At 38.2% G+C, this 52758-nt stretch overlaps 4 protein-coding genes across 6 annotated transcripts in view; 3 read left to right on the forward strand and 1 right to left on the reverse strand.

The window, feature by feature from the left end:
• The first annotated feature begins 2312 nt into the window (after positions 1–2312).
• Positions 2313–4533, forward strand: LOC136830001 (ribosome-binding protein 1-like). Its single transcript, XM_067089176.1, has 2 exons — positions 2313–2674; positions 2838–4533. Exons 1-2 carry the CDS (start codon positions 2313–2315, stop codon positions 4531–4533), a joined length of 2058 nt encoding a protein of 685 aa, XP_066945277.1.
• A 1571-nt stretch (positions 4534–6104) lies between these two features.
• ND-23 (NADH dehydrogenase (ubiquinone) 23 kDa subunit) lies at positions 6105–14941 on the forward strand. Its single transcript, XM_067088870.1, has 6 exons — positions 6105–6228; positions 9966–10118; positions 10839–10920; positions 11965–12055; positions 13478–13606; positions 14512–14941. The coding sequence occupies exons 1-6, from the start codon at positions 6192–6194 to the stop codon at positions 14641–14643; spliced, it is 624 nt and encodes a 207-aa protein (XP_066944971.1). The 5' UTR covers positions 6105–6191; the 3' UTR covers positions 14644–14941.
• Positions 14942–16532: 1591 nt separating this feature from the next.
• On the reverse strand, positions 16533–38348 carry Yif1 (Yip1d-interacting factor 1). Of its 2 annotated transcripts, none has more exons than XM_067088869.1 (8): positions 38120–38348; positions 31453–31632; positions 29150–29256; positions 27405–27587; positions 27092–27228; positions 26041–26196; positions 21079–21172; positions 16533–19496 (listed from the first exon to the last, which is right to left on the reverse strand). In XM_067088869.1, the coding sequence occupies exons 1-8, from the start codon at positions 38151–38153 to the stop codon at positions 19344–19346; spliced, it is 1044 nt and encodes a 347-aa protein (XP_066944970.1). In that variant the 5' UTR covers positions 38154–38348; the 3' UTR covers positions 16533–19343. The 2 variants fall into 2 exon arrangements, with proteins under 2 accessions (XP_066944970.1, XP_066944969.1); XM_067088868.1 differs by having other exon boundaries at positions 38114–38341.
• A 3611-nt stretch (positions 38349–41959) lies between these two features.
• LOC136829859 (metallophosphoesterase domain-containing protein 1-like) overlaps positions 41960–52758 on the forward strand; it is a 13168-nt gene continuing 2369 nt past the window's right edge. Inside the window, exons 1-4 of one of the 2 annotated variants that reach the window (XM_067088871.1) lie at positions 41960–42116; positions 47309–47418; positions 48845–49034; positions 51048–51192. In XM_067088871.1, coding sequence (XP_066944972.1) covers positions 47342–47418; positions 48845–49034; positions 51048–51192 — 412 coding nt within the window. In that variant the 5' untranslated portion in view covers positions 41960–42116; positions 47309–47341. The remainder of the gene's footprint in view (positions 42117–47308; positions 47419–48844; positions 49035–51047; positions 51193–52758) is intronic. The other variant, XM_067088872.1, reaches the window with a different exon arrangement.

The following is a 52758-nucleotide window of genomic DNA, read 5'->3' on the forward strand; positions in this document are numbered from 1 at the left end:
TGGCCATGGCTTCCACTTCGATAACACTCAAAGAGCGTGATTAAAAAGATCTGTTCATACTAAAACTTAACATAATCATTCCATCATTATATAATTAGCGAAGAAGGAACGTTAGGAATCGTTCGCTGAATTCATATCGACTATGCAAAATTTCAGCTGAAACGAATTATAGCAACGCTTCGAGACGTTGACACGTTGTTCACCTGTTCGTCGACATTAACAGTTCACTTTTCAATATTTAGACGAATTATTCATTGACGAATAACCCATTCCAAAGATGAATGCACAATGGTTTAGTGTATCTATGAAACGGGAAGAAAATCGCCAAATCTGGAATCGCATTCAAAAGTAATTTAAATATTTTGGCAAACCGAAACTATGTATGGTAATAATCCGTACTCAAAACAATACTACTTCACAATCACTCTTTACTTCTTATTATAAAAAAACATTGTCTTTTGTCTGCGTATTTTTCGAGTTTTATTAGAAATATATATATATTTTTTCAAGGATATCCTATCTTCCCGATCCGGACGAGTCTTTCGCACGGCAGCCGTGAACGAATTGACCAAGCTTTGAGCTTAGTCTTTTCAAACCCCTAATGTTTAAACATTTCTGATAAATTTTGTATTTAGTCAATTTTCAAACCCCTAATGTTTAAACATTTCTGATAAATTTTGTACTAAATTTTTTTAGTCAGTTTTCAAACCCCTAATGTTTAAACATTTCTAACAAATTTTGTATTTAGACTCTTTTCAAACCCTAATGTTTAAACATTAATAAAATTCGTATTTACTATTTTCAAACCCCTAATGTTTAAACATTTCTAATAAATTTTGTATTTAAGACTTTTCAACCCCTAATGTTTAAACATTAATAAATTTCGTAATTAGTCTCTTTTCAAACCCCTAATGTTTAAACATTAATAAATTTCGTAATTAGTCTTTTCAAACCCCTAATGTTTAAACATTTCTAATAAATTTTGTATATAGTCTCTTTTCAAACCCCTAATCTTTAAACATTTCTAATAAATTTTGTATTTAGTCTCTTTTCAAACCCCTAATGTTTAAACATTCCTAATATATGTTGCGATGCCGATTTTAAACACATGCAATTTGACATCAAATACAGTGTGGGTTTTTCATGGGCATATGTAGGAATACACTTGGACGGGCATACGTGTGGTACACATTCACACACACACATGGTTTCAGCTTGCACATACACAAATTCACACATATACACAAAATCATAATTATGTAAGAATATGTGAATCGATATGTGTGAATTGTATATATATATATATATATATATATATATATATATATATATATATATATATATATATATATATATATATATATATATACTCAAACCAGGACTTTGAACAAGTACTTTTGTAGTTTATACTACATTTTCAAGCTCACACTGACTACAAAAGAAGTTGACAGAGATTTATACTCAAAAATAGAAGGGGGGGGGTTTACAGCTTGTTAATCTGGGCCCACTTCTGTTTTTGAATATAAATCTCTGTCAACTTATTTTTAAATCAGTGTGAACTTGAAAATTTGGGATAAACTACGAAAATACTTGTTCACCTTCTGGCGTGGATTTTATAATATATATAGGCTACATATACGCATGCGATTGTAATAACTATAATGCACTCTTCTGGATACGCTTGCCACTAAAAAGCCTTAGATCCAAATGCAAGAAATATGAAGTAATTCTGAGGTACGTATGTAGCAGGATTCGAAACCGTATCCAGAGCATCAGAACGAGGTCACGTTACCAAACCTGGTCACGAGGAGTTAAGAGGGCTTTGTGGTTATTACATTTATGTATGTATGTATGTATGTATGTATGTATGCACCAATACACAAACATTTACACACATAACTGCACACACTCACATACATACATACATACATACTGTATGGTCACTGCAGATGTTTGATAGTTTTCTACTCGAAATGGATCTAAATATGTGGACATATGTATGAATGCACACACATATATACAGACTTGCAGTTTCTGCATATATATATATATATATATATATATATATATATATATATATATATATATATATATATATATAGATATAGAGAGAGAGAGAGAGAGAGAGAGAGAGAGAGAGAGAGAGAGAGGAGAGAGAGAGAGAGAGAGCGTGCATTGTAACTGAAAAAATGAAAAAATCGTAAAGTATTTAGTGCATTTCCATTAAAACAAGGAAATTCCTCTAATCTAAAAATTTATTTTTTCCTCTATCACCAGTATATATAAAACTGGTCCCGAAGATCATGTTCTACATGGAGCTAGTTGTACGTGATCGCTACAGCAGAAAAATGGCTCTGAATAAGGAATTATTGAACAACTTCTTCTGCGCAGTGACTGCCGTCGCTGTGGCTTCCTTTAGTGCGGGCTTTTTGTTGCCGCCCGTTAAAGGATCTCCTGAACAGGAGCTGAGGTCTGCTGAGAAACTCGTTTTCGACCAGAGAGAGGAGATCGCAGGCTTGAAAGAGAAAGACGAACAGAGGGACCGATTGGAAATGATCAACCTGAGGGATCTGGAGGAACTGAGGGAGCGAGTCCACTGGCTGCAGAGAGAAATCATGAAAAAAGAGGACGCTCGGGCCATAGCAGACAAAGAGGGAATCGACTGTCTGAAGAGGCAAATTCTAGAATACGAGAATCGAGAGATGGACGAAAGCAGTGGGTTGAACAAATCTATTTTTAGAAAGAAACACACAGGTCCCCAAAAGCTGAAGAATTCTTTGGCCAAAGTAGCGCGCATCCAAGAGGCAGAGGTAGTGAAAGAGGAAGGCCTCAAGAAGGCAGGCCACCAACGAGGATGGCCTCAAGGAGGCAGGCCACAACGAGGATGGCCTCAAGAATGCAGGCCACAACGAGGATGGCCTCAAGAAGGCAGACCACCACGAGGATGGCCTCCACAACGAGGATGGCCACAAGAATGCAGGCCACAACGAGGATGGCCTCAAGAATGCAGGCTACAACGAGGATGGCCACAAGAATGCAGGCCACCACGAGGATGGCCTCCACAACGAGGATGGCCACAAGAATGCAGGCCACAACGAGGATGGCCTCAAGAAGGCAGACCACAACGAGGATGGCCACAAGAATGCAGGCCACAACGAAGATGGCCTCAAGAAGGCAGGCCACAACGAGGATGGCCACAAGAATGCAGGCCACAACGAAGATGGCCACAAGAATGCAGGCCACCACGAGGATGGCCACAAGAATGCAGGCCACAACAAGGATGGCCACAAGAATGCAGGCCACAACGAGGATGGCCACAAGAATGCAGGCTACAACGAGGATGGCCTCAAGGAGGCAGGCCACCACGAGGATGGCCTCCACAACGAGGATGGCCACAAGAATGCAGGCCACAACGAGGATGGCCACAAGAATGCAGGCCACAACGAGGATGGCCACAAGAATGCAGGCCACAACGAGGATGGCCACAAGAATGCAGGCCACAACGAGGATGGCCACAAGAATGCAGGCAACAACGAGGATGGCCACAACGAGGATGGCCTCCACAACGAGGATGGCCACAGAATGCAGGCCACAACGAGGATGGCCACAGAATGCAGGCCACAACGAGGATGGCCACAGAATGCAGGCCACAACGAGGATGGCCACAAGAATGCAGGCCACAACGAGGATGGCCATGGCCACAAGAATGCAGGCCACAACGAGGATGGCCTCAGAAGGCAGGCCACAACGAGGATGCCCACAAGAATGCAGGCCACCACGAGGATGGCCAGGATGGCCACAACGAGGATGGCCACAAGAATGCAGGCCACAACAAGGATGGCCACAAGAATGCAGGCCACAACAAGGATGGCCACAAGAATGCAGGCCACCACGAGGATGGCCAAGAATGCAGGCCACAACGAGGATGGCCACAAGAATGCAGGCCACAACGAGGATGGCCATGGCAGGCCACAACGAGGATGGCCACAAGAATGCAGGCCACAACGAGGATGGCCACAACGAGGATGGCCACAAGAATGCAGGCCACAAGAGGATGGCCTCAAGAATGCAGGCCACAACAAGGATGCCCACAAGAATGCAGGCCACCACGAGGATGGCCACAAGAATGCAGGCCACCACGAGGATGGCCACAGAATGCAGGCCACAACAAGGATGGCCATGCAGGCCACAACAAGGATGGCCATGGGCCACCACGAGGATGGCCACAAGAATGCAGCCACAACGAGGATGGCCTACAGAATGCAGGCCACAACAAGGATGGCCAAGAATGCAGGCCACAACGAGGATGGCCACAAGAATGCAGGCCACAACGAGGATGGCCACAAGAATGCAGGCCACAACGAGGATGGCCTCAAGAATGCAGGCCACAACGAGGATGGCCACAAGAATGCAGGCCACAACGAGGATGGCCACAAGAATGCAGGCCACAACGAGGATGGCCTCGACAATAGGGAAGGACACCTGAAGTTGAGAAAAAGCCCCATAAACATAACTGGTCACAGGAAATGTTAGAGTTAATTGAAAGAAAATTTTTTTACTACACTGATGTTATTTTTTGTATTGACATAGGCTGGTGAATAATGCAGAATAAAAAAAGAGATGAAAGGATTTATTTTGCATTTTTATATCCTAAAGATTACAAGCATGAAACATAAAAGGGAAAAAATAGTTTCAATTCATTTACGTTTGTGTGATACTTTAGGCAAATTTTTCATGTATTCATCTAGAAACTGGTTGGCAAATCATAAAACTTCTAAAAAAAAAAAAAAACTCCACGGGGTTTCCCTTAAGTTGAATTTCCATTAACCTCAAACCTCCATTCTCATAGTTCTCATACAAGTCAGTTTGGGTAGGGCAAATCGTCTGATGCCCATAAGAGCCCACGTGAAACTATAATTATTATTCTATATCAGAAAATGTGTGGATAACATTTCTAACCATCTTCATTTACAACTATATTCCTTTCACCATTCACTCCACCATTTTTTCTTATGACATCATTTCTAACTCTACCTGTATTATTCTTTATAAAGCTTCATTCTCAAATTGACAGCATATTTTAAACAATAACTCCATCATACACATTTATGTATAGCACTACAGGTCATACCAGGCCTAGAACTAAGTCCTGGTCTTGCTTTCCTGTGTAATTTCAGTCTATTTGATCTCCGGATCTTATTAATCTTCGCCATTATTTAATTTGCCTTCTATAGTATTTCACTAAATTCCCCTCTCATGGTACATCTAAAGTAAATAAATATTCATAGCATTATTAAAAAATGTCATCTACTGTGTGCGCACGTATATTATTTTCTAGACCTTGTATGTATGTATGTATGTATGTATGTATGTATGTATGTATGTATGTATGTATGTATGTATGTATGTATGTATGTATGTATGTATGCTTCTATCTAGTAGGCCGTAATTACTGAATAACAGAATCAATTCAAAACTACATTATTATTATTTTATAAAGAAGACATTTATATTTAAAGCAATATTCACGGCATTATTGAGAAAAATATCATTTGCCGTATACATACGTATATTCTGTAGACCTTGTATACTATGTATGTATGTATGTATGTATGTATGTATGTATGTATGTATGTATGTATGTATGTATGTATGTATGTATGTATGTATGTATGTATGCTTCTTCTAGTGGGCCATTATTACTAAATAATAGAATGAATTCAAAATATAACATTTTATGAAGAAGAACCCGGACTTTATTCCTGAATCGCGCAACACGAACAAAATCGCTAAATCGCGCTTACGCGCTTTTCACAAACTCGCTAGACCTTGTATGTATGTATGCCTGTATATATACTTTTTCATAGTAGGCCATTATTACTGCATAATAGAATAAATAAAATAACATTATTTCATAAAGAAGAAATTCGACTTCATTCCGGAATCGCGCAACACGAACACCACCGCAATATCGCGCGTTGCCCTTTCCACAAACTCGCTAGACCTTGTATATATGTATACTTCTTTCTAGTAGGTCGTAATTACTGAATAGTAGAATAAAATTCAAAATGATATTATTTCATTAAAAAAATATCCCTACTTCATTCCTGAATAGCGCAACTCGAACAATATAACTAGATCGCGCACTGCGCTTTCCACAAACGCGGAGCTACGCAACCTAAACAATAAACATGGCGACCGTCCGGCTGTTCTCCCTCGGAAGAAATGGTAAGATTTAGGCAAAATGTCGTCTTGTTTTACGTCCGATTCGCCCGTAAACGCAGCAGGATGGAGGATTCATGTCATTTTTAATTAAATAAGGATGCAAAAACCTCGGGAGACGAATGTAAATGGGGAAAGAGTAACGCAGGTCGAGGCTTTCGAGGCTTTCGTCAAAAACAGCTGATTTGTCAGCGGCCGGAAGAAACGGAACGGTCGCCTTTGTGAATCTGTTTATAAACGTTTTTTTAAACTTATCCTTTATTATAAATCAATTTAATTATCGTAAATATAGTTTGTTATGCCAAACCCACTTATTAATCATGGAAACCATCGTGTAACTACGGCTGATTATCGATAGTTTGTAATAAAATTATTCAATCCATTAGCTTTATTTAAATATTTTCCAGCGACAGTTTTAAATAAAAGTTATTTATTCATCACCGGTTTAGATGTGTAGTGTGTATTTTAAATAGGTTAAGCATCCTCTTAAATGAATAGAAGAAGGCCCATAAAACACTATTTAAACGTTGAAACCATTATTTTGTTTCTGTGCCCCTTTGCTCGGAGGCCTAACGATCCTTTCATTTTCCATTATCCCAAATCCATCAGGAGTTGGTTTTCAAAAGTTCCGTACAAAAGAAGGGTGCTGGAATCTGCTATCATCAATCAAACCAACAATATGAACCTGTCAGGAGGACACTGGAAACCGGATGACATCGTAATTCAAACCCTTGAAGAAGATGACCCAGGAAACGCGACCGCCAGATCCATCGCCAAACGGGAGCTAATTAGGGAATTTGGTCAGTCTCCTAAGAAACGCCACCTCCATAACATCGGATGGGGCCACAGCTATATGTTTTCGTGTATATACCATTGTAACTTTCCACCTGTCCATATTCTACCAGTGAACAGGGCACAGAAGCTAGTGCCCGAAATATATGGTTTCAACGTTTAAATAGTGTTTATGGGCCTTCTTATATTCATATTTACACTGTAGTATTACAGGAAAAGACATTCATCATCTTAAATGTTTAATATACCGTAGGCCTGTATTACGTATTGAATACTGTATACCGTTAGGCCTGTATTACGTGTTGTGTTCTAATTTATATCATAATTTGTATCATTAATGCTACATTGTAGAATATCTCATTTGTAGAACAAAACTTATTCTATTATTATTATTATTATTATTATTATTATTATTATTATTATTATTATTACTAAGAAATTCACAATCCCATGAAAACAGTTTGTGTAATAAAAATCCACTGTTATATTGTAACCCATATGTATAATAGTTTACTATATATTTTTGGATTATTATTATTATTATTATTATTATTATTATTATTGTTATTATTATTATTATTATTATTATTGGTAAAACTAAGTACAGTATTAGCTCCACATCAGGCATTACCTTGGAAATTGACTTTTCCTGTAGTATTATGGTTGCTTGTCAAGAATTTACCATTATTTTTTGTTGGTCGACTGTAATTAACCTGGAATTAACCTCAGAACTGATATGTTTATGCACGGCGGCCATCCTGGAATGCTGTCGCGCATGGACAGTGTTAGAGGGGAACTTTTGGTAAAAAGGGGAGATTCCTTTACTGTGGGGTCCAAGGGGCAGAGCCCCCCAGCTAAGTAACGTGGATAACACGTCCTGCTAGGTTAGGTTAGGTTAGTAAAGTTCGTTTTATTATAGGTTTCCTTAGCCAATCCCTACTTGAACATGTGGTTCCCTAATGACTTGCGAATCCGCGTTCCCAAAGGGTCCCCAATCATGTGGGGTAGATGTGAGGTTAATAATAATTGACCGACAATAAACAACACCTTTATCAGCAACACTGAAAGTGTAGGAAAAATCAATTTCCAAGGTAATGGTCCTCACGGAGGCGTTGCTTAGATTTACCAAAATCCACAACTATAAACTATATGTCAAATAGTTTACTATATAATTGTGGATTATTATTATTATTATTATTATTATTATTATTATTATTATTATATTATTATATTATATTATTATTATTATATATATTATTATATTATTATTATTATATTATTATTATTATTATTATATTATTATTATTATATTATTATTATTATTATTATTATTATTATTATTATTATTATTATTATTATTATTATTATTATTATTTTGCTTTACAAATGTTCCCCAGGGGGTTCCTGACCTGACCCAAATCACTGCAAGTCACAAAAGTGAAATGACCCAAGCCGTTAGCAGAAGCCGTTGATTCAGCCTTAAAGTTTATGGTGGAAATAAATGCATTTTGCTAGCTCCTAATGTGGTCCAGAGAATTTTCTTAATGAAATGTTTTGACTGAACAACATCGAAAGGGTTGTAAATGTTACAGTAAGATTGTGAAATACTGGGATTTCATGAAATCCCTGAAATTTTCAGGGAATTTGTGAAATGACCAGTTCACTTAGGAACATACGATCCCCGAGGGCTAGTACTGAACATGGCGAAACAGTGATTCATATGCACTGTTTCGATGTGTTAGTGCTAGCCCCTGGGGGATCAAATGTCCCTAAGCGCATTTGATTCCCCAGGGGTTAGTATTAAATATGTCAAAACACATTTGACCCCCCAGGGGCTAGTACTAAACTTGTCGAAACATTGTAGATGAATCAGTTTCGCCGTGTTTAGTACTAGCCCTCGGGGATCAGATGTTCTTAAGCGAACTGGTTATTTCACAGATTCCCTACTGTAACACCTATATATGATACATTACAGGTGAGATAACTTAAGAAATTGACCGAAATAATGTGAGAAATTTACTGTCTTTTGATCATGTTTTTACGAAGAAAAGCTGTGTGAGACACCGTGTTTAGTACCAGTTCCTCTAGGGGGATATATGTAAAAATATGAACAAGAGATGGTAAATTTCTCACAGTATTTTGGTCAATTTCTCAAGTTGCTTCACCTGTTCCGCATCATATATATTTGTACACCCTTTTCTGTATTGTTCAGCCAAAATATCTCATCATTAATGATACCTCCATGCGGAACACTTCCGTAGAATTACTGAACTACCATATAATTAATAAATAAAGGCATTAGATGGTGGATATTTGATGTTTGTTTTAATGCAAAGTCAGCTTCTTTGTATGGCGACACTGATTGTGTGGTGATAATTCATATTTGCTTCCATACCTTGACCATTTAGTGTCTTACTCTCTGGTATAACAGGCCCTTGACAACTAACCTACACCTGAGTATTCAAGAAACCTCAGAGCTAACTGATAATGCTATAAAGTTTCTAACCTAAACTAAACTGTTTCCTACACAGTTGTCATTCATTTCAGGAGATTTATGTACAAACCAACCCTGTAAGGGAAAAGGACGGTCAATGCACCTCACACGGAGCACTGTAGGCATTGTTACTTAAGGCTCTTTGCATTGTCCCCTCGGCCCCTAGCTGCAACCCCTTTCATTCCTTTTACTGTACCTCTGTTCTCTTCCATGTTACTTTCCTCTCTTGGCAATTTTTTCATAGTGCAACTGTGAGGTTTTCCTACTGTTACACCTGTCAAACCTTTTTACTCTCAGTTTTCCCGTCAGCACTGAATGACCTCGTAGATCCCAGAGTGTGGCCTTAGGAGATTTTGCAAAGATAGGTAGGGTCTGCTCATTTGGTTGATAGACTTACTTATGGAATGTTTTCTGCGAGCAAGGTAAAGTAAAATAATTTTTTTTTCTTCGTCTTCAGGTTCTACTGTTTTAAAGTCGTGCGTCAGGAGTTCGGTCGTGACTCAGACGCGATCCAATTACAAATATGTGTCTCCCGAAGAGCCCAGTATGGAATGGAAAGACATTACGGACAGGGCTGCCGCCACCATATTCTGGACTGAGTTGTGGAGAGGTAAGTGCGGCTCGGAACAGGGTCGTTAATCCTTTGAGAATTCTGGGAGTCCCGAAATGCGTCTTTGTTAACTCACACTTAATGTTTAAGGGCATAGCAAAGGGTTCTTTCTTTGTAGCAACAAGGTATTGAAGGAGAATACTTCAGATTAAAAGTGCAACAGAAAGCTGTGCTTGCAGGACCCAAAAAGATGCTGTAAAAAAAGTTGTAGCAGTGCAAGATTTGCTGTCCACCACGTAAATGGTGCTTCTCCAACTAGGTTATCAGTAATGTTAAACGACCTCATTTGCAAGTGAAATATTAAAAGTAACCAGTACAGCACATTGTTAAACAAGATAGTATGTAGTATACTGCATGCATGTGTTGCATGCAAGTGAAAGAGTACAATACAGTAGAATATCCCAGTAAGGGATCTTCTATTACTAGATTTCTGTCAAGTAGATTCTGCTGTCTTTGCAATCACATCATTCTCTGACAACCAATTTAATACATTGTTGGTACATCATAACCTTTATAGGACAGAATGACACTTATCTTTAAATAGTATTTTTATATGTAATCTTATTCTTGCCTTATGTTACACCTTATCCTGCTAATGTACACGTTAAAATCTTTATATATACAGTATAAAGTCTTGGTTCATTATTATGGTATTAAAGATAGTGACATTAACTGTTATTAAGCATTTTATAAAACTGTTAATTGGTATCGTCATTTTAGGTGCTGCCGTGACTCTCGCTCATATCTTCAAGGAGCCTGCGACCATTAATTATCCTTTTGAAAAGGGGCCACTAAGTCCAAGGTAAATGTACCTTATTGTAAATATAACTGACTGTCATCAAAAGGTGTTTTTTACATATTTTGTAAATGAGAGAAATTAGCTTCTATTACTGCTTATTTATACAGACACCACCCTACTTACGAACATTCAACTTACAAACATATTGTGTTCAGAGCGCTCCCCTCTGCCACCAGTAAGTTCAAATTTTGTAATGCACACCTATTTTGTACATATAGTACTGTATGTACAGTGTACAGTATTGTGTTAGTTTATACACCGAAAGTTCCTCATTGGACCAGTTGGTAGCGTTCTCTGCTAGCACTCGACTGGGCCTGCGTTCGATTCTCCGACCGGCCAATGAACAATTAGAGAAATTTATTTCTGGCGATAGAAATTCATTTTTCGTCATAATGTGGTTTGGATTCCACAATAAGCTGTAGGTCCCAGTGCTAGGTAACCATTTGGTTCTTAGCCACATGAAATAAATCTAATCCTTTGGGCCAGCCCTGGGAGAGCTGCTAATCAGCTCAGTGGTCTGCTTAAACTAAGGTATACATAACTTTTATACACAGAACAAACCTTTGGTCTTAACATAAGGGAAAAATTATCTAGCGCCAGCTGGAGAGAGACCGGTTAAAAAAAAAAAAAGTTACAAGGAGTTTGTGGCATCGGGAGATGGCCAAGATGGCCGTGTGAGGGAGAAGGGGTTGACCTCCCAAAACCCATCTTGGAAACATCACGTCAGTTTTTCTCTGACCACTTTTGTAAAAATTTGTCATTTTAGGATGAAAAAATGTACAGTAGTGTGATTTTACATCATACTATCCTTAAATATGCATGAAGAGTACAGTAACCAACTTGCAAACAATTCATCATACAAACAGCTTTCCGGAACATAAGTTAGTAAGTAGAGTGGTGTCTGTATAGAGGTGTATTGATATTTTGTGGCAGTCTTTCTTTTCCGATTGCAGTTATATGTTTAGAGAATGAAAAGTCAAATTGGCTGTTTTTGCCTGAACATTTGCTATGTTGGTGAGCAGTGACCCATTGAGTTTTTCTCCACAGGTTCCGTGGCGAGCACGCTTTGCGACGCTATCCGTCAGGAGAGGAACGGTGCATTGCCTGCAAACTGTGCGAGGCAATCTGCCCAGCTCAGGTAAGATTGAAAATCTGCTGTTAGTCTTGAAGATTGTCTTCGATTTTTGGTGCCTTTTTTTTCCAAGTTTGTGTATTATCTTTGTAAACATTTTGTGTCAGCTCTAACCTTTATTGGGTGGTGGTGCTGTCAGTGCACTGCAGGCATTACTTAAGGTCCTTTGCAGCATCCCCCTTTGAGAAGTTTTTCTCCTGTTACATCTTTAAAACGTTTTCACCTTCAGTTTCCCTTTCAGCTGCATCCCCCTGGTTGGTCTTGGGCCTACTCCTTTCCATTTTTATTGTGCGGATGTGACTGAAGCTTCTTTGTCTTTTGCACAATCATCTACCATGATTTCTTGGGCCTTCACACTGTCTTTCCATCTTGCTGCATCCATGTCTATTGCTTCTCCAATCAACTGTAACTTATTCCATCTCATCACATGTCCAAACCATCTGTCTTTAAGGTCGAATTATTTTTTCTGTCAATTTTCAGTCCTCTCTTCTCCAGAAGCTAGGTAACTGGAGGCATTTCTTAAGGTTTTTGCAGTGTCACTTTGGTCCCTAGCTACAACCCCTTTTGTTCCTGTTACTCTACCTCCATTCCTATTTTCTTTCTTCCATTGCACTTCCCATTCTCTCTTAATGTTTCATAGTGCAACTGTGAGTTTTTCCTTGTGTTAGACCTTTAAAGTCTCTACTCTCAATTTCCCTTTCAGCACTGAATGAATTCAAAGGTTGCAGCGCTTGGCCCTTGGCCTAAATTTTATATTCCTGTTCCATTGCAAACCACCTGTCGTTGAGGTCAGAGTCTTGCTTTTTCCTTCATTTTCAGTCCTCTCTTTTGCAGAAGCCTTGAAATTTCGTCCAGTTGCAATTTTTCTGACAAATCATATTTTAAAGACAACGGTGAAATTACTGTCTTCTTTCGTCGTTATTTGTTATAAGAGCCAGACCGTAAGTTTGAAATGTGTCATTAAAAAATAACCTCTATTGATATTGAATGTAGAGGTCATTTGTGCTTTGTTGCATAATCAAAATTCAGCCTATTACAGCATGAATTGTACTTATTCAAGTGTTATATGGTAAGTTCCCTGGTTGATATTGTTTTCATAAGCAGTGTTCAATTTTTTTTATTATGCCTCTTAATTGTCCTTCTTTGAGAATCCTTACTACAGTCTTCAGGTAACTGTCATAGACAATTTGTATTCTTCATCAGATGAGTAATTATATAATTTATTGTTAAAATTTTTAGTATATTGCCTGCTTTCCAGTAAATGTTTGATTTGTCTTATTGTTTTTCAAAATTCTAAATTGCCTCAGGATCTTTAGGGCAGATACAACTTTAATCTGTTCTACATGAAAAAAATCCTAAAGATCGGTTAAGAGAAATTCAGCAGCGCTTGTATCGTCTAGCATAATGATTAGGTCATCGACATTTCAGGCCATCACTATTGAAGCGGAAGAAAGAGCGGACGGTGCCCGTCGCACTACAAGATATGACATCGACATGACGAAATGTATATACTGCGGCTTTTGCCAGGAGGCCTGTCCTGTCGATGCCATTGTAGAGGTAAGCTCCGAGAGATTGTACTCCCCAGCCTAGTATACATACTGTTTCTTTTGCATTTCGAACTGGAAGTTTTGGTACATAATAACTTTAGTTAGAAATTTTTGCCGTAGATGTATTGTTCTTGGAAGGCTCTGTAGGTATTTGCAGTCTCACTATTTGCGTATTTCTCTGTGGGACGTATCTACCCATTATTCGCGGAAAATTCACCCATTCGCAGTATTTTTCACACAGAAATATTCACTGATTACTATATTTTTGTATCATTCTCATGACTAAATGCATTTTTTTTTGATAAAACTATTAAAATACGTGGGTATAAGCATTTTTAGAGGGTTTTTTTGTGTTTAAACGATCAAAATAGGCAGTTCTAAGTGTTTTTAGAAGGGTTTTAAGTATTCGCGCAGGGGTGCGGTACACACCACCCGCGAATACAGGGGGTTTACTGTACCTCGCACACCTCACTGTAGGCATAATTTCAGGTTCTTTGCAGTGTCCCTTTGGACCTTAGCTGCAACCCCTCTCTTTTCTTTTGCTGTCACACCACTCAAATTCTCTTTTTCATCATATTTGCCACCCCCTTCTAACAAATGTTTCAACATTATTTTCAGAACTGACTCAAAATTCACAGTGCTTGACCCTTGACTCAGATTTTATATTCCAGTTTCAATTTCCTGCGAAGTACCCAGGCATCCAGCAAGTTCTCTCTAGTATCGTATGAACTTTCTGCCTGAATTTCTATTCACTTGAATCTTTATGCTTCTTCCCCTGTCCAAAATGTAGCCAGACCATCTCGCACATCGAGACATTACACTTCACTTTATTCTTGAAACTGCCTAATTTTTGAGAAGCTCAGTTAGCAATACATTTTTTGACATGTTAATGGAAGACTTCCTTTCCCCTTCCAGGGTCCCAACTTCGAGTTCTCGACAGAAACTCACGAGGAGCTCCTGTATAACAAGGAGAAGTTGCTGAGTAACGGGGACAAGTGGGAGCCAGAAATTGCCGCAAATATCGAAGCAGACCATTTGTATAGATAAGATGAATGTTATTTTTTTTATCATAGCAAAAGTTATTTATATATAAGAAAATAACATCTTAGAAAGATATAGTTAACTACATTGTTTTAAAAAAAACCTGTGCAGATGCGTTGCTTATTAAATGTACTGTCAGCGGATAAATCGACTTGTAGTGATCGAGTGAGGATGTTCACAGTGAGATTTATATCGCCACTTTCCTTTAGGTGTTCGTAAAGTCCACCTTTCACGAACAACTGTTCAAACTGAAGGTCTTTGGGAGTGAAAGCTGTATAGTTGTAAATAAAAAGCTAAGACTTTGCTTTGTATTTCTTTTTATAAAGAAATGCTTTCTCATCATTGAATTTCAACCTTATCAAGCATTTGTTGGTGTGTTAATTCCTTCCAGGCAAAAACATGCTTAAAGTTTGGAAAAGACCTCAGCTTCAAAGTTACTTTAGGCCTGAACAATTGAACTGGCTGACCAGGAGTTTGGGAAGTGTTGAACTCAACGCAACCTAAGCCATAAACATCCCAGTGGAATAGAGTTCTCCAAGATGAATTAAGATGAAAAGTTGGCCATTCTGGTTTTTGGACAGATACCACCACTACATGGATGTTAGCCATGAGTGTTACAGGCCTCACTGTCAGCCTATGACAGAACATCTCTGATAAAATGTAACGTATGAAACAGCACACATACATATAATGTAGTGTAAGCATTTTCTCCGATCTTCACATCAAAACAAAGAGTGCACATACGTAATACAGTTAGTTTTTACACTAGAAACACGTGTTTCTTATCATTGTGTGCCCTGCTGTACAACTTTTACACCTAAGAAACTGCCATTAAAAATATAAATATCTATGCAGTATTCATAAGGTCAGTCTTGCTTTCCCAAAGAATTGAATTGAAAATATAATATAGAATTTAGGCCAAGACTGGGACGGAAGTTGACAGTAAAAGTTTGAAAGGTGTAACAGGAAGAATACCTCAAAGCAGTTGCACTATGAAACAATTGTTTGGAGAGGGTGGATGGATGGAAGAAAGAGAATATGAAAGGAGGTACAGTAAAAGGAACAAAAGGGGTTGCAGCTAGGGGCCAAAGGGACGCTGCAAAGAAGCTTAAGTAATGCCTACTTAGGGTTCTTTGCAGCGTAGCTAAAAGTTTAAAGAATATACAATCAGCTGTTATAATATCCAGTCCCCATAAAGGGGTCGCGCCATCAGTGTTCCTCACGCGGTGCACTGTAGGCACTGATTAAGATTCTCTGCAGCATCTCTTCAGCTACTTCTGTTCATATTTCTCTTCCTTTCATCTTACTTTTCACCCTCTCCTATCAAGTTTCATAGTGCAACAGTATCTTCCTCCTGTTACACCTTTTAGTATCATTTTACTCTTAATTTCCCTTTCAGCAATGAATGACATAGGTCCCAGCACTTGGCCTATGACTTAAGTTTTATATTCCAACTCCATTATTGTTATTATTATTATTCAGAAGATGAACCTACTCACATGTAACAAGTCCCCCACAGGGGCCACTGACTTGAAATTCAAGCTTCCAATGAATAAGGTGTTCATTGAAAGAAGTAATTGGAGGTAATAGGATAAACAGGAAGAAAAGATCAGTTATTAGACATGAAAAAATAAATTAAGAAATTGATCAATAGATAAAAATCTAAGTAAGTTATTACAATACACAGATATTTGTTTAAGGGCAATACTGTAGTGTAATATATTACATTATTACAATACCCAGTGAAAAGTCAAGATGTCACCTTGACACGTACAACCCAACTGAACAAAATACAGTCCCTACAAAACCTTTAGAAAAATTACCTTTACCACGAAACAAAAAGAGTACCCAACTTCGTCTCATTCCAGAGCAGGGGAACTTAACAAAATCCAAACTTTCATTATTTACATGTATTAAAAAATACTTCCATTACAAAACACAGGTATTCTCTTAAAGCATTAGTTGGAAAACTATCGGCTAAATCACAAGCAATGTACGTTCCTACGAAATAAACATTTGCACTCTCCTATAATGTTGGTTTCATATAAATTTGACATACCAAATATAAGTTTCTCTCGCCCGATATTTACAGAGTCTAACGCCTAAAACATACAAAAACTTCCACAAGGAGTTACAAAGTTGTTTCACGTGCTGTGTGGCAGTTCTCTTGACTTGATATTGTCATTTGGTCATGGATTACAATGTCAAAACACACCACACTGCTCAGGTATAATGAATTATCAAGCGATGAGGAAAATATACAGATGACAGACTTGTTGCCGTATTTATCTTTGCAAGGGAAAACTGGACTATATTACGATGTTCTGGTTCCACCCACATCAACTTGTATGAAGTACAGTATGCCTTTTTATGAATGTGGTCCAAATTGCCTATGTTTCCCAAAAATGTAATTATTACAACTGAACCTTCATACATTACAGAGATAAAATTAACTGAAGTATACTTCATGGACTTCAAAAGGTATATTTAGTTTGAAGTATATTTCATAAACTTCAAACAAAAATTTAACTGAAGTATATTTCATAAACTTCAAACAAAAATTTAACTGAAGTATATTTCATAAACTTCAAACAAAAATTTAACTGAAGTATATTTCATAAACTTCAAGATATATTTATCTGAAGTATATTTCAGAGATAAATTTATCTGAAGTCTATTTCATAAACTTTTCCATTTTTTCCTGTACAAAAGAAATGCTTTCATTTCATATACAAATTACTTATCAACAATGTCACGGCCTGTCATTCCTCACTGTTCTGCTCTCTTCATAAATAACTTTCAAAACCTGCTTCTGGACTTAAACTAATATATGTAGTTCTTCCTACCAAAACTTTAGTACATTTGTAGAGGAATGATTCTGCAATTTGAAATTAGCCCTATTGCAGCATTAACATTCAACAAGTTTACAAGTTTACAATCTGTCAGGAAAAATGAGCACAAAGAACTCAAAAACGAATTTACAGTAATCCTAAGTCATGTTTCAATTATTGGGGCAGTGAGGGGTTTGCCTAAATAATATAGTACCAAGTAACATGACAGAAAGAACGGGCCCTTCTGTATTCTTTGTAAAATTGTAATTATTCACTTCAAAACAACTTTTGTTTCTTCCATGGAAGTAAGTTCTTCAAAAATAAATAAGACATGTATGCCTTTTCAACACAAGACCAAAACACCTTCAAAACAATTACATCTAGGTAAGGGAAACTGTTCTCGACATTCTTCATAGTTGTCCAGTATTTGCTTTACTTTGTAACCTAAGGTAATGTATTTTCTTCACAACAATTCCAAGTGAAAACGGGTGATTCTTTCCCTTTCGATGGCTGCTTATTCTCAACAGATGAGGCATGATTGATCTTGGACAATAGGTTATGGGAAATAATGCACCCAGCTTGATTACACATCAGTATTGGTAGTACAGGCAGTCCCTGGTCAACAGTGGGGATTCCATCTCCGGTTGAGCACAGCTAACTGAAAATTGGCGATAATAGCGCTGATAAACCACTTAACGGCGCAACTAACCAGTTAGGCGCTGATAAACTGCTTACCAATGCCAATAAACCACTTATCAATGCTTATAAACCGCTTAATGGCACCAAAAATCTGGTTAATGGTGTCGCTAGCCAAGCGCCGTGACACCAAAACGCCATTAACCAACGCCACCGTTAAGCGGGGATTGCCTGTGCCTAAATTCTTGGAACTCTTCGTTACTGTCTGTGATATACAGATCAAATTCTTCCATGCCTGCATAGACTTGGTCTAATGAACCCACATACAATGTATAAATTTAAACAGAGTTGAAATGAATACGGTAATTTCTGTTTGCTTAATGATGACAAAGACTGAATGACAAAATGCTGAATCTATATTTCACATTTTACCAATGCATTAAACAAGGGCCTGTTTCAAACATATCCTAAAACAGAAAACTAATATCCACAGAGGGTTTCATGTAACCATCACCTTTAGATTTGACCTTAATGCATAACTACGCCACCATACTTCTGTAAAGCACTCACAGCGTTGATGACAAAACATGCCTACTGTTAACAGCTATGAAGCAATATCATGAACAGTGATACACATTGTTCTTATTAAACTTTTCAAACCACAAAACCACTTGAGGATTACAGTCCGAACTTCTTCGGCGTACCCGTTTCCTTTCCCCGTTTTTCGCCTAAAGACAATTTACTGTACTGTACATGCTCTTGCAGACAAGCTCACACGCTATCTTAAATACAGTAGTCAATGGTTCACTTGAGTAATCTCAACAGAAAACCTGCTTAATATAACAAGCTAAACCTAATTTCAGCGATATTAGTACATGAAGCAATTCACATAATTTAGGCGGCAATCTCAAAACGACTTTCAAATGATTTAAGTTCAAGCAGACCTAAAGGGAGTGGAACGTCTTCACTCACAGGGCTGCCAGCATGAAGGGATTCTCATTTGAAGTTCCTCAATACTGAATAAGCAAGTTTGCAAGTATATAATGTTGGAACCTGATAAACATGATTATAAAAACATTGTTTACTTAGTTTTTTGGCCGATAACTTTAAAGTAAGTCTGTACACAAAGATATGGTCAAAAAAGTATTCCTTAAACAACTTAAGGAGCTAAAGAACAGATGGCAAAAATATTGATTTTAATATTGAGACAAACAATCGCGACTTAAGTTATGGCTAAGTTTAAACCGACATTAGATGCCTGGTGAGCCACCACATCATAGCTGGCTGGAGGCCGGACATGAAGAGCAGGAGGTACAACCGTCGCTTGTTTCCCGCGCTGTACCCGTCCATAGCTCCGCCCCCTCCTTGGATCTGCCAGCGTAGCGTTCGGAACTGAAAGACAGGAGAGATGACGGAGGCTTAGTTTTGTGTAATCGTACGAACTTTTCAGAAGCTGTTGGGTGAAAAAGATAAAATTTAAGTTTCCTCCTTGATATTATTATTATTATAATTACTGGTATTACTGAAGGTGATAAGTGCATCAGCTGCTTTCAATGTACTTTATAGAGTTTTTTCTATCTTTCAGATAAGTGATTTTTCAGGATTACTGCATTCTGCCAGTAACTCACTGATGTCTGTCGTTTCTTGGAGAGGAAAGCAACACTGACAAAGATTTTCTACTGAAGGACAACAACTCCACAGAGGATGAACTCCAGATTTCAGTTACCATCCTCGCTACTCTGGTATATTTATTCGTCAATATAATACAACCCTGATTTGCAATTACTTTCCTCTCAAAGAAAGACAGAGATCGGTGAGTTACTGACAGAATGCAGTAATTCTGAAAAATCAGTTGCCAGAAAGATACAGATAATTTTATATTAAACTGAACGCAGCCGATGTCACTATCACCTTCAATACTACGTTCGAAAGAGGGTCTACTTCCTATATAACTGTTACTACTATTTTCATTACTAAATACTTTAACCAAACTACTAAGTAAGGCTGGCTCAAATAGCTTGTCTGTAATGAACATATATTTTTCCTAGTAACTGCAGTTATTTGAATAAATAAAAAACGAAAATGATTTTAGTAAAATTCCTATAATTTTACTGCTAAAACTCAAAATTCAAGGTGAAAAATGAAAACATTCCCATTTTTTCCTGGATAACTTAAGAACAAAATGATTCTTTCAATTCACTTAAAATATTACCTACATAAACTGCAATGACAACTTTGGTTCAATTAAGTTTCAATTTAGTTTAGCTTTGCAACCAACATGCAAGTACTAATTACACACAGGATTCATAAGTGGTTAACGAGACAGACACCACCAATTCTTACAAACATTCAGACACAAACAAAAGAGATCACAAATTAAAACTGTGTTTAGGGCATTCCCCTTTGCCACCTGTATTGAATTGAATATATAGGGCAAAGACCAAGCACTGGGACCTATGAGGTCATTCAGCGCTGAACAGAAACTGGCAGGAGAAGGTTTGAAAGGTGACAGGATGAAAACGTCGCTGTTGCACTATCAATCAACTGTTGGGAGAGGGTGGAAAGTAAGATGGAAGAAAGGGAATATGAAAGGAGGTGCAGTAAAGGAACGAAAGGGGTTGCAGCTAGGGGCCGAAGGCATGCTGCAAAGAACCTTAAGCAATGCCTACAGTGCACCGCACGAGGTGCACTGACGGCACTAACCCCCTACAGGACTTTGCCACCTGTAAGTTCAACTTTCGTTTTGCGCACTTAATCTGTACATACAGAGCTGTATGTACAATGTACTGTACTGTGTTTTAGGATGCAAAAAATGTACTATAGTGTATTGACTTTATATCATACTGTACTTAAATAAGCATGAAGAGTACAGTATCTAACCTACAAACAATTCAACATACAAACAGCTGTTCGGTACGTAACTCGTTTGTAGGCAGGGTGGTGTCTGTGCCGTAAACATCAACTGTGGACTTACCATGAAAACCACAAGGCTTAAACTACAGTATGCCAACATGCAGTAATACCCAAAGGAATCCATTAGAAGTCCTGCCAACAAAGCAACGATCATCCTGCAAAATAAAATAAAGATGTTATATAAACATACGTGAGTTTACCGAAAACGCTCAAAGCATCATAAATCTACAAAAAAGATTGTATTGTATTTAGAAATATGATACAGATACCAATACAGGTACCTTTATCATTTGTCACAGTATACACTATTACAGCATTAACCCTTTGAGATTCTGAGGGGAGGGGGAGGGGAGTTCCAAACTTGTTGGTGACAAATCACTGTGGCTGTCATAGCAACATTTTTAAGGTTATTTCTAGATGAAAATTATTTGTTCATGCCATAACATGTCACTGTCAAGCTGAATACCTGAATTTTACTGTAGTGTGTTAAAAAAAAAAAACGAAAAAACCACAATATAAAATCAAAATGACAAGACGAATTTAGCCCAGAGAAGGAACATGACAGTAAAGAGGTTAGCTGGAATGTGACTCGCCCTCAAAGGGTCGTAAGGGGGATGCAAGCAGGTGGGGAGGAGGGAACATTGAAGTCATATCTTTCTTAGAGGATCAGGCTTCCAGGTTCACCAGAATAAGGAGCAGGCATTCACATCCCACTGATATACTCCCCTCCATGGGGGGATTAATAGTATGGGAAAACAACCCTGAGATGAGAAGCCTTCCGGCAACATTACAAAACCAGTACCCTAGATGAGATGAGATGCTAACTGAGGTCAACTGTTCAGGCAAAGTTCCTGACCGTCCATAACACTGACCTGAGAAACTGACAACCACCCTCAACTGCAGAACAAAATCCTCAGTGGTGCAGGGGTTCAAAAACCAAATGTACACCAGGGAAGGTTACAAGACCTGTGGAAGACTTAAGATGACTACCACACATGAGCTCGTGCCCAGAGGAGGACAAAGGCATCTGTAACAGTCATCACACCACTCCAGCTCTCTGCCAACATCCCATGATCTCCAAGGACAAAGGAGAAAGTATGCCCATGAGGGGAACCAACCTGCGTCTCCTGGATATCTCAGAAGGCTGGTCACAAGTTCTGGTGACTAATCCGAAGCGTTTTCCATAGCTTCAATCCCAGAAAGGAAAAGAGAAAACTCATGGGAAAGGCCTACGGATAGCTCCGAGAAGACCTGAATTGTGACTAATCCGAAGCGTTTTCCATAGCTTCAATCCCAGAAAGGAAAAGAGAAAACTCAAGGGAAAGTCCCAAGGATAACTCTTAGAAGACTTTTCAGGTGCCCCCTCCATCAGCCACCTGGAAGACCAAAAAGGGAGAGAACAGAAACATAGCAGAACCGAAGCACTCCTCAGCTACGTACCGAACAATCCACACGTGTAGAAGATGAGAGTGCAGGGCATTATCAAAATTAATAATGTTTCTCTAGTATAAAAAACCAAGTCTTACCGTGAAGATGAGTCAGTATTCTGCTAAGAACCATGACACAATACTCATGAAATGGCAAACCTGTAGCCTTAAAGCAATTTTGTTAAAAAGAAAACAAGGCTGTTAAAACAAGAAACAAAATTAATTTGTTGTTCAAGTATCCCAACATAATGAACAACAACCAACTGACAAATATTAAAATAACTAACACAAAGCTTCAAAAATGCCAAATTCTGTGACCAGGGGCATTTAGATTTGAGGACAGAAGAAAAGTAACTGGGTTACAGATGATTGGCCAGTGTCTGGTCCTCACCTCTCTGCCACTATTCACTACCTAATTACTAAGCTTCAGCGATCGAACCAGATGCCGCTGAAGAATGGCCATACATAATTTCTTGTAAGAAAAACCTAAGCATTTTGCAATGAGTAAAAATCTCTTCAGACAGCTGAACAGATCTCTGGAAGATGGCCAGCTATGATTATCAAATTCTGTACAAAAATGACATTTTTATAATAAATTAAAGTTTTATGTATACTTACAAAGTAATGACATAGCTATTAGTTTTCCACTTGCGGCAACCTAAATTCAAATTTCGCAGGTAGTGCTTCGATTGCTCAGTGTAGCTGCACAGTACCGGCCCCTAACAGCAATACTAGGAACAACTTAGTTAACCAACCCATTCTGTTTTATGCCTAATGTCCATCAGAGGGGAGGAGGGAGGACTCTGATCATGTACTTACTGGGTAAGTATATATAAAACTTGAATTTATCATAAAAATGTCATTTTTATATAAGTGACTTACCCAGTAATTACATAACTGATTCCACACTGATAGGAAGTGGGATCATGGACATATTCTACTCTAAAACATTAAGTCATGTAATGAATTTGAAATAGAAAAGTTGCTAGCATTGAAAGCAATGCCTGTTGTTTCCTATCAATTAAGCGAGCTACTGCAGGTGGATATTGCCCTGGTTGGTGCTCATCTTAACTTGTAGTGGCATGGCGGTATAGCCAAGGGTTGCATCCTACTTAGGGGGAACTTAGCTGTTCAGGAAGTGCTCCGATGGCTAGCAAAGCATGATAGGTGCCCGCCTTTGCCCTGGGTGCAGCACCAAAATAAAAACAACCAGATAACACTGAAATAAAACCACAACCCATCTACTGAGAGTGGTGGGTGCTCCAGGTATGTTGTATCCCCTGGCTCTCCAAACTCAGCACCTTACTGAAAAGGTGAAGAGAGAGCAGGAAAACATCTTGTGCTTCCTTCCGCAATGGTCTTGTTGTATTGGAAAATTTCAACACTGTTTAAGCTTTCCTAAAAATAGTGAGAAGCAAAGATTGCTTACACTTCCAGTAGGTCGATAGTAGAATGGACGTGAGGAACATATAGCGTCTGAAACCTAAGGAGATAGAGGCAGTTCTGACGTCCTTAGCTTTGCTTCAAAGTAGGCAAAATGCACTCTAAAGAGGATGGAGGACACACTTAGACAGAGGGTTCTTGCCATAACTCCCAAGTTATGGAAGGTCTTCTAATTTCTGGTCCAGCTCAGGGAATTTCTTAAAAAACTCCAACTGGACAGAGAGCTCTCTATACTACTTCCGAGCTGGGGAGCGCTACTGGGCGCTTGTAGCAAGAGTTGGAGCCAGATGAGGTGGGTGCCAGGTGAGCTCAGAGTCGGGAGCTGGTGGACACTTGGAGCATGAAATGGCGCCAGAGGAGCTGAGCACCAGGTGAGCTGGGAGTTCAGGAGCTGGCGGACACACGGAGCATTAGTTGGCGCCAGAGTTCGGGAGCTGGCGGACACTCAGAGCATTAGCTGGCGCCTGAGGCGCTGGGTGGCAGGTAAGCTAGGACACTTGGAGCATGAGTTAGCAGCTGGAGCCAGAGGAGCTGAACACCAAGCGAGCTCAGAGTTCGGGAGCTGGTGGACACTCGGAGCATGAGCTGGCATCAGGCTGTGCCTGGTGCCAGAGCAGCTGGGCGCCAGGCAAGTTAGATAATGAGATGTTGGGTGCTCTTGGAAGTCAAGGGAGTCTGTAGTGATCTAAAAGGAGAAAGAATGGATCCAGGTCTTGGATGAGACCTTGAACTTGGCTAAAATAGCCAAGGGTAACAAACAATCCGAGTCAATTTCTTCCTTGCTTGGATGGGTAAAGGACTTGAGGAGGGATGGAGATTAGGAATAAATCCAGGTCCCTGTGCTTAAACTTGAGTTAAGCATAGCTCTATACTCGTAAATGGATGAGTACTAGAGAACCTAGTCCTCCTCAGAAAAGAGGTAAACTGCCATTGGGTCACAGATGTCTCAAAAGGGGAGACAAAGCGTCTGAGGTAAAAGTTGCAGAAAATCGACCCCTTGGTCTGATAGTAATCGATACTAACTACTTTTATATCTATATAGCAATTTCTGGTATCTGAGCATAAAAACTTGCGTAAAATGTATGAATAACATTAGCATTTTATATGTCAAACATGTATGCATTTTAAGATAACAAATTTATGTGTATCTTCTAAAATAAATGATAAATTGATAACAAAAAGTAGTTTTAGCATTAAAGTATCAAAGCAAATCCAACTAAAATTGTATAACAATGTGTTTTTATTCTCTAATTAGCAATCAAATCCAATAACCGATTACACCCACCACAATTGGATGCAAGTGGCCAGCGCTGGAGGCTTTTTGATGAATCTAAATCATCAAGGTAATAATAAAAAAGGTAGGACTCATCCTGAAATATCTCTGCTTGAAGGCTATGAAATATGCGTTCCGATGGTTGTGTAATACTACTGGAATCCGGTGATATAACCGAAAAATAAAAATAAACTGCTTTAAGCGCTCGATGTTTAGTCGAGCATGGCAGAAAACAGAATGAGTTGGTTAGCTAAGTTGTTCCTAGTATTGCCGTTAGGGTGCAATACTTTGCACCTACAGTACACTCAGCAATCGAAGCTCTACCCACGAAATTTGAATTTAGGCTGCCGTATCTGAAAACTAATGGCTATGTAATTCCTGGGTAAGTCACTTATATAAAATGTAGTCATTCAGCATCATATCCCCCACATGGAAGTAGTGCCGTCAATGCACCTTACACAGTGCACTGCAGGCATTACTTAAGGTTCTTTGCAGTGTCCCTTTGGCCCCTAGCTGCAACCTCTTTCATTCCTTTTGCTAAACTTCCATTCATATTCTCTTTCTTCCACCTTACTTTCCACCCTCTCCTAACAACTGTTTCTACATTATTTTCAGTGCTGAATGATCTTATAGATCCCAGCGCCTGGCCTTTGTCCTACATTTATACAATTATATACAGTATTACCATATCAAATGAAAGACAACACCATCAACATCATTAACGTTTCTCTTCAATCTCATCATTTCTTGTCTTTGTTCCAATGTGGGACTTCACAATGGCAGCAAACCTACCAAAATTAAGTACCTGTACTACCAACACTTTCCATACCCACTGAGGCACTATGAGCAACCATTTGCGTCAACTTTAAAAGCAACTTACCCGACGTATTTATAGGACGAAAACGCCAATAAATCTAGTGTTCTGATGTGAGAGTGGATTGCGGTGACGTACATCGTGGCAATGATGATGAATATCTCCAGTACCAGCCACACAAGTGCTGAACTTGCTTGCATACCCAACACATCAGGCGAAAACCTTCAAAGAATTGGTAATAGCAATCATCATCATAATGTAGGTTATACTCCGTGATATATATTGGCATCTTTATGTTCAGAGATGAAGTGACACTCATTTTACAGGTGAAATATTTACAGTTAAAAATTACAGAACTCATGAGCTTAAAAATACAAAACATTTCCTAAATGTTTTTGTACTATAGTACTGGTATATTGACATTTTTATATACAGTGATAAAGTAACACTCGTTTTACTAATGAAATATTAATACTTCAAGATTACAGTACTCAAGATCTTATAGCATATTCTTATAGTTACGTGCAATTCAGTGTTTTCACCCAGCCAACCACATGATCTTTTAGCATAATCTCATAGTTAAATGCAATTCAGTGTTTTCTAAATGTCCCTATAATATCAACTAAAATAAATTCCCCACAATAAAATGGTTGAGAAGATGAAACTGTGAGGATTATTTTTACAAATTTTAACCATCCAACATTCAACTTTTAATATGCGCCATTATGGAGCAAATATAACGTACAGAAAGTTTAATGAACATCAAGGCAGGGGCTGCTGTACAAGCAGTTCCTGGTTATCAGTGGGGGTTACGTTCCGATGGCGTGACAATAAGCAAAAATCACCGATAACCAAGTCAGCGATTTTTGTTGCTTATCAGCGCTAATACCCCATTATCAGCGCTGATAAGCGGAAATCGGCACATACCGGCGCTGAAAATTGCTGATTTTTGTCGCTAGACAAGCGCCGTAAAACTAGATCACCAATAACCGAGCCTGCTGATAACTGGGGACTGCCTGTTTAGCACTAACCTGCACGTACTTTTAGCAACACCGAACGTCATAATTTACAGAAAATTGTACAGGGAAATAGATAGGCAGGGACTGCTATACAGTACCTTTCCTGAAGCCCAAGACATAACCCAGCTACTAAGATGTAAGTGACAACAGCCATCAGCGGGATGTACAGATCAGGTGCATTGATTTCGTGTCGTGGTTGTACAGGTTCATCTTGCTCGTATCTCACGCTCCAGTCCTGACGGGGAAAGTCACACATTTGTAAAGCAAGGAGTTACGAGTGTACTGCATCTGTTTACCCCTGGGTACAACACAAAAATCTAACCTGTCATCCTAGTTGACAGAGAATGTAAATTCAACCCATATCAACAGTTACAAAATCAAGCATGCCAAACATCGACACCACAGACTTACCGAGTGTGTGAATGGGAAGAACAACAACTGGAGCTTCTTCAAGACGTATCGGGTATCCACCGCAAAGTAGTACTTGATCTGACTCATGCTGACGTATTTCTCCAACTTTTTGTCGACGTATTCACGTCCCTGACCGACGAGGTTCTGGCCGTACTGCATTGCCATACTAGCTACCATGGGATCCTGCATAGTAAATGGGTCTATTAAGTCTAGGTACGTCGTAAAGTAATGATGCGATCATGAGGGGTGGTGAATGAAACTTTTTACTAATTCTACGCTACTGATTAGTTTAACTGAACTGAGTCTCCTCAAACTTGTCATTTACTCAAAAATTTGAATGGAACCTTCTATTATTATTATTATTAATATTACTATTACTATTATTATTCGGAAGGAGAGTCCTGTTCATAAGGAATAATCCCACCACAGGGCCCAAAGAATATGGAATTAATTTGAAAGAAGTAATAGAAGGAAATAGGAAATACAAAAAAAAGAAGAGTTTGGTAATTAGAAAAAAATAAATTATCAAAATAATAATTAATATATAAAAAAATTTAAGCAAATTATTAAAATACAAGGATAACTGCTTTAGTGCAACAACACATTGCATCTTCACTTGAACTTTCGAGGTTCCAATTTCACAACATCCGCTGGGAGATTGTTCCTATTGAGAAATACCAATGACTAACTTAATGTCTACTTCACAACCTTGAAACCTAACAAAAAAAAAAAAAAATCATTTCAATACCTTTCAGAGTTGAACTAATACACATAATGCCTTGGGTAATAGGTTCTCAAATAAAATAATGAACACTAATTAAAATTTTTTTAAATAGGCAATGCAGTAAAAAAATAACATTTTTATGATAAAATAAAGTTTTATATATACTTACCGAGTAATTACATTGCTATAGTTAATAGAAACTATAGGAATGTAATTACTTGCTAAGTTACTTACATAAAACCCTCAATTCATAACACAATTACGTTCATAAAAAGCAAATTTATGCGAATGACGATAAACAGACAATAAAGTCTTTCTTTTTTAAACAAAGCATCCATTTTTTTGGCAGTGCTGAATATGCATTTTTTCAATTCTAAGAGTTACCTGCTTCAATGATCATCTTATCATTGGCTTCCTGCTTCAGCTAATTATCAAGTCTCTCTCTCACCATCCAGGATGTATGGTGAAAGAGACACTTGATACACTGCTGAGGCGGAAAGTCAATGATGAAGTCAATGTTACTGAAGGTAGAGGTAACTTAAAAAATTGAAAAAATGCATGTTTGACACTTTGCAAAAAAAGGGACGAAGTATTGCGTTCGCCAAAGAATTTCATCTTCAGGCTAAATATCCTACATACAGTATATGTATAACTATGCATACAACAACAACATACTGTACTGCATTGCACTGTTAAAGAGTAACCCAGGAATATCAGTTCTCTGCAAATTCAGAAAAGTTCCCAGTCAAAATACCCTGCATCAGACACTTCTGAAATCCCACTGTAACAGTAACGACATAGCAAATTTTAAAGTACTCTGTATTTCCCCTAGTTACAAACCTAAAGGTCTTTACATAGGATTTAGCTTGTGTTTGCAAGCTAAACCCTATGCAAAGGCCGAAGGTTTGTATTTCCGTAGGAACAGATGACCTATTTACATGACAAAAGACCGGACTGTAATGACCTCATTGAAAAGAAAGAACATACAGCATACAATAATACAAATGTCGTGGACAGTAACCTGAAATATCTGTGGGCCTGGCATGCCAGGATATCCGTAGCTTCCATCTGGTGGAGCGCCCTGGTTCTGTCCGGAGTATCCGTAATTTCCTCTGCCGCCATAACCACCTGTAAATCGTGGGAGGAAAAAAATAAGTAAAAAATCTAGTTAGATGAATAGCCACCGTTTTTCTAGGTGTGAGGTTAAAGCAACATCAGTGGTGTAATTACATAAACACTGCTGTAGAATTCAATAGCAGAACATCGTACTGTGCTTTGGAAAAACACAAATTTTTATAATGTGACATCTACTGATTTGTTTTATGGCGCCAACTACTTTTCTTAAAGAATGAAAACTTGCATTCTTAAACCTTGGAATTCAAGGCTGAAATTACGAAAATCTGGTATCATGAAAAAATAGAGTTCTGTACTGTGCTTGAATTTCTAAAATTCAGTCAACTGGCAATATGTTATCATGATGGTACCAGGAAGAATTTATGATTCATCATAATTCCCAGAAATGCAATAAATAGAGTCCATCCCCTGCACCTCCTTTTGCGGCAGCAATGACAGGAATCATACCCACAAATAACCCTCCTGAATGACTTTTCAACTCCCTTTGGTAAAAAAAAAAAAAAGTATTATACCTTAGTTTAACCAGACCACTGAGCTGATTAACAGCTCTCCTAGGGCTGGCCCAAAGATTAGACTTATTTAACTTGGCTAAGAACCAATTGGTTACTTAGCAACGGGACCTACAGCTTATTGTGGAATCCAAACCACATTATAGCGAGAAATGAATTTCTATCACCAGAAATAAATTCCTCTAACTCTTCATTAGCCGGCCGGAGAGTCGAACTCAGCCCCTGTAGAAACTTGAAATCCTTTGAGGGCAAAAATGACACAACTGGCTGATTCTGCGTATATCCAGTGAGTCACCATTTCCATATAAAGCGAACCCAAGAAGGGAGTGCTGTAATTTAAGAACCAGTGCCAAGAAAAATAATTCTATGCAATGATTGGAACTGGAATAAAGAATTTAAGCAAGAGCCAAGAACTGGGACCTACGAGGTCATTCAGTGCTGAAGGGGAAATTCAGAGTAGAAGGGTCTGAAAGGCGTAATAGGAGGAAAACCACGCAGTTGCACTATAAAACAATTGTTGGAAGGAAGGAAGAGAATATGAACAGAGGTACAGTTAAAGGAATGAACGAGACTGCAGCTGGGGGCCGAAGGAATGCCATAAAGAACCTTCAGTAATGCCTACAGTGCGTCACGTAAGGTGCACTGGCAGCACTAACCCCCTGCCGGGTATCCAATAATTTAACAAAGTGTTGATGACACCTGGCAACCTGCAAAACTTGTAAGGATCACTCATTGTAAAGAAGAAAACTGAAAATTTGTTTGCCCACAAATTTCTCTCTTAAAATGAAAAAAAATTCCAGTTTTACCAAGAAGTGGAACTCAAATACCATACTGTGGTAGTTGCTCAACAAATCAGATACTTTGGGGTCAGGCTTTCTGATGAGTAATGAGATATCCAGTAGATAACTGTAATACTCTTATCATTGTCAGCCTAAACTGAAGTGCACTTTACACTTATCACCCAATTTCGGGGATTTGCAAAATTCTTCTTACCTCAGAAGTCAAACCACCATCATAATGTTTTAGCTGATAAGTAAGGAAGTTTGGGGAGGTGGGGGGTTATGTATTAGTAAAAAGGATTGTACCCTTGAAGGAATGGAATGGAATATAAAATTTGGGCCAAAGGCCAAGAACTGGGACATATAAGGTCATTCAGCGCTGAAAGGGAAACAGAGTAAAAAGGTTTGAAAGGTGTAACAGGAGGAAACCTCACAGTTGCACTATGAAACAATTGTCAGGAGTGGGTTGAGGAAAAAAAAAGTATACCTTAATTTTACCAAACCCCTGAGGAGATGATTAACAGCTCTCCTAGAGAGGGCTGGCCCGAAGGATCAGACTTATTTTGCGTAGCTAAGAACCAATTGGTTACTTAGCAACGGGACCTAGAGCTTACTGAAAGTAAGACGGAAGAAAGAGAATAAGAATGGAGGTACAGTAAAAGGAATGAAAGGGGCTGAAGGGATGCTACAGAGGATCTTAAATAATGCCTACAGTGCACCGCATGATGTTCACTGATGGCACTAACCCCCTACCGGGTGAACCCTTGTATGAACAAACGAGGAACTGTATTTTGACACAATACAAAACTAGATCATTATCATTACACTTACACAGGGCTTTCAAAGACATACCTACTCTACATCTTGAAACAGACCGAACACAACTAAGTGAAGAGTCCAACCTTGATTTGAATAGCCATAATTAGGCGTGCTGGTGTCCTCAAACAGCTGTGGCGGAGGCTGCTGCTGCTGCTGTTGCTGCGGATGCCCGTAAGCATCGTACTGATTGTCGTACATGTTTCCACCGCTGGGGGAGGCGCTGTTTGCCACTCGACGGCCCCTCACCTTCTCGCCTGGCTGGGCTGAGATAAAAAACAAGATGTACCTCCACATTAACTGCACATTATATGGTGTCATATCAAAAGTAATTAATACAGTACAAATCAATTACAAATCTTAAACATTACAGTGCATATATTTAGTAAATCAAAACCAAACTGACAATAAACTTTACGGGTTCTTGTGTTATGCTAAAAAACGGACACAAAGTCTTCAAGCTCTGAGCAATGGGATTAAGGAATTGGAGGGGGGGAACAAAGCTTTCAATACATACTTGGAAACTGTCATCAAAGTAATTTTACAAGAAAAGGGACAACTCGTACTATACGAACAGCAACACTTTATTCTCAAGTCTACCCTTAATGAAGTACTTTACGAGAGTTTCTGGAATGCTAACGTCTCCTTGTGACACGACCGGGCTAAATTACGTTGTGGTGTGGCAACCATGCCATTTAGCACTTACCTCGAAGTGCAATCAAGGATACTATACCTCACCGCTTTCCGCCACTTATTTTCACAAGTCGTCCGGCAATACTGGCTGAAACTAGCCCAGTACGAGGCCTTCCACATCAAACAGGCATCACGGTAACACCAGTTTAAATACAGCACCACAGATACAACCCAGCCTCTCAAGCAGAGTTGCATCTTTGCTGAGCAATCAGCAAACCACACAACTGCTTTTCTGGGCGGCTGTTTCGAAAGTGTCGCTTGGCTTATATAACCATGTCTTCGTGAGCCATGCAAAGTACAGTAAATTCAGACTTATTTGAAGAATTCTCGCCACGTAGGGAGTTGGGAGTACTACAACATACACTCAAATACAGTGCTGTACGAACTTATCTGAAATCAAGTCTTACAGCCTACTGACTAGTACATAACTACTTTCTGTCAGCTACGTGAGAAAAAACGGGTGTGAACATGCAGTGCTCCAAGAGAGAATCTTAATTCAAGTTGTGATCAGCTGTCTACCATAACATTACAAAATACACAACACCGTATAAGCCATACTGTCTTTGACCGTGTCAGTCCTAAAAGACCTTGCCAGCAAAGTTTTCGGTGCAACGTCAAATTCTACACAAATTTCGCAGTGATCCTTAACTGTAGATGTGCTTTCCAGTTTAGCAAGAATCTTTTAAAGGGCAAAATTGCTAGAATAAAGAAACTGTTATTCAACTTTGAAGAATTTTAGAATTTTGGACAGAAACACAATACAATGCAGTTGTTAACAGTTTACAATAGCGTCTGAGCAAGAGTACAAAAATCTGCTCCGTGTTTGGGATCATTAGAAACTTTATATGAAACACCATGCTTCCTCACACACAGTTACTATTCGATGCAACGTTATGTTAAAAAAAATCCTCGTCCACATAATTGTACAAGGGGTAAGAGCGCTTGCAATGCAGGGATGATTATTGTTTTAAAAACTAGGTTTTGAGTCTGGTAAGAAATTATAAGTGAAGCCTTAAACATTAATTTGCTCTTTGTCCAAATAAAGAATACATTTGCTTCATAATGGAATGATTTATATGCATATTTATATTTTAGTTACTGTGCTGGAGGAGTCCAACTTACGGGCTACTACTATCTAGAACTATCTCACAGAGGGTACCTAAACTGCCTTTCAAAATCAGTATTTTCTTTTGTCTGGGTATTCTGGGGAATACTTGAAGAAAAGCCTCCTAGATGTGTAAGTACAGTACAGGCGGTCCCCGGTTTACGACGGGGGTTCCGTTCTTGCGCCGCGTCGTAACCCGAAAATCGTCGTAAGCCGGAAAATCGTCGAAAATCGTCAAAAATCATAAGAAAACCTTACTTTTAATGCTCTGGGTGCATTGAAAACGATGTAAACTGCATTATTATTGAGTTTTACATCAAAAAAACCTTCAAATTATGATTATTCTGCCGTTTTGGGGCCATATTTCTTCCGTCGGATCGGATTGACGCGGCAGCGTCGTAACCCCGAACATGCGTCGTAAGCGGGGAAATAATTTCTGATGAATATATTTGAAAAGCGTCGTAACCTCGGGCGTCGTAAGCCGGAACCGTCGTAAACCGGGGACTGCCTGTACTCACATATTCAACCCTTATTCTTGTACAAGAATCTATACTCATGTACAATCCAGTGCTAAATATCTTCAATGAAACTCAGGAAGGAAAACGTCAGTCTCAGGCTAGAAAAAAAGGATAAATCTGTCTCCTTTAGATAATAAGACATCCCCATAGACTGTTGAAAAGCAGTGACTGCATTTGCAGTGGAAGAAATGCAAATGCACAGAAGTACTATATGGCCTACCAAATCGACCTTTCCCAACCTAACCACCGTGTCTGCTAACATTTCAGAAGTTTACGGAAAACTACAAATATCCCAGAAATCAATGAGTTCCAGTCTTGATGCATATTAGCACCATAGTTAGGAAAATAATTTACTCTCACTCACGTTCTTCATTACTTTCTACATTGAGAGAGAGAGAGAGAGAGAGAGAGAGAGAGAGAGAGAGAGAGAGAGAGAGAGAGAGAGAGAGAGAGAGAGAGAGAGAGAGTCAATATTTGCTTTAGATGTTTATCAGAGGCTGCAAGAACAATACAGTATTCAACTAGCAACCACACCTACACCATCTCAACTTAAAGCATCCTAAAATCTTTATCACAAACCAATTATTTAATAACCTGACAAGACATAGCACGCCTGGACGGTTTGGTTTTGGACGACAGGTCAGCGATAGGACAAGTAGAGCTGGGGAAAGTTCAATAATTTGGAAAGCTTTGTAGGAAGATGCCATTTGGACACAGCAAAGATCCTTTAATGCTGTCTATAGTGCATTGTGCAATGAACACCTCAGATGAGATGATTACCCCCAAACATGAATCACACCTGGATTTGGGGAAGATCTCGAACAGGAATACCAAACCCTTTGGTCCTAACCTTGAAGTAAAGCTCTTGTAGCCCCATTTGCTACAATCATTAATTAAGAAAGAGGGCTGCGTACTTGTCTAGTACAGCATTATCAAAATGGCGCATAGTCGACTGAACCTGATCTATCAATTAGGAGACACTGTACAGTATAGTAAAATGAAATCAACACATCATGTCAAGAAATTTTTGACACACTACTGAACCATCAGCAATATGATCTTTGCTTTATATAGCACACTAGGAATGACTGACAGGCCAACTGACTTGGCACAACCATCATCATAACTATGATCAACGATGTCGAACACTAACAGAGGAAATAAATACTTCTAAAGCAAATTTTAAGTCTTACAAACATTTCTGTCAACTACCTTTTATGTAGCTATAATTTCAAATATGTAAATTGGTAACTAATAGTTCTATGTGACGACTATTAAAATGGTAAGCAATACCATTTCCTCTTTAGGATTGGCGTACAACTGTAATGAATGAGTTCCTCTATCAAGCAGTCTACAAAGACTATTGTATCTACCGAAAAGGTCTGCACGAAAGTACTGTCTACAATCTCAAAATAAAGTACCACTTTCCCCTACAAATTTCTTTTGAAACAACTTCCCTTATCAACTGAATAGGTCAAAGGTAATGGAACTTACCATTATCCACTCCAAATGAGCAAGAAACAATATTTAAGAATAAAAATTGAAGCCTCAAATCTTTTCATACCTACTTATAGACGTAGGCAGTCCCCGGGTTATGGTGGTCTTGGGTTATGGCGTTCCAACTTTATGGCGGTTGGCCATTAACCTGATTTTATGGCAGGTAAGGTGCCGTAAGCACGTTTATTCCTACTATTATTATGATGTTCCAGTTTATAGCATTTTTATTGCTATGGCACGCCGCTGGGAATGGAACCCCCTCCATAAACCAAGGACTGCCTGTATCATTAAAGAATAGTTTGTATCTTCTCAAATTCTAAGTCATAAAATAGTAAGTAATACGTCAACTGAATTAACATAAAAAGTAAGCTTACTTGTACTTTAACTTCACCACATTAGGTTTGCAGATTATGCTCAAAACCTGAAACTTGGCGCAAGAAAGCACAATTTTGATTTCCTAATCATCTGTGTATGATGCAATGCTTCCAAATGACATAAGCCTTAGCAATTTGTGTTCACAAGGTTAAATCTTAAATGCAGTGAAGCCAATATTACAAGGAAACTAACCATAAACGAAGGACAGTAGTTAAAAAAAAATTGGCTATCCCAAGCCTAAAGGACGTGATTAGCTCTCCTGTGACAATTCCTCCTTGGCAACCTGACTCTGAACCCTAACTTAAAAGCACCCAGACCCAGTGCAAATTACTGTAAAACACAACTTATAGTGGTACACTATCACCATATTGTGACAACAGAGATTATAGAAGCTTCAGCAAAGTAATGTGGAGACACTAACCTAGATCTTAGGGCAGTCGACAGCTAAAATGACCACTAAAGCCTCCTATAAAAAAAGGAATTATTTACTTCTATACAATGACCTCTTCCATGAACATCAATTATAAACGAATACGAAAAAAGCATGATATTTCAGTAACATTACGTAACAGATTTTAGCATCTCATGGAGACTTATGCTATGAACAGATAAAAAAAAACTCCAATACTGAAAACTGATATGTATGAAAAATACTACTAAGAATAACATTTATCGCGGAAGCTACAGAAAAATAACCTAACTTCAGAAATATATTCAATCACGTCATCATTCACGTAGGCTACACCTGTACCTAACCTAGCTTAGGAATGTGATGATAACTGAAAGGTAGACTATCCTAACGTAGCCTGGTTTACTACAGCCTGCGGAGTTTAGGATAGGAGGCTACGATACCATAGCCACCGTTCCCGTGAGCTATGCTTATGCCTAAACAATAACCAAAAGGTAGAGACTGACCTACTATAACCTATAATTGAATTGAATGTAGAATTTTGGCCAAAGGCCAGGCACTGGGACTTGTGAGGTCATTCAGTGCTGAAATGGAAATTGACAGTAAGATGTTTATTTAAAGTGTAACAGACAGAAAACCTCTCAGTCACACTATGACTCAAATGTTATGAGAGGGTTAAGGAAAGTAAGACGGAAGAAAGAGAATATGAAAGGAGGTACAGTAGAAGGAATGAAAGGGGTCGCAGCTAGGGGCCATGGAAGGAACGCTGCAAAGAACCTCGAATGATGCCTACAGTGATGGCAACCACCCCCTACGGGGACTATAGCCCAAGAATGTGAGGCTAGGAGGCTACGATACCATAGTCACGATTCCCCTAAGTTACACCTAAATCTAAACCAACATAGGCTTAAATTATGATGATAACCATGACGTAGGCTAACCTAACCTAGCCTGGACTACTGTGGCCTATTGAGGTTAGGCTAGGAGGCTCCAGGCAGCCTAAACTAACCTAACCTAACTTAGCCTCGTTAAGCGAAGGCGACCTAGTGATCTGGGAAGCAGTACGGAGGCTAGCTGGTATTCTTAAGTAATAGCTCGGCACGGACTGCACTGGAATCGTTCCGCGAATGCAAGAGTCTTGCTAAGCTAACGTACCCTAACCTAACCTAACCTAGCGGCCGTGTGGTAAAGGAAATCCCACTTTTTACCAAAAGCTTCCCTGTAACGCTGCACATGTGCGATAGCATTCCAGGATGGACAGAATACAAAAAAATAATCAATCCTGAGGTAAATTACAGGTTAATTACCATTGACCGACAAAAAATAACGGTAAATTCTTGATAACCAACCAATATGCTACGGGAAAAGTCAATTTTGAAGGAAGTACCAGACGCAGAGCTAATGCTTAGTTCCACCGACCAGCCTGTCGTAACCCGGTTTGCTATAGGGTATTTCGGTTAGGCTAGACGGCTCCGGCAACCTAACCTAACCTAGCCTACGTCAAGCGAAGGCGATCTGGGAAGTAGCAGGTAGCCTAGCAGTAGTAATAGTAGTAGCAGATGTGATTTAGCCCAGGCTACTTTAGCCTCTATAGGTCAGGCTAGAAGCCTCCGGCAGCCTAACCTTAACCTTGACCTTAACCTAACCCTGCCTACTTCAGCTAGTAGTAAAAACAGTAGTAGTAGTAGGCTAGTAGCAGCGATCTGGGAAGCAGCAGGTAGCCTAGCAGTAGTAATAGTAGTAGCCTGGACTACTTTAGCCTCTATAGGTCAGGCTAGAAGCCTCCGGCAGCCTAACCTAACCTTAACCTAACCCTGCCTACGTCAGCTAGTAGTAAATAGTAGTAGTAGGCTAGTAGCAGCGATCTGGGAAGTAGCAAGTAGTAATAGTAGTAGCCTGGACTACTTTACCCTCTACAGGTCAGGCTAGAACCCCCCGGCAGCCTAACCTTAACCTAACCCTGCCTACGTCAGCTAGTAGTAAATAGTAGTAGCAGCAGCAGGTGTGGCGTCGCACCACCGCCGGAGATAGTAAAAGTAGCAGCAACAGTAGTAGCAGTAGCAGCAAAAGTAGCATAAGGAGACTACCAAAACAAGGTCAAACACAACAGGGTCAACCAAAGGGCAACATGCTACTGACGGAGAACGTACACTTACGCTGCCTCACGCCCGTCACCACCGGGAAGTCCATATTTATTATCTCTCTCTCTCTTTCTCTTTCTCTCTCTCTCTCTCTCTTTCTCTCTTTGGGCCAACACCGATAGATTGCTCAAAAAAAAAAGGACCACACTCACACAAAACAGGGTCACACACAAAAATAAATATATTTTTAAGGGGCTCAGCTGGCGATGTTGACAACTTCCCTTGGATACTCTGAAGGGGGCGCAGAGGGGGATTAAATTGGGGGCTTCGGGACTCAACGCCGGGTCGTTGTTGCTACGAGACGTGGAATGCCTCCATTTTTCGTAGTGTTCCGGTTGATAAGTTTTATTTTTAGCGATGATTTTCAGCAATTTAATCGATAAATCAGTAAATTTATCAATAAATCCTAAAATAAAATTATGGGGATTTATTTTTGACAGCTGGGGGGCTAAGGATGAAGTTGTTTCCTGCATATATTAGGGTGTTGGCCTCACCCCCTTGAAAATGGCGGTAAATGTCTCTATTAAGGACAATTTAATCGTATATTATATTAAATATTAAAAAATTAATACATATAATACCTTATTTTAAATATATAATAAATTTGAATTAGCATTTAACGTATTCAGGAATTTATTGTTAAGAAACATTACTCAAATATAAAACAACCATCAAAAACGGCCATGAAAATCCCAACTTGCTTCGAAAACCCGGAGGTTAAGCACAAATTTGAGGGTCCAAGTGCCAACACTGTTAAGTCGGTTACTTCCACCGATGACGGTGACCTGTCAGCCGCTGTAAATCAACGAGAATTTCCCAGAAATGGGCCACTTGTCTCGTCCTGATAGTTATTTTGAGTTTATTGAAGTCAATTATGCGAGCGACAGACTTCAAGAGGATAAGTGACCGCAAAAAGTGTCACTTTTAAAGTTAGCGGTGACTCATGTGTCAAACCTGACACTTATATTCTACCATGTGGGATGTAATCAGTCTGGGCTGGCCGGGGAACAATAAGATGCATTTTAAAGTTCTTTCGGGTTTATCGGGGACTAAGCTGTACTTTATTCAGATCTTTTATCGTAGAAATATAATTCTTTAGCTTCCCTATAGTCCTTTAGCCTGGGATTACAGCGATGTCATCAGGACGATTTTAAACAGAAATATTTGACATCAAACTTGGTTTACATAATGTTAAAGTGTCGATAATATGACTTTACTGTTACATAATCAATAGTGATCTTAGATCAAATAGCTGGATGTATAGCAGAAAATGGAATTTAATGAATGGTAATGTATGTCAATATGGATAAAAAGAAACCTAACTCACACACACACAGACACACACGCACACACACATATATGTATATACTGTATATATATATATATATATATATATATATATATATATATATATATATATATATATATATATATATATATATAAAAAGGTTAAAGATAAACCTAAAAAATATTAAAAAAGCGAAAATACTTTTGTATAAATTGAGAGGGCATGAAGAACATCTAAATGTGATACATCAGAGATGCACTCTCTCTCTCTCTCTCTCTCTCTCTCTCTCTCTCTCTCTCTCTCTCTTTCAGATGTCTCCACATTATTTTTCACTGGATCAAGAACATAAATTTTCTGTTCTCTCTCTCTCTCTCTCTCTCTCTCTCTCTCTCTCTCTCTCTCTCTCTCTCTCTCTCTCTCTCTCTCTCTCTCATTTGTCTTCACATTATTTTTCACTGGATCAAGAACATAAATGTTCTGTGTTTTACTAACTCTCTCTCTCTCTCTCTCTCTCTCTCTCTCTCTCTCTCTCAAATGTCTTCACATTATTTTTCACTAGATCAAGAACATAAATTTTCTGTGTTTTACTAACTCTCTCTCTCTCTCTCTCTCTCTCTCTCTCTCTCTCTCTCTCTCTCTCTCTCTCTCTCTCTCTCTCTCTTAATAACTCAAGAGGATAACAAAATCACACACACCTTTATCACGTAAGCAGAGAACAAAGAATAAATACGATATTACGCAAGACTGACTTCTCATGAATGAACGACTGGAAAGAGGAAATGAATGAACACAAATGTTACTCACGTTACGCTGATGACGTCATCCTCCCGCGAGCGTAAGCCAGGACATAGTAGTACTATCAATGAGTACTATCTTCACGCTGACTATCTAGATTCGTCAACCAGGAAATAGCAGTTGAGTAGCAGTATAATTATTAAATATCTTTACACTGGCTTTCTAAATTCGAGAGAAATTAGCAGGGAAGATAATTTCCAGTTTATTTAAATGAAGTCAGGAGACGGAACGATTTAAAGACAATAGTCTTATAAAATTAGGACTATTAATAAAAAGTTTCTTTCAAATGTAATCATTGTTAAAAATAAATGATTTAGAGGCCATAATTTAATTAGGAGATCGTTTTTTAATGGTTTTAACAAATTCTGTATGTAAAATTAATTTCTCATTTTAATGTAGTTTAAAACTTCACCATTTCACGTTCTTTCAGAATTTCACAAAATACTCGATTCTTTAGGCTACCCAGTACAAAAATCTTATTCCTGGCCATGACCACTGCAGTCGACCAGCCACCAGGTACATAATTCGCCATTTAGATCAATTTAGACATAATGGAATACTCATGAACTGGTACCATGTCATTCTCCCTTCCTTGGGGTATCGATTTCGGGTTCTAATATTATGACTATTATTAGCCATTATCAAGACAACTTTTAGCTATTGACTGGTAGGTTGCCAGGACATCTATTATTATGACTATTATTAGTCATTATCATAACGACTTTTAGCTATTAACCAGTAGGTTGCCAGGACATGATTTGCAACCTTGCGATTCGTTGGCCATTGCACCACGCATTCAAGTATTGGTTGGGCAGAATTCAAAGGTCCATACCAGATTTCTCAAACCTTCATAAGTCAGATACTACCTTTTATGACAAATAAATCCATAATCAGCTATTGGCAGGTAGGTTGCCAGGCCATGATCTGCAACCTTGAGACTCTTTGGCCATTGCACCCATCTAAGTATTGGTTGGATAGAGTTCAAAGGTCCACACCAGACTTCACAAACCTTCATAAGTCAGATATTGCCTTTTATGACAAATAAATAAATGAATTATTTCTTTGTGTTTTTTCATATATTTCTCAATTTCAGTTTTTTTCTTTAGTCCCTCGTCCCATTGACCTTCAAGTGACCTTGACGTTTGATCTAGTTACGAGCGGATTTATGTCAAGTTCCCTGAATCAATAAGTCAATAATCAAGTGATCGTTCAGTCGCCGTAACAACGAAGACTGTTTTCCGTTGACAGAATCTTCTGTTGAACGCGCCTCGTTCACAAGGAAATATACTGGGTATATATATATATATATATATATATATATATATATATATATATATATATATATATATATATATATATATATATGTATGTATGTATATATACATATATATAAAGATGTATATATATATTATGTATGTATGTATATATATATATGTGTGTGTATTATATATTATATAGATATATATTATATATAAATAAATATATAAATAATATATATATATACACACACATATATATATATATATATATATATATATATATATATATATATATATATAGAGAGAGAGAGAGAGAGAGAGAGAGAGAGAGAGAGAGAGAGAGAGAGAGAGAGAGAGAGAGAGAGAGAGAGTTTTCGGCCAATAACTGACGCAAAAAAACTTTATAAATACCTAGCCCTAAAAATCAGTTAAACGCTTAATTCCCAAACTGGCAACTGCTTTTGGCAACTGCAAGAGTACGCTCAAACCATTCAACAATCCTCTCCGACTCTCAGTCAGTGTTTGGACGTGATTACGCAAAGACGTCAACACGTTCGTTTCCTTCCCGCATGTAAACAACGTCACCTGACGAAGTGAATTCAGGTCCTCCTTGGGCGTACCCGATCAAAAAGCCGGTGTCTTGAATTAGATATACCTTAAGGATATACAGGTAAGTGACTAGATATGTTTAAGTGCATGATTATAACACTTTTACAACCCCAAAACGTTATAACACGAAGATTATAGCCCCCATAAACTACCGTTTCCTGCAGGGGCCCAATGTCGCATTCTTGAACAAGGTCAAGTCTCGCCGTGCCCTTGGCATGTCGAGGTGCCCCAATTTGCGTCATGCAGAGGTCGATACGTATTAGTGTCTCCGCCTTCGTCGCCTTCTGCCTCCGCTGCTGCAGGCACCGTCTGCTATATTGATTTCTGCTTCGGTTATAACGCTTGGTTAGAATTCTCAGGCAGAGGCCATGACGCTTAAACGTTCGTTCGTCCGGACCGTTCATTTGAATTCAATATATATATATATATATATATGAATTCTCTCTCTCTCTCTCTCTCTCTCTCTCTCTCTCTCTCTCTCTCTCTCTCTCTCTCTAGGAAAAATCAGGAAGAAACCCTGGTTGATTGTTATTGCATAAAACGATGTATTGATGTTGGCTTGCGTGCGAACCTGTTTCTCTCTCTCTCTCTCTCTCTCCTCTCTCTCTCTCTCTCTCTCTCTCAGTACGAAAAGGTTAGGAAGAAAGCTTGACAATGCTATTACAAAAGGTGATGTACTGATGTTGGCCTACATGCAATTCTCTCTCTCTCTCTCTCTCTCTCTCTCTCAGGTAATACTTATACCACGTGTTAGACCTATGTCCTGGAAAAATCGTTGCTATTTGGAGAGGAGAGAGAGAGAGAGAGAGAGAGAGAGAGAATTGTATGTAGACCAACATCAGTACGTTACCTTTTGTTATAACATTCAGGCAAGCTTTCTTCCTAACCTTTTCGTAGAGCGAGAGAGAGAGAGAGAGAGAGAGAGAGAGAGAGAGAGAGAGAGAGAGAGAGGAATCAATGTCGCCTTCCGTTCCCAGCAAATCTTACGAGGAGGATGAGGTTGCTAGACCCATGCCGTATCCACTTGACGCCAGCTCGAGACAGGTGTGAAAGCAGACACGTGGATATGACCTGGAACCTTCATTCCAGACTTATCTGGTTCCATGTCCTGAAATATTCAGCAGGTGCTTCCCTGGAAGCCGCCTGATGCACGTTGTTTCCGTTAATTTTTAAACTTATTGAGTTTTGGTGCCAGTTATTGCACTTGGCTGACTGGAATTCTTAATATTATAAATATTATATTGCTGTTTAGTTATAGAAGTTGTATAGCCAATATAAGGCACCAGGGTGACTGGGCCACAGTTATTCTGGAAGGCACACTGTAAGCTGTGGCCCCATTACAGACAAAGGGTTAATGACAGACTCCTAGACGGACGTTTGTGGTACATAGGGACATTTTTCACTAATTATCAAGAGAATAGGCTTATTCTGATGCCTCAGTGCTAGAGAAATTCAAATATACCAATCAATCATTGAGGATAATGACTTTTCAGTCTGTTTGACTGTTGAAACTGAACAATTTCTTTTTCTCTATTAGGATCAAGATGAGGACGGGAATTATCCTCTTTCCAAGGATCTTGTGTTTACATGCACCCTAAAAACCTGGTCTATGAAATGACTGGATAACTATAAAATGATTTCATGTAATTTTATCATAAATTAAAAAGGAAATGTTTTCATAGTGAACATATACATGTATCGTTCTCAACTGTATATATGTAAGAAATGTTTCACAATTTGTTTTTAAAGTGATTCATTTAAAGCTGACTTTCATATGTCAAATATATTGAAACTAAAGAAATATATCACGTATTAAAATTATGGTATATATATATATATATATATATATATATATATATATATATATATATATATATATATATATATATATAACAACAACAGAGTCAAAAGACGACAGTCAACAAAACAGTTGCATATTTATTAAGAAACGTTTCGTGTTACTTAAACACATCATCAGTCTGTAAATTGAAAAATACACATTAATTCTCTAATTTAAAATAAAAGCTAAATTAAAAACGCCAGTTAAATTCTTTAAAATTACAACATACATAAAAAGTAAAAAGAAAGGATTTTTTCTCTAAGTCTACCTGATCAATCCCTTTCTTTTTACTTTTATGTATGTTGTAATTTTAAAGAATTTAACTGGCGTTTTTTAATTTAGCTTTTATTTTAAATTAGAGAATTAATGTGTATTTTCAATTTACAGACTGATGATGTGTTTAAGTAACACGAAACGTTTCTTAATAAATATGCAACTGTTTTGTTGACTGTCGTCTTCTTTGGACTCCTGCTTGCTTGTTGTGTACTTCTGCCTGAATGCGTATATATATATATATATATATATATATATATATATATATATATATATATATATATATATATATATATATATATATATATATAGAGTAAAAACAACCATCTACTACCGTCTGTACCTACAAATAAAGCATGCATAGTTTTTCAGTTTGCTGTAAAAGAAAACTATTGTGCAGGCTTTGTCTGTCCGTCCACACCTGATTCTGTGCACCCTCAGATCTTGAAAACTACTGAGGCAAGAGGGCTACAAATTGGTATGTTGATCATCCACCCTCCAATCATCAAACATACCAAATTGTAGCCCTCTAGCCTCCTCAGTAGTTTTTGTTTTATTCAAGGTTAAAGTTAGACATAATCGTGCTTCTGGCAACGATATAGGATAGGCTACCACCAGGACGTGGTTAAAGTTTCATGGCCTTGATTATACGCTGTAGCGGCTGTGCAGAAAACTCGATTGCGCCGAAGAAACTTTGGTGCATATTTTGTTTTCTATTCTTAATTTATTGATTGGCTGAGACGTTCGACCTGCAACCTCTGGCAACGAGCACCCACCCAATCCAGCCAATCACGATTCAGTTCAGTGATATCAGCTGCCGAAATTTACCGTCATTTCCGAAAAAATGAAACGAGACTTTATACAAGTTTTCATTCATAAGTTTTCATTCCTACTTTGTGGTGTATCTCAGGGCTCTTATCACTCGCAACGGAAGTGACGAAGTTACGAAAAGCCTCTACATGCATCATCATTAACTTCTTTGTAATTCTGCGTAACAGGATGCGTTATGGGAAGAGTAAACAGAGAAGTTACGAGGTTGCGCAAAGTGATGCCATTTGGGAATTTGACTGAGAAACATTACATCAAGTAAGTTTAATGAGAAACTTGACTTGAATTAATTCATGGAGTATTCAATAAAATTATCTTGATAAGTGTCAAAGAATCTTTAAATCAATCAGTCAGACAGCTGATAATGATTGTTCAGTCTATTGGACTGTAAAGGTTTGAATGAGTTCTTCTCTACCTGAGGACCATGATGAGGATGGTAATTATATTCTTTCCAGGGCTCATGGGAGTTGTATGCACTATAAAAACATGGTCCATTTGAAGATGTTAAAATGATTCAATTTACCGTGAAAAAGAATTTAGTGTATTTTATCTATCTTGCTAAAATGCTGTGATTTCATATTTACCTGTAAAATTAATATAATGTATTTAACAGTATTATTGATCTGATTCTCATAAGATGAATTATATTCATCAATAAAATTACTTCATTTAACATATCAATTAAATTATGAGATTTATTGTTTAGTGAGGTCATTCAATGTGAAGTTTCTTATTAAGGTGATTCTATTGAATTCCTCATGATCAATTCCAGTAAAGTTTCTCATCTAAAATACTTGATGTAGCAATGTTTCTCAGTCAAGTTCCCGAATTGAATCACTTTGCGCAGTCTTGTAGTTTTTTGTTTGTTAGTTTTCTCTTCCCACAATGCATCCTGTTGCCACAGGATTACAAAGAATTTACTTGCGTCTGTAGGACTGTTTCTGTAACTTCGTCACTTCCGTTGTAAGAGATAAGAATTCTGAGATATACCACAGAATAGGAATGAAAATTTGGTTTTTTTATTTTTTCGGAACTGGCGGTAAATTTCAGCAGCTGATATCGCTGAACTGAATCGTGATTGGCTGGTCTGGATAGACGCTCGTTGCCAGAGGTTGCAGTTCGAATGCCTCCTCAGCCAATCAGAAGCGGAATAGGCGATTCAGTGATGTCAGCTGTGGATTTTAACCGTCGACGAAAATAAATAAAGGAAAAAGGTTGGATATTTCCTTTGTGGATATATATATATATATATATATATATATATATATATATATATATATATATATATATATTGGAAAACATGAAATATTTCTTTAATTCAAAGAAATTAGCAAAATTGAAAATCAACTTTAAACGTATCACTTTGAAAAAATCATACAGTATTTCTTAAAACAGTAATAATAAATACTTGTTTACATTGAAATGGGAGAAGCAACTTGCATACGGTTGAGAGCGAGAGACTTCATTTGCATATGTAGGTTATCCATCTCTCTCTCTCTCTCTCTCTCTCTCTCTCTCTCTCTCTCTCTCTCTCTCTCTCTCTCTCTCTGTGAGTCCTTATAGAGGAAGGGGTGTTTATGGCGCAGCTTAAGGTTACCGGTAGAATTGCACGAGAGAGAGAGAGAGAGAGAGAGAGAGAGAGAGAAAGAGCATTTCTTAAGGGATGCAGACATGGCTGGGAGCATTGTACTTCAGAATGAAGATAATTTTTTTGACAATTTTTTACACTTTTTAATGTTTTGATTAATGTTAAATTTGTATAAGACATTTTTACAGTTTATGTAAATACAGTAGATTGTATTTGCACGCACATACACGCAAACACACACGCGCATGCACGCAGAAATGTCCGTATGTATGTAAGAATCAGCGCCTCATTTTCATCACAGAATTTCACAATCTCTTTTGTGAGATATCCCAAAGCAGACTCAGTGCACGTAGTTTGTGCCACAAGGAAAAAAAACTGTTTGTTCTTTATGCAAAATACCCAAAATATGTGAAAAAAAAACTCAAAAATTAAAAACAAACTGTTTGTTCATATTAAAAGTACTGCAAAAATAAAAAAAAATCCAAAAAAACTGTTTGTTCATGTTAAATAATACCCCAAAATTTAAAAATTTTGTTCATTAAAAAAATTAACCTAAAAAAACGGATATGAAAAACTGTTTGTTCATCATGAAAACCCCCCAAAATAAAAAAATAAAAACTAGAAAATGATAAAATATAGAATTAAAATATAAGAAAACTCATAAATTTTAAAAAACTCAGTCTTCTGAAGACTTTGTCATTACCGCGAAGATCTTCCGCCACAGATTGTTGGAACCGCTGGAAAATAATTACAAAAAATGGCTGGAAGCACGACCACCACTTCCTCGTGGCTTCTGTCCAGGATCTGGAAGTTACCGTTGTTTTCCCACATAAGGTAAACTGACGGACATTCATATGACAGATTTTAATTGACAGACATTTAAATGACGGATATTTAAATGACAGACATTTAAATGACGGACATTTAAATGACGGACATTTAAATTACAGACATTTAAATGACAGACATTTAAATGATGGGCATTTAAATGACAGACATTTAAATGATGGGCATTTAAATGAAGAACATTTAAATGAAGGACATTTAAATGATGGGCATTTAAATGAAGAACATTTAAATGAAGGACATTTAAACGATGGAGATTTAAATGACAGACATTTAAATGGCATACATTCAAATGACAAATATTTAACTGACAGACATTTAAGTGACAGACATTTAAATGATGGGTATTTAAATGACCTACATTTAAATGACAGAGACACTTATTTTCATTTAAGTCCAACACTCAACACACACATATATTTATACTTATTCTTTCCCTCTGCTGTCAGGCTTTAGAACACTCTCTCTCTCTCTCTCTCTCTCTCTCTCTCTCTCTGCTTATGTTTCTGGGATGAGGTGGCTAGCCCCATGCCTTTCTATACCCTAGCTAACACCAACAACAGTCAACTAACTAACAGGCACAGGGTCATTTCTTGTATTTATAAACGGTTTAAAGGTAACATTCATAAAGTCTTCAGAGGTAAAGGTCAAAAAGGGTCACCAGGCCAGCAGCCTCATCCCAAAACATTTGCTGAGAAACCGGGAGGCTTTGGGATTTCATACTTCTGTTTTCCCTGTCTGACCTGTCGCTTTGATCAGGTCACCTCCGGGCAAGTTATGGACGCCAAACATGACCTTGTTTGACCTCATTTGTGTACATATTTGGACAGTAATTTGATTTTTTAAAATTTAATTATAATCCATCCCAATTTTGTTTAATTTTAAAATTTTTATTATAAATTTTAAGCCTCTAAAATTTTTCTTAATTTTGCAAAATATTTCTGAGATTAAATTTGTGCAAATTGTCAAAATTTTTAAATAAACCTTTGAGATATTTTGTTCAGTTTCTTAAAATAAAATTATTGTAACGCAGCATAATTTAAAAATTACTCTGAACAACTTTAAGCAATTTCAAATATTTCTAAGTATTTGATCATAATTATTAGGTCATTGGGCACTATTTTTGTTAATATTATTGTCAAATATTTCAACTCCTTTAAAATCCACGATTTAATTTCCTAAATCATCAAACATTCCTTCGATTGAAGTTCCATAACTAAACTTCCTTCCATTCTTAATATTTCATTTAAAAAATAAAACATTTTCAAAGCCAATTTAACCATTTCCTTCAGCATATGATAAAAAAACGCATTCTTAATATTTCATTAAGTACCTGAACATTTTCAAAGCCACTTTGACCATTTCCTTCAACATCAAATAATAAAAAACCATTCCCAACCTGTCTCCAAAACAGCTGCAGCAGGACAAACAAGCTACCGAGTGCCATGACCACAGACGAAGTCCGCGACAATGACCTCAGTCTCCTGAACTTGGAGGACCTGAGCTGCGAGCCGGATGAGGCGTGGGAGGCCATCAAGGACCGACAGATTCTGATCGACATTGAACCCCCAAATCCTGATAAGATGCCCATTACGCCTGATAAGGTCAGTTGTGATGAGAGTGATTTTGGTATGGTCCGTTTGATGGGTACAAACCCTGATCAAGATGCCCATCATGCCTGATAAGGTTAATTGTGATGGGGAGGAGCTGGGTATGGTCCATTTGATGGGTACAAACCCTGATCAGATGCCCATCATGCCTGATAAGGTTAATTGTGATGGGGAGGAGCTGGGTATGGTCCATTTGATGGGTACAAACCCTGATAAGATGCCCATCATGCCTGATAAGATCAGTTGCAATGAGAGAGATTTGGGAATGGTCAGTTATGATAAGTAGTCTTCTGATAATGTCAACTTAGTAAGATAAGTAAGGTCAGTTATAATATTCAATATTAGGACAAGGTCTTTTCAGTGGGTAGTCTTCAAATAAGGTCAGCTTAATTAAGCTGATAAGGTCAGTCAAAAAACCAACTCAGTCTCACGCATAAAACCAACTCAGTCTCACCCACAGAACCAACTCGGTCTCACGGCCAAAACCAGCTCAATCTCACGCCTAAAAACCAACTCAGTTTCAAGCCCGAACCCAACTCAATCTCACTGTTAAAACCAACTCAATCTCACACCTAAAAACCAATTCAATCTCACTGTCAAAACCAACTCAATCTCACCCCCAAAACCAACTCAATCTCACTCCTAAAAACCAACTCAATCTCACTCCTAAAAACCAACTCAATCTCACTGTCAAAACCAACTCAATCTCACGCCTTACGTAACGAAACAGCCCCAGGGCGTAGTATGCAGTATGTAGTATGTAGTATGTAGTCGAGTATGTGTGTCAAGGTGTTTCCAATCAAGATCTCTCATGAGGAATTTCCTGGGCCAACTTGAGCGCGTTGGGTCCTCGTTGAGTACAGCATTGGCGTGTCGTTTTATTGCTGTGGGTCCTTTAGAAAAGGGACTTTTATGTGTAAGGGCGGTGATGAGGAGAGAGAGAGAGAGAGAGAGAATTGGAAAAATCAGTTTAAAAAATTATATTTTTATTTTTATTCAAAGTAAAATTTTAAAAAATTTACATAATAAAGATTATAAAAAATAGTATGTTAAAATAATATATTGGCAATTATAAACAAATAATTAATAAATAAATGTTTATTTTAATCTAAAGTAAAAAAAAAATCTTTTGCAAAATAGAAAAAAGAAAATGAATGAAGTCTCAGGAATGGCGAACTATGGGACTCTTTTTCTTATTAAATGAAACATCCTGTAGGATGTGGCCAACAGGATATATCATCCACGTGCATTTCGACAAATCCTAATTCATTTAGCCTTTTACTTGACCTCCTTTCCCCCCCTTCCTTTCTTCAGTCTTGCTGTCCAACCTCTTTAACTGTCATTTCGTAGTTGAACTGTGGATTTTCTCCCAGTTCCACCTTTATCTCTGTGAAGTTCAACTCCTTTATTTTCTATATATCTTTTATCTCTTCATCTCCATCATTTTCTCTATCTCTATTTATCTCTTCATCTCCATCATTTTCTCTATCTCTGTCTTTGCTATCCAACCACTCCTAAGCTCTGAATGGCCTGATTGCCTAAATTTTTATAAAATTATCGACTGAAAATGATTAAAATGGCTTTTAAAATGGTCCTGTCTTTAAGAAATTTTTATAAGTCTGATATTGTAATTATCTTGGCTTGGCAACCTAGCAGTCAAAAGTGGAGTATTTATCAAACTTTTAAGTCGTAATGTCCGCCATTTATGTTGGGTATTCAGAAACTTTTTTTCCCTCAAGTAATATTTTGTCATACTATTTGTTGATTCATCAGAACTTCTTTGAATTAAAATACATCATATTTAATGTTGAATTTTTAGAAAACTTCTTTAATTACAAAGTCTATCATTTATGTCGGATACTTTGACTAATTTTGATTAAAACTGACGTCCTTAACTTTTAAGTCATCCAAACTTTACCATTGTGAAAAACTTCCCATCTCAAGTTTACTGTTTCCCAGACTTAGCCACTTCGATGAAACCTCTTGCATCAAACTTCCCTATTTCAGGTTAGGTTCGTCTGCATGAGCGATACCCACACCAAGACAACCGAGCTGAAATACCCGGTGCCCCCGGGGGACGTTTTCCTCCACGCCGGGGACTTCACGAGGAAAGGAACAGTTGAGGAGGCAGAGGTATTCAACGAATGGCTTGGTAAGGTTACTATCATTACTATTTACTATCGCAGGTAGTCCTCTACGTACAAACGCGCTCCAATTCAAAGGCGCGTTTGTAGGTCCAGTTTGTTCGTAAGTCCAACGAAGTTAGCTTAGGCATCCTGAGCTCGTCTGGCAGAGAAATTCAACGATTGTCTTGGCACATTACTGTTTTACTATCGGGACCTCTCGTACAAACGCCGCTCCAATTCAAAGGTGCGTTTGTAGGTCCAGAGGAAAGGAACAGTTGAGGAGGCAGAGGTATTCATTACGAATGGCGTTTGTAGGTCCAAACGGTTACTATCAATTACTATGATTACTACTATCGCAGGTAGTCCTCTACGTACAAACGCGCTCCAATCCAAAGGCGCGTTTCTAGGTCCAGTTTGTTCGTAAGTCCAACGAAGTTAGCGTAGGCATCCAGAACTTGCCTGGCAAAGAAGCATCCAATGAATGGCTTGGTAGGGATACTATGATTACTATTACTATAAAGGGTAGTCTTATACGTACAAACACGCTCCCTTCTTAGGGCTTGTTTGTAAGTACAGTTAGTTTGTAAGCCCAATGAAGTTATTCTAGGCATTTGGGTTTGTAGTTAGCTTACAGCAAATAGCACAGTGCAGTAACAGCACTTTCTGTCAAGGCAATTAGCCTTTGTATGTAGAATAAAATTTAATTTTAACAAAATCTTTAATCTTTCCTTGAAGAAGTGGCAATGAAACACAGGGAATGAAGCTTATGTATTCCACGTATCGTGGGAACAAAGGAGCTTGTATCTTTGGAAGTTTGTACGTAGGGAACCACCAGTATTATCCTTTTGTTGAGGTATGTGGCAACCTCAATTGCCCACTTTTGGGAAGTGCTGACTCAGCCAAACTGGGTGCTGTGTCTTAGTGTTGCAACTGTTTACTCATGTTTGTCGAGTCTGTAGATTGTTCCTAGCCTGCTGCACAACTTAGTCCACCCAGCTGTTAGTAACGGGGTACCAAATCTGCTGGTGTCAATGAAAAAGGGTGGAGGACAAGCACCTTCACCCCTAAACACTTACTGAGAAAACGGAAGACTGTACCATTTTGACATCATCAAGATTGGTGGTTCGTGGTAAAGGGGGCATTACACCATCTAAGGCTTTAAAACATAGGTCAAATGGTCTTAAACTGGAGTTAAAAACACTGAAGTCACTTGAAGAGACTCAGGGTATCATGCATGGGTAACTGTATGCTTCACCCTCCACAGGGTGCTTCTGTGAGGAAATTAAGCACTGTTATTGGGGTGAGGGCACCAACTAGGTGCACATGGGGCGGCCCTTAGCTAGGTAAGGATTATAGGAGCTGATAGAAATCACTTAGTAAGCCCCCATCTATGTAAAGCTGCTTAGGTTAGGCAACATCAGATATTTACCTAGTCCACTTACAGGTACAGACACCAACCTACTTACAAATGAGTTATGTTCTGGACAGCTGTTTGTATGTTGAATTATTCATAAGTTGGTTACTGCACACTTCATGCCTATTTAAGTACAGTATGATATAAAGTCAATAGAGTAAGACACAATACACTGTGC

The sequence above is a fragment of the Macrobrachium rosenbergii genome, chromosome 45 (genome assembly GCF_040412425.1).
Source record: "Macrobrachium rosenbergii isolate ZJJX-2024 chromosome 45, ASM4041242v1, whole genome shotgun sequence".
NCBI classification, from domain to species: domain Eukaryota; kingdom Metazoa; phylum Arthropoda; class Malacostraca; order Decapoda; family Palaemonidae; genus Macrobrachium; species Macrobrachium rosenbergii.

Coding starts and splice junctions, on each gene's coding strand:
- Yif1 (XM_067088868.1), bottom strand. CDS start 38,153: ATGGACTTCCCGGTGGTGACGGGCGTGAGGCAGCGTAAGT. Junction 27,588..29,149: donor CAGGCCCACAGATATTTCAG/GTTACTGTCCAC, acceptor TTTACTATGCAG/GATCCCATGGTAGCTAGTAT. Junction 19,497..21,078: donor TAAGCCTTGTGGTTTTCATG/GTAAGTCCACAG, acceptor CCTGTCTTTCAG/TTCCGAACGCTACGCTGGCA.
- LOC136830001 (XM_067089176.1), top strand. CDS start 2,313: ATGGAGCTAGTTGTACGTGATCGCTACAGCAGAAAAATGGCTCTGAAT. Junction 2,675..2,837: donor GGAATCGACTGTCTGAAGAG/GCAAATTCTAGA, acceptor GGCCTCAAGAAG/GCAGGCCACCAACGAGGATG.
- ND-23 (XM_067088870.1), top strand. CDS start 6,192: ATGGCGACCGTCCGGCTGTTCTCCCTCGGAAGAAATG. Junction 10,119..10,838: donor CTGGACTGAGTTGTGGAGAG/GTAAGTGCGGCT, acceptor TCGTCATTTTAG/GTGCTGCCGTGACTCTCGCT. Junction 10,921..11,964: donor AAGGGGCCACTAAGTCCAAG/GTAAATGTACCT, acceptor TTTTCTCCACAG/GTTCCGTGGCGAGCACGCTT.